This window comes from Macaca nemestrina, chromosome 7 (genome assembly GCF_043159975.1).
Source record: "Macaca nemestrina isolate mMacNem1 chromosome 7, mMacNem.hap1, whole genome shotgun sequence".
Classification (NCBI taxonomy): domain Eukaryota; kingdom Metazoa; phylum Chordata; class Mammalia; order Primates; family Cercopithecidae; genus Macaca; species Macaca nemestrina.
The window spans coordinates 74225196-74297284 of NC_092131.1; the positions used below are offsets into that span (position 1 = coordinate 74225196).

The following is a 72089-nucleotide window of genomic DNA, read 5'->3' on the forward strand; positions in this document are numbered from 1 at the left end:
TCCTTTGCTTGTGTATGCAAAAAATTGTAAAAACATAAACAGTGAGCAAATCATAAAACGTAGGATTCCTTATGCTTGTGTATCTAATTGTACTAAATGTGTCTGAGGCAGGACAACTCCCATCTCCCACAAAATCCAGGGTGGATTATTTATTTATTTATTTATTTATTTTTTGAGACAGAGTCTCGCTCAGTGGCCCAGGCTGGAGTGAGTGGCTCAATCTCGGCTCACTGCAAGCTCCACCTCCCGGGTTCCCGCCATTCTCCTACCTCAGCCTCCTGAGCAGTTGGGACTACAGGCACCGCCACCGCACCCGGGTAATTTTTGTGTTTTTAGCAGAGACAGGGTTTCACCGTGTTAGCCAGGGTGGTCTCGATCTCCTGACCTCGTGATCCGCCTGCCTCAGCCTCCCAAAGTGCTGGGATTACAGGCGTGAGCCACCGCGCCCGGCCTGGGGTGGATTTTTAAAAAGCATTTTAGGACTTGTTTTCTTATTGGGCATCTCCCAGTTTTTAAGGTGTTCCTGTGCTAGAGATCTCGTGGATGTTTTCTTTATTTTTATGCCTCCTTGTGCCCACTCTATTGCATCCTGCATTAGTGATTCCATCCATAATTGTGACTTTAACTTATCTGTAGGGAAGGCTTCCAAATCAGTTTCCTATCCTGATTCCTTAGGGCATTCTTTACCCTCACCGTACCTAGATCTCAACTGTTAAGAGGAAACCATACTGTCTGTAATTAGCAATTTTGCAAAAACAGCCTGTAAATGCATATTAGCATCACCTGATTATTGAGCGCCTAGTGGATCCATATCTCTGTACCTGGATACAACACAGGAGGGAAATGATGTGGTTCCTGTCCTCAGAAACTCCTGGTCAAAGAAGGTTCCTGCGTCAGGTATGTGCAAGATGTGAAAGCCATAGATATAAACAGGTGTCACTGAAAATAGAAAGATATTTCCATGTAAACAGTATATAAACTTGGCCTTCAGTGGTATGGGTGGAGCCAAGAATAAACCATTGGCAGTACTATCACATGGGGGAAGGATAATAGAAAGAAAGAACATATATTTAAGAAGAGAAAATGAGGGAAACCACAAGGAAAGACAAATGCAGGGGCATACACATCACAGAAAATCTCGGAATCTTGGTAAGCTTAGACTGGAGATAGATGTCAACTAGTCAAACCCCCAAGTAATGCTTGAGTTCCTCTACAGTGTTTCCACACAGGTGTGTTTTACACTGCTGCCTGACAAGTTTCAGGGACAGGAAATAAGCTGACAAATACCCCTGGAGCCCACTCCACACTGGACTGTGATAATTATTGGAATGTTCATCTAAAAGTTACATAGAACCTAAAATTGCCTTAACGTCATTTCCCCCCCCCCCATTGATTTTGATTTCTCTCTGGGGTCCAAAAGCTAGCTCATGTCTGTCCCTGGCTTTCAAACCTCCCGGCTTGGGCCTGGTATGACTCGCTGCTTCATTGTGTATTGTGCACTCCAGGGCTCCTTCAGTTCCCCAAACACACCCAGCACATTCTTGCCCCAGAGCCTCCTGACTAGAGCACTTGTCTCCTGCCTGTGGCGTGAAATTTAGGTTTTCACTCAAATGCTACCTTTTCAGAGGAGCCTTCATTGACCACCAAAGCTAAAATAAGCCCACTCCTGGAATGCTAAATTTAATGACATTAAAAAAAAAATATGTATGGCAAACGCCCTATAAGCGAACTCAAAAGACCAGTGAAAGTCTGGGGAAAATACTTCAAACTCACATAATAGGCAAAGGACTAAATTCCCTAAAATATAAAGGATTTCTGCAAATCAGTAAGAAAAAATTAAATAACCCAATAGAGAAAAACCCGGCAAAGGGTATGAATGGATCATCAAAACAAGAACATCAAGAAGAACCTTACATATGCGGCTCAGACATAAGGAAAAGTGCTCAGACTCACTGATGGTGAAAAACAAAGGAGAGAGAAATAATTTTTTTAACCTGTCAAAGTGACAAAGATAAAACAACATTGATAATAACGTTGTATCAACAAGGGTGTGGGAAACAGCTTCCCTCATATTATGCTGGTGGGACTATAAACTGGAACAATTTCTTTTCTTTTTTTCGAGACGGAGTCTCACTCTGTCTCCCAGGCTGGAGTGCAGTGGCGCGATCTCGGCTCACTGCAAGCTCCGCCTCCCAGGTTCACGCCAGTCTCCTGCCTCAGCCTCCCGAGTAGCTGGGACTACAGGCGCCCGCCACCACAACCGGCTAATTTTTTTTGTATTTTTAGTAGAGACGGGGTTTTACCGTGTTAGTCAGGATGGTGTCAATCTCCTGACCTCGTGATCCACCGGCCTTGGCCTCCCAAAGTGCTTGGGATTACAGGCGTGAGCCACCGCGCCCAGCCTTAAACTGGAACAATTTCTATAGAGAGTGATTTAGTAATATTTACCAAAATTAGAAATACACAAACCCTTTAACGCAGTGATTTCACTTCTAAAATTTGCCTTTCAGATATGCTTCTAAGTATGGGAATTGATGTATGTACCAAAGTACTCATGGCAGCCTTGGATGTACAGTAATAGCAAGAAACTGGAAACAATATACAGATCTATCAGTGGGGGTGGGCAAGTAAATTATAGTGTATTTACATGATTAAACATCATGCCATTACTAAAACGAATGATGCAGATCTGTATGTGGCCCTGAAGTGCTCTGAATGAGTTTTATGTCAACTATAGGCATTTATGGTATTTATCTTCTTTTTAATTTTTAATTAAGTTTTTTTTTATTTTTAACTTTTGTGGGTAAATAGTACACAGTGGAGTACTATTCAGCCATAAACAAGAATGAGATCCTGTCATTTGCAACACCATGGATGGAACTGGACGTCATTAAGTATGTAGGTGTATATATTTACAGGGTACATAAGATATTTTGATATAGTCATACAATGTATAATAATAAACATAACATAAGGGTAAATGGGGTATCCATCACCCCAAGCATTTATACTTTCTTTGTGTTACAAACAATTATAGTCTTTTAGCTATTTTAAAATCTACAATAAGCTATTGTTGACTGCAGTCACCCTGTTGTGCTATGAAATTACTAGCTCTTGTTCGTTCTTCTAACTATATTTTTGTACTCACTAACCATTCTGACTCTCCCTACCCCACTCTACTGTCTATCTCCATGAGTTCAATTGTTTTTTAATTTTTTTTGTTTAGTTCCCACGAATAAGTGAGAACATAAAAAGTTTGTTATTCTGTGCCTGGCTTATTTCACTTAACATAAGGAGTTCCAGTTCCATACATGTTGTTGCAAATGATGGGCTCTCATTCTTTATGACTGAATAGTACTCCATTATGTACCACATTTACTTTATCCATTCAACCGCAGGCAACACTTAGGTTGCTTCCAAACCTGGCTATTGTGAATAGTGCTTCAATAAATTTGGGGGTGTAGATATCCCTTAATATACTGATTTCCTTTCTTTTGGGTATATACCTAACAATGAGATTGCTGGATCCTATAGTAGTTCTATTTTTAGTTTTCTGAGGAAAACTAAACTGTTTAACTAAAACTAAAAAGAAAACTGAACTGTTTCAAACTGTTCTCCATAGTGGTTATTCTAATTTACATTCCCACCAACAGTGTACAAGGTTTCCTTTTACTCCACATCTTCACCAGCATTCATCATTGTCTACCTTTTGCGTGAAAGCCATTCTAACTGGGGTGAGATCATATCTCATTGTAGTTTGGATTTGCATTTCTCTGATGGTCAGTGATGTTGAGCACCTTTTCATATACCTGTTTGGCATTTGTAAATCTTCTTTTGACAAATGTCTATTCAGATATTTTTCCCATTTTTAAATCTGATTTTTGGTTTTTCCCTATAGAGTTATTTGAGAGCCTTATATATTCTGGTTATTAATCCCTTGTCAAATGGATAGTTTGCAAATGTTTTCTCCCATTCTGTGGGTTGTTCTTTGCTTTGTTGATTGTTTCCTTTGCTGTGCAGAAGTTTTTTAACTTGGTGTAATCCCATTTGTCCAGTTTTGCTTTGTTTGCCTGTGCTTGTGGGGTATTACTTAAGAAATCTTCACTCAGTCCAATGTCTTGGAGAGTTTCCCCAATGTTGTTTTGAATAGTTTCATAGTTTAAAGTCTTAGATTTAATTATTTAATCCATTTTGATTTGATTTTGCATATGGCAAGAGATGGGGGCTAGCTTCATTCTTCAGCATATGGATATCCAGTTTTTCAGCACTGCTGATTGAGAGACTGTCTTTTCCCTGATGTATATTCTTGGCACCTTTGTTGAAAATGAGTTCACAGTAGATGTGTGAATTCGTTTCTGTGTTCTATATTGTGTTCCATTGGTCAGTGTCTGTTTTTATGCCAGTACCATGCTGTTTTGGTTACTATAGTTCTGTACTATAATTTGAAATCAGATAACGTGATTCCTCCAGTTTTGTTCTTTTTGCTTAGGATAGTTTTGGCTATTTTGGATCTTTTGTGGTTCCATATGAAGTTCAGGATTTTTTTTTTTCTATTTCTGTGAAGAATGTCATTTGCATTTAGATAGGGATTGTAATGTCTAGATTGCTTTGGTAGTATGAACATTTTAATAATATTGATTCTTCCAATCCATGAACATGAAATTTCTTCATTTCTGTGTGTCCTCTTTAATTTCTCACATCAATGTTTTAGAATTTTTATAGAAATTGTATTTATTTTCTTAAAGTGGCTCCCTAAAATTGTATCAGTTTCAGGACCCACAAAGCTTGGATACACTCCTAACCTTAACACAACTGGGAGATAGATAATCTCCTATGAGTAACAGAGGCTCCATTGCACAGTGATAGGAGGGGGATATGGTAGTACTATTTTTAGTTTTCTAAGGAAAATTGATCTGTTTAACTAAAAAAGAGAACATGGGCAGTGGGGTGCAATAGAGAACAGGAATGGAACAAAACTGAGAGTTTGAAAAACGTACCACAGGTCATTATGATATGCTCCACCACTTTGAAATCCACTACTACTCTGTTCAATGCATGAGTCCCCAATCCTGCATAGCCCTCCACCCCATTCTCCTTAAGGCTTCAAAACCACTCTCACTTTCACATGAAGACTAAACGCTGCAGGTAAAGTTCAGGTGTCCTTCATCCATTTAATCACAACTCCCTGCCTTTATCAGCCTAGTTCTCCCAGCCCTTGAAGTGCCCCTAAGGAGCTCAGACTAATGGATCCTAATTCCAGAGTCGTTTCCTCTCCCTGGGTTTTCTGATCTCTAATTTGAAATGCAGCTACTCTTCTTCATCTCATGTTTATCAAGAAGATAGCAATACGCTGAAGACATTCCCAGATCATTCTCTAAGCTCCTCAGTCTTCTTGGAGGCAAGCAGCCTCTAAACAGTTCTTATCTTTTAAAAGTGGCGTGAGTATTCACTTTTTATGTGTTTCCTTTTTGCCAGTTGTCTGACAAAACTGATGCTGCTTCTGGGAAGTTTTGGAGAAATTTTGAGGAGGCCAAATGAGTAGTAAGCAGGCTAGCAGGAAGCGTCACAGTCACGTAAATCAAGAAGTGAAGTTATGCGCGGTTTTTTCAACCACAATTTTTTTAAAAAGCAAGGGAGGTGAGGCATGGAACATTTGAAAAATGGAGAGGCAGGCTTAAGAGTAGTGCCACTGTGTTTAGTAAGACATGATTCCATTTACTTTTCTAATTTTCCTTCTTTCCTTCCTTCTGATGAAACAAAAACTTCAACTGAGCTTGCCCAGGTGCGGTGGCTCACTCCTGTAATCCCAGCACTTTGGGGGGCCAAGGCGGGTGGATCACCTGAAGCCAGGAGTTCCAGACCAGCCTGGCCAACATGGTGAAACCCCATCTCTACTAAAAATACAAAAATTAGCTGGGGGTGGTGGCACGTGCCTGTAATTCCAGCTACTCGGGAGGCTGAGGCAAGAGAATTGCTTGAACCCGGGAGGTGGAGGTTGTGGTGAGCCAAGATCACGCCACTGCATTCCAGCCTGGGCAACAGAGCAAGACTCCATCTCAAAACAAAACAAGACAAAACAAACTTCAGCCAAATGCAATTTAAAGACGTCTAATTGAGCAATGAATGATTTGCAAATCGGGAAGCCTTCCAAGCCAGAATAGACTCAGAGACTCCAGCACAGCCACGTGGTGGAAGAAGATTTGTGGACAAAAAAAGGAAAGTGACATACAGAAAATGGAAGTGAGGTACAGAAACAGCTGAATTGGTTATAGCTCAGTGTTTGCCTTCTTTGAACACAGTCAGAGCAGTTGGCTACATTTGATTGGCCAAAACTCGGTGATTGGCACAAGTGTAGGCTACAGTCTGTTTACACCTCTTCTTGTTAGTTTATGATATACAGAAAAACCTTTAGGCTGAACTTAAATATGTAAGGAGACAGCTTTAGGCTAAATTTGTTTTAGTCCTTCCTTCCTTCCTCCCCGGCTCCCTTCCTTCTTTCCTTCCTTCCTGCCTGCCTGCTTTCCTTCCTTCCTTCCCCTTCCTGACTTACCTTTAATGAATAAAAATACCTAAAAATATTTTATATAAGTTTCTTTTGTTATTAATATGATTTTGTGGTGTTTCTGAGGCTCTGCCTTCATCTGATTTGCCTTCAGACTTATAAAATGAAGGCACCTTCAGGGGGTGCCCACACTAAAGATTCCAATTCAAATCCACAATGATTTGGGAGAAAGTGGTTTATTCCTTTAAAATTGAATTCCACCTTGAATATAGTTATATTGAGCGTGAACAAAAGAAATATGGCAGAAACCAGCCACTCCTGATCAGTCAAAGAATTTTGTCAGACCCTTCAACCTCCATCACCCTCTGCAGCCCCCTCCACTTTTTTTCCCAATCGTCTTCCCTCTTCATCTGTGGGGTGTTGGTTCCAGGACCCCTGCAGATACCAAACTCTGAGGATGCTCAGGTCCCTGTGATATGGTTTGGCTGTGTCCCCACCCAAATTTCATCTTGAATTGTAATCCTCATTATCTTCACATAATGTGGGAGGGACACAGTGGAAGGTAAGTGATTCATGGGGGCAGTTTTCCCCATGCTGGTCTTGTGATAGTGAGTGATTTCTCATGAGATCCGATGGTTTTAGAAAGGTCTGGCATTTCCCCTGCTGGCACTCATTTTGTCTCCTGCTGCCCTGTGAAGGGGTGTCTTCTGCCATGATTTTAAATGTCTGGATCCCTCCCCAGGCATGTGGAACTGTGAGTCAATTAAACCTCTTTTCTTTTTCTTTCTTTCTTTTTTTTTTTTTTTTTGAGATGGAGTCTCAGTCTATCGCCCAGGCCAGAGTGCAGGGGCACGATTTCAACTCACTGCAACCTCCGCCTGCCCTGTTCAAGCAATTCTCGGGCCTCAGCCTCCCTAGTAACTGGGACTACAGGCACATGCTACCATACCTGGCTAATTTTTGTATTTTTAGTAGAGACGAGGTTTCACTATGTTGGCCGGGCTCTTGAACTCCTGACCTCAGGTGATCTGCCGTCCTCGGCCTCCCAAAGTGCTGCGATGACAGGTGTGAGCCATCACGCCTGGCTAAACTTCTTTTCTTTACAAATTATGCAGACTCAGGTATTTATTCATAGCAGCATGAGAATAGACTAATACACCCTGTTATAAAATCATGTAGGATTTGCATATAATTGTGAAAGGAAAATATATCTCAGGACTCCAAAATCACTAAGCCAAATGAAGTCAGGCAAACCTGCCTCTCATTTTATTCCTAAATAAGATAGCTACAAAGATAAAAAAGCTACACACCTCCCTCACAATTTCTTCACAAGGAAATTCCTTGTGGGCGTCAAGTTCTTTTCCCTAAAATGGTTCTGTTGAATTTTACCCTGGCAATGTAAATTGATAATTTATCTTAACAGGCACAGACAAAGGATAGAACTAAAAAGTCATTTCTCTGCTCACCCGATATCTGCATATCTGATTGATTCGATTCCTCCTCCCTATTGTTTATGTAAAAATGCAGATTCACTGAGCCAGACTAAGGCATAAGTGACTATTCCACCACTCCCCTCTCAAATATAAATTGCGTATTTAGTGCAAGGCTGACCAAAGACTCAAAAGATTGCAACCTTTTGTCCCTTATCTACCTATGACCTAGAAGCCCTCACTTTGAGATGTCCCATCTTTTTAGACTGGACCAATATACATCTCACACATACTGATTGATGGCTCATGTCTTCCTAAAATGTATACAACCAAGCTGTGTCCCCACCACCTTGGGCACGTGTCCTCAGGACCTCCTGAGGCTGTCACGGGCGTGTCTTTAACCTTGGCAGAGTAAATTTTCTAAATGGATTGAGACCTGTCTCAGATACTTTTGGGTTCACATAACCTACGCACATCCTGCTGTACACTTTAAGTCACCTCTAGATTACTTATAACACCTAATACAAAGTGAATGCTATGTATATAGTTGTTGTATTGTTTTGGGAATGATGACAAGAAAAAAGCCTGCATATGTTCAGGACAGTAGCAACCATTGCAGGTGTAACTACATTTTTGACCTGTGATCAGTCAAATCTGAGGATGTGGAACCCACAGGTATGGAGGGCCAACTGTACTGGCAGAAAAAAGTAGAGGCAGAATGAGGTGCCAGCTGTATTAGAATAGACTAATACACCCTGTTATAAAATCATGTAGGATTTGCATATAATTGTGAAAGGAAAATATATCTCAGGACTCCAAAATCACTAAGCCAAATGAAGTCAGGCAAACCTGCCTCTCATTTTATTCCTAAATAAGATAGCTACAAAGATAAAAAAGCTACACGACCAGAAACGTGGTCGACTCAAGTTAGAGAAAAGAGGCTCCGTTGCTGGGGATCACACTAAAGGGGCATGGGCCTGCCTCCCATCAGGACTCAGTGCTCGAGCAGGGAAGCCCACACAGGTAGGTGCATCCGCCAAGCCCAGAAGGCTGTGCGCTCTGTCATGAGGACCTTGGAACAGGGGCATAGTGTGGGTTGGGGTGGGGTTGGGGTGGCAAGGAGTAGTCTCAGCACCAGCCCCCAGGGTTTTCACGAGCTTGTCACCATGAGGAGCTGAAGAACGAGTACCAGCAGCCACGGTGTGTTCCTTGTGGCTCTGAGGGCTTACAGAGGCTCTAGGGGGCTTTTCAAGACATCTGTTCCTGAATGGGATACCAAAGTTTCAGAGGCTTTTCCTAAGGCCTAAAGTCGGCAGAAACACTGTCAAAGGCCTCTAAAATAAGAGGGCTAATCAATGGGAAGACTCAAAAGGTATTTGTGGCATAAGAAGAAATAAATTCTTATAGAACACCAAATAAAAGTTGCTTAGTTATACCAAGTAAAAAGAAAAAATATGTATATTTGATTCTTGTCCCCAGTACCTATCATAGGCTCCTAAAACCCTTGGAATTTCCTGAGTGATAAGAGCATCTTTTGTTATTCATAAGGAGCCCCTTTTGATCATACCTGAGATGAGATAAGTCAGGGTGGGGCCAGTCACCAGAAAGACCAAGTGTGGAGAGGATTAGAGAGTAGGATATTTTAGCCCCACCCACCAGCTTCCTGGAAGGGGAGAGGGGCGATGGAGATTAAGCTCTGCAGAAACGCTTGAACAATCCTCAATGAGCTTCCGGGTCACTGAACATGCATAGGTGCTGGGAGGGTGGTGTTCCTGGAGAGCACTTGGGAGCTCGGTAGCACCTCCCCCATACCCTGCCCCCTCCACCTCTTCCTCTGGCTATTCACAAAGTGTGCTTCATTGAGTTCTGTGAGCCATCCTAGCAAATTAGTCAAACCGGAGGAGTGATTGGTGGGAACCCCGATTTATAGCCAGTTGATCAGAAGTATAGGTGACAACCAATTGCTTGCAAAGTGGGAGCAGTCCTGTGGGACTGCGCCCTATACTGAGAAGAGCTGGACACTGTGTGAAGGACTCTGAGAGCTCTTTCAAGAGAAAAATGAGCCCATGTTGTAGCTACATGAGGGTTGATCCCTTCAGGAGATTTGATGCTTATAGCTCTCACCCAACTCCAAGCCCCAGCAGCTAGCACCAAACCTTCATCCTGTTCTCTTTGCCTCTGTGGTGCCTACCCCCAAATCCATTCTCTACACTGCGACCAATGCCACTTTTTAAACAATAAAAATGAAGTCCTGCATCCTCCACAACTGAAAAGTCTCCAACAGCTCCTAATCTCACTTCATAAATAAATAAATAAGCAAGCCCAGGGCTCAGCAAATATTTTCTGTAATGGACCACATATTTTAGGTTTAGCCCGATACCGTGTCTACTGTACTGTTGTGCTGCAGCGATTGACTACACGAGAGTGAGGCCATAAAAGAAACAAAGTTTGAGGCAATCACTCTCAGGGTCATGCAAGTGAGAAAGTAGCCACAGACAACATGTGAAAGAACAGGCAAGGCTATTTCAAGGAAATTTTATTTGGCCCATGGCTGTATGCACCGAGCTCTCACGTCCATCTTTGCATTTGCTCTTCCCTCTTCCTGGATGCTCTTCTACAGATTTTTGCATGGATGACTCCAAGTGCTAGGTAACTCAGTAAACAGATTAGACATATATTTGGAGAATCAGCAGGGTCCTAAAACAAGAAAATAATTTTAAAAGAGTTTTTAGATATTACCATAGAAGTATTCAAGTAGTTGCCATTGGGAAGAAAGCAGAACTGTGTTGACCTTGTTTGCAACTTTTTTTTTTTTTTGAAATAGGGTCTCACTCTGTCACCCAGACTAGAGTGCAGTGGCGCGATTATGGCTCACCACAACCTCTGCCTCCCAGACTCAAGCGATTCTCCTGCCTCAGCCTCCTGAGTAATTGGGATTACAGGGGCACGCCGCTATGCCTGGCTAATTTTTGTATTTTTGGTAGAGATGGGGTTTCTCTACCATGTTGGCCAGGCTGGTCTTAAATTCCTGAACTCAAATGATCCACCAGCCTTGGCCTCCCGAAGTTCTGGGATTACAGGTGTGAGCCACCACGCACGGCTGTTTGCATTTATTTTAAGGCTTGGTTGATTATTTTTATCTTGAATTACTTGGGGTAGAAGAGAGAGAAGACCCTATAATATCATCATGTTTAAGACATCGAAAGTCTCTCTTTAAAAATAATTGTTTTAAACTTTTATTTTAGGTTTAGAGGTACATGTGAAAGTTTTTTTACATAGGTAAACACATGTCACAGGAATTTGTTGTACGTATTATGTCCTCACCCAGGTATTAAGCCCAGTACCCAGTAGTTGTCTTTTCTCCTCCTCTCCCTTCTCCCACACTCCCCCATCAAGTAGACCCCAGTGTCTGTTGTTTCCTTCTTGTGTTCATAAGTTCTTATCATTTAGCTCTCACATATAAGTGAGAACATGTGGTATTTGGTTTGCTGTTGCTGCATTAGTTTGCTAAGGATAATAGCCTTCAGCTCCAACCACGTCCCCACAAAAGACATTATCATGGTATATATGTATTCCATGGTATATTTGTACCACACTTTCTTTATCCAATCTGTCATTGACGGGCAATTAGATTGATTCCATGTCCTTGCTATTGTGAATAGTGTTGCAATGAACATTTGTGTGCATGTAAGACCTCTAAAGTCTCAATGTGGCCCTGCTGGCTCCTTCTGGTAACTCTGGCCTCACGGCAAGTGTTGCCTTCTCAGGCAAAGTTTTTCCCACTACAGACTTGGTGGTATCCCTCCACACCTATTGCATTTAGCTGTTTCACTTTCTCACAGCATTCAATCAAACTTGAAATTGTTGTGTTCATTCATGTACTTTCTTGTTTGTTTATTTATTTATTTATTTGAGACGGAGTTTTGGTCTTGTTGCCCAGGCTGGAGTGCAATGTCACGATCTTGGCTTACTGCAAACTCCGCCTCCCAGGTTCAAGTGATTCTCCTGCCTCAGTCTCCCGAGTAGCTGGGATGACAGGCATGTGCCACCATGCCCGGCTAATTTTGTATTTTTAGTAGAGACGGGGTTTCTCCATGTCGGTCATTCTGGTCTCAAACTCCTGACCTCAGATAATCTGCCAGCCTTGGCCTCCCGAAGTGCTGGGATTATAGGCGTGAGCCACCGTGCCCGGCCCCTTCCTTGTTTATTGTCTTTCTTTTGCATGTGGTTCTCAGAAGCACAGGGATCTTGTCTGTCTTCTTTGTGTGTGCATCTGGCACTGAGTACGGTGCCTGGCACATGGAAAGAATGAAAGAAAACATTTGTTGACTGAATGAATGGGACAGATGCCTAACTGAAGAACGCAACAGCTAAAACTGCTTCTAGAACTTGATCTGATTATAAGTGAAAATCTCTGGTTGTCCTTCACAGAGCCTTAAAAGTGACTTAGAAACCAGTTTAGAGAACCGCATCAACTTTACCTAATAGAGTTAAATCAATTTAGGTCAAAGCAAATTTGTCAACCGAAAAATTGGATTTAGGCCAAATTACACTTGGTAGAAAATTTTGCTGTGACATCTTCAGAAAATGTTTTCAGCTCTTTATTTATCTTTTATCCACTTGGTCTATTTTCCAAAAATGTTTATTTTTTAAATTCCTGCTTTTTAAGATTTTAATTAACTTGTGGCTTATTCTCTAGAGAAACACAGCAATCGAAGCATCTAACAAATACAGAATGTACTGAAATTAAATCACATTTTCTTCATTTCTAGGCATGAATATGTAAAGAAATATGCAGAGCATTCATTCAGCATATAGTGAACAGCTGATTTGTGTCAGGCACTGTGTTGGGCACTGGAAATACTGTGGTGAACAGGTCCCTGCCCTCATACTCCCGTGGGAGAGAAACATAAAAAGATCCATTTAACCAAACAGACAAACAAAAATGTCATGTTTTAGTAGGGACTACATAGGAAATAAACAAGGAGCTGAGATGGACAATGCTGACATCCTATTAGGTTGGTGCAAAAGTAGTTGCTGTTTTAGCCATTACTTTCTTTTTTCTTTTCTTTTTTTTTTTTTTTTTTTTTTGGAGATGGAGTCTTGCTCTGTCACCCAGGCTGGAGTGCTTGGCTCACTGCAACCTCTGCCTCCTGGGTGCACGCCATTCTCCTGTCTCAGCCTCCCAAGTACCTGGGACTACGGGCGCCCGCCATCAAGCCTGACTAATTTTTTTGTATTTTTAGTAGAGACGGGGTTTCACCGTGTTAGCCGGGATGGTCTCGATCTCCTGACCTCGTGATCCGCCTGCCTGAGCCTCCCAAAGTGCTGGGATTACAGGCGTGAGCCACCACGCCCGGCCTCATTCTAGTATTTTTAAATAGAAGGAATTTAACATAAGAAATCAGTCTTAGAAGTGTTGGGAAGTTTGGAGGAACCAAAAGGGGAAGATGTGTTAACCTAGAGATAAGTATCTGCAGAAAATCACTGCCACTTGAAGGGCAGGAGGAATACCAGGGAGGGGGTGATGTTATCAGAGCCCAGGAGTGTCTGGCATCTGACAGTGCAGGAAGCTACCGATGCTGCTGGAGCTGGCCACTGCCTGACACCTATACGGCTGCTGGAACTGCTAACGGCTACTGGAGCCCCTGCAGCTGCCAGTCACTGCGACGCCCCTTTCCAGAAGAGCCTAAAACAAAACAACAACAACAACAAGAAAAATGGGTCTCTCATTTCATGCATCTTCTCACCAGTGCTTCCCATTGGAGCATCTAACTGGGCCGGCTGGCAAGGGAATCTGGGAAATGTAGTTCACAGGATTTCAGCCACCTCCAGCAAAGCAGTGCACAGGATGCTGGGAATGGTACTTAGCTCAAATAAGCCAATGACCCATGGAGGAATGAAAGATTTGTTTTTAAGTAGCAAAACAATCCCATATCCTTAAAAAAGTTCTTTTTCTTTCTTTCTACAAAAGCAATATGTGCCCATTAGAAAAATATTAGAAAACATAAACAACAGAACATAAGAAGGTCCATATTCCCACTTACTCAGAAACAATCATTAATAACATCTTGGCACCTCTCTCTGTCTCTCACACACGGACTCTTACCTTATATTCCATCTTATAACCCATTATACTAGATACATTCAATAAAACATTGGCTTTGTTTCATCTAGCTTCCAGTGTTATTTATGTTCTACCAACATTTTCCTATTACAAATTATAAATATTTTCCTATTAAAAATATATTTTATAAATATAAAAATTTCCTATCTAAATATAAATATTAAGAAAGGAATTGTCTGGAAACAAATTTGCTATTTAAGGAAGCCATTTGTGAATGATACAATTGTAACCTCCAATTTGACTATTATGTGATTGTTTGCTTAGGTAAAAGACAAAAAACTATTTATTTTAACTATAAGGTAAAACGTCAGGTCTTATCCTGTTCATTTCCTTTTTGAGGAAGAAAAAACGCCATTAGTAGAATTTCTGAGCTGGAAATGAGCAGGGTAGAGGTGGAGAGGAGCTGCAGCTACAGTCTGCACTAGAACCACCCCGTTGCCCCATCTGGTTTCCATGGAGTCAGACTTCTGATGGGGAAGCTGGTCCTCTGGAATGTGCAGAACGCGAGACACCCGGGCAAAGTGTCTTTAAGGGCAGGGACTGTTTATTATGGCTATGGGGTGACTACAGATTTCTTTGGTGTTATCTGTTAGAATGCTTTTGAGTGCTAGTAGCTGAAAGCCACAACTTAATTTGGCTTTACAAATAAGGAAATATATTATACAAATATATTATACAAATAAGGATATATATATATATATATCACATAACTGGAAGTCCAGAGGTAGGAGAGGCTCCAGGGACAGTAAGATAGGCAGCTCAGTGATGTCACCAAGGTCCCAAGTTCTTTCAGTACTCTGCTCTGCCTTCCTCCATGTTGGCTGCATCCTGAGACTGGCTCCCTTCATGGGGATGTGATGGCTGCCAGAGGCCACTGGGCTATCTGTTTCCCTTCTTCATGTGCAGCAAGAAAGAGAAAGAAAGGGAGAGACCTCTCCCTTTGTATCAGTTCTCTTCAGTTCAAGCAGGCCAGTAGTTCTCAGCACTGTTGCACATTGAAGTCACCAAAGTGCTAAAGCTGTATTCATTACAGTCATGCTCTGCAAAATGACATTTTGGTCAACGACAAACCACATGTAGGATGGTGGTCCCATAAGATTATAATATAGTACTGCATTGTTACTGTACCTTTTCTCTGTTTAGATATGTTTAGATACACAAGTACTATTGTGTTACAGTTGCCTACAGTATTCAGTACAGTAACATACTGTACAGGTTGGTAGCCTAGGAGCATTAGGCCATACCACAGAGCCTGGGATATAGTGCGCTATGCCATCTGGGTTTGTGTAAGTGCACTCTATGATGTTCTCAACAACGAAATTGCTTAGTGATGCATTTCTCCAAACATATCTCCTTTGTTAGGTAATGCATGACTGCACTTGTTTATTGCTATTATTTTATTTTTATTTTGTTTATTTAATAACATAGTATGTAGCATTATTTATTTATTTTTTCTTTTCTAACTGCAGATACCTAAAGCTTTATCTTCAAAAACATTAATTTATTAATCTGGGGTGGGGTCCAGCTGAGGGTCATTTTTCAGAAGCTCCCAAGTGATTCTAGGGTACAACCAGGGTTTTCAATCACTGGATTTGGCTGGTGCAGGTCACCTGCCCACCTCTAGACCACTAACAGTTACCAGGGTAATGACATAAACTGATTGGCTTGGAATGGTGGGTCTCAAAATATGGTCTCAGGCCAGCGGAAGCAGCTCCTGGAAACTTGTCAGAAATGCAAATTATCAGGCCCCATCCCAGATCTACTGAATCAGAAACTAGGGGTAAGGCATAGCGCTTTGTGATTTAACAAGCTGGCCAGGTGATTCTAATGGCCACTAGAGTTTGAGACCCACTGCCTTAGAGCAATCAGGCTCTTTCTCTGGAGGGAGGGAGAAGGTAAATATATGGCCAAAAGCAGAGAGGTCTGTCGGAACTGGGAAGTCCAGGGCCAGTGGAGCTTAGCACTGCCTACTCCCACTTCCAGGCCAGGAGCAGGAAAGGGCGGGATCAGCTACCTGAACCCCAGAGACCCCTGGCTGTAGAAAGAGGGCCCCACAGCAATGGTGCCACTGACCTTCAGCCACTGATATGAACTGTTAGGAAAGGAAGAAGGCACATTCTGTAGGTAACCATTCATTTTGACCCTGGGGATTTTGAGAACCGTTTCTGTAGGGCTAAAGGGCTACGAAGAATTTAGTATCACTTCCCTAAAAACCCTACAAACTTATTTCTACCTCTGCAAACTTCAACAGGATCTGGGAAAAGAAAAAGGCCACTAGGTAAAAAACAAAGAAATCTGAACAAAATCAGGACTTTGGTTAACGATGTATCAGTATGGGTTCATAAAATATGACACACGTACTATACTAATGTCAGATGGTAACAACAGGGGAAGTGGGGTAGACAGGCACTCTGTGTTTCAACCTTCCCGACTTGCCTGTAAGTCTAAAAGTGTTCTAAAATAAAAAGTTTACTCCAAAAGAGATACAATGAACACTGTACAAAGACACAATTTGACAGTATTTTAATGATCTATGCAAAGGCTTTTTAGACACTTTCAGCTTAAATGAGAGCTGAGTTGGAAAACATTAATGAACATTTCTGATACTGTCACACTTCCCAGAATCTGCACACGGCCAGAATGATCAAAGAGCAGATGAGAGAGGCTGAAACTTGTCTATGTGCTGAGAAACAAGAACTGATAGAGAAAGTAACTTTCTTTGCCATCCTCTTAGACCTGGGAAAGGGTAGGATAGCTCAACTCCTCAGAGAGAAAGGGACATAATCAGATCCTTCCTTCTCTAAACCCACTTTATACCAGTGAGCTCCAGACCATAAATTTACTACAGGCACTTTCTTCTTATTTCATCAGCTCCACTAAAATAAATTCACTCCTGCGTCCTGAGGGGTGGACCACACACTCCACCACACTGAGGGGCAGCTTATTACCAACCATTCTCCACAGACCTGCGCATCACTAAATCTATGTTGATTCCTGGAAATCCTGGGCCATAATTGGAATGGAGCAGGGAGCAAAACCTAATTTGTAGTTTGGAAAATGACTCTTAACGTAGTGTACTATATAATTTACGGGAAGTTTTGCTTATCTCCCTTCTGCACCAAATATCAGTAAAGAAACCAATAATTAAACTAGTCATACAGGTGAAAGTGTTCTAACTGGAGTTACAACAAGAAAGAGAGTACTTAAGGGCAGAAACATTTTTATGCCAGACAGGTGGCTCAAAATGGTTCTCCCTCCGCACCCCCATGTTACTACCTTGGAATCTCTCAGATTTTGTCCTACATTGTTATACTCTTGCAGTGTGACCTTGGGCAAGTTCCTTAGCCTCTTTATTTCCCATTTTTGTCATCTTCACAATGGGGAAGAATAATAGTACCGATTTCTTGGTGGTGCTATAAGAATTAATTGAAGTAATGTTTGTAAACTTTTAGCACAGTACCAAGTGTTGCAAAAATGTTTAATGGACCAATAAATAAGATTGCCTTTGCTCACAATGAAGTCATGCAAAATAATGATAAACCTTCTGATGATCTAGGATGGCAAACACACACACAAAAAATATTCAGGTACCAGCTTGGAGGAAGAGAACCTCAGGTATGGCAGTACTTTGATGGAAAAGAAGATATGTGGACAGTTTTCATTAGAAATAAAAAACGACATGATGGATCCTTCCCATATTTCTGTTGGAAATGTAAAATGGTGCACCTATTGTGAAAAACAGTTTGGTGGTTCCTAAAAAGTTAAACATTGGCCGGGTGCAGTAGCTCATGCCTGTAATCCCAGCACTTTGAGAGCCCAAGGTGGGTGGATCACTTGAGGTCAGGAGTTTGAGACCAGCCTAGCCAACAAGGTGAAAGTTCGTCTCTACTAAAAATACAAAAATTAGGTGGGCATGGTGGCAGGCACCTACCACCCAGCTACTTGGGAGGCTGAGGCAGGAGAATTGCTTGAACTCAAGAGGTGGAGGTTGCAGTAAACTGAGATGGCACAATTGTACTTCCGGCCTGGGCAACAGGAGTGAAACTCTGTCTCAAAACAAACAACAAACAAACAAAAAAACAAACAAACAATTGGCTGGGTGTGGTGGTAGGTGCCTGTAATCCCAGCTATTTGGGAGGCTGAGGCAGGAGAATCGCTTGAATCCAGGAGGTGGAGGTTGCAGTGAGCCGAGATTGCGCCATTGCACTGTAGCCTGGGCGACAAGAGCAAACCTCCATTTCAAAAAAAAAAAAAAAAAAAGTTATAAAATTACCGTATGCCCCCAAAACTGTACTCCTAGTTATATTCCCCAAAGAATTGAAAACAGGTACTCAAAATACTTATGCATGCCTGTTAATAACAGCACTATTATAATAGCCAAAAAGTGGCAACAACCCAAATACTCATCAGTGGATGAGTGGATAAACAAATTGTGTTCTATCTACACAATGGAATTATCACTCAGCCATAAAAAGAAAGAAAGTCCTGGTAAATGGTACAAAACATCATGCTAAGTGAAAGAAGCCAGTCGCAAAAGGTTGCAGATTATATGATTCCATAATTAGGAAATATCTAGAATGGGCAAATCCATAGAGAAAGCAGATTGGTGGTTGCTAGGGGCTTGGGAGAGGAGGCAATGGGGAATAACTGCTTAATAGGTACAGTCTTCTTTTGGGGTGGTAAAAATGTTTTGGAACTAGAGAGAGGTGGTGGTTGCATAACATTGTGAATGTACTAAATGCTAATGAATTGTTCATTAAAACATCATAAATTTTATGCTTTGTGAATTTTACCTCATTAAAGTAAGAATACATACATACATACATATGACAGTGTTATAGTTGAGAAGGCAGAAGCGTCCCATGCTTCCTCTTCCACTCAACTGAGACTCTTCGGTTTCCTCATCTGTAGGAAAATGTAGTTGAATTAGGTGACCACTAATATCCCTTCCAGTTCTAAGGAAACTCAACATTTTTCTTTCTCCTCTACTCCTCCACATGCTTGAAAATGACTGCATCTGTACTGCAGATGCACACTGGAAGACAATGTTGCTATAATTAAATTACAGGGAAATTAATTTGTTTTAGTTATTATGGAAAGGTATTTTAATATTCATTATTATGACACAAATTAGTGGACAAATAACTAAAGCAAATGCACTTTAACAATTAGCTTGGGTTTTCCCTCTCTGATGCTCAGATCCAGAGCCTGTGCCTGGCTCCAGCCTGTCTGTGTTCCTCCATGCAATCACACACTATGATTTTTGCCAGTCACAGTATCTCTGATTCCTCTGCCAAATGCAGTGCTGGCAGCCCTGAGCTGATCGGGAGGTCCTTGATTGATTAATGAGTGCCCTTGCCAAGCAGGGATGGTGCCAAGGGACTGAATTCCTCTCTAAACTGCCCATGCTTTACAACCAATGTAATCTAGAACGGTTGTCACTAGAACTCGCTTAGACTATTGCTCTAGTTATAACTAGTTACAATTTTACTTTGAAGTCTTGGGTCAACATGTTCATTCTGGAAGGTGGGTGTATACTTTTCTGTATTTTATTGACCACCACCCCTCTACCAGTGATTGTCGGCTTCCATTCCTTTGTAAATTCCCTCCTTCTCATTCCTAGGAATATAAGGTGTATCTACAAAAAACCTTCAGCTAGAAACATTTCAGCCAGTTACTAAGGATTATCTGTCACCTTCCCCATTTTTGATTCTGTCCCTCTTCAGGGATATCTACTTCTGAGATTTACACAGTCCCCAAAGCTGCAAAACGCACAACCCAATGCCAACCAGGGTCTACATTCAGGCTGCCTTAGACCAGGTTTCTCCTGGTCACCCTGTTATCCAGAGTACCCCTGGAGGAGATCACTGCAGGAGGCAAATCTGTTCCTTCTGTGCAGGGTTCAAGCAGAAGTGGAGAGGAGGGCTTGCCTCCTTTTTGGTACTGCACTCCATTTCACTCCTTGCTGCAATTTTTTTTTTTTTTTTTTGAGGCCAATTTCACTTTTGTTGCCCAGGCTGGAGTGCAGTGCCATAATCGCAGCTCACTGCAAGCTCCACCTCCCGCGTTCAAGTGATTCTCCTGCCTCAGCCTCCTGAGTAGCTGGGAGTACAGATGCCTGCCACCACTCGTGGCTAATTTTTGTATTTTTAGTAGAGGCGGGGTTTCACCACGTTGGCTAGGCTGGTCTCAGACTCCTGACCTCAGGCGATCTGCCCGCCTCGGCCTCCCAAAGTGCTGGGATTACAGGCGTGAGCCACTGCGCCTGGCCTCTTGCTGCAATTTAACAGTCCTCCAGCTTTCACTTGACGTCTCTGGCTCCCACCACTCAAATGTCCACTGCTCAGACAGACAAAGCCGAGAGACAAATGCCCTGTAGAACTCCTAACTGCTCCCTCCACTGGCCTCTGTTTTGTGCTGGGTCAGGCTAATTTGCCTGACTCTTTTCCAGTGACTTCTCTTTGGGGAGGCTCCCAGCCCCTTTTGCAAATAGATCCTTCCAGATAAGCCCAGACATACTGAATCCCAAGTGGAGGCTGCTATGGCTCAGGGTTAGACATTGAGTTCCCAGTAACTATTTATTAGCCATCCACTATGTGCTAAACACTGGGGTTCCAAGGATGATGGTCTCCTCTCATCATGGAGCTGCCTTGGGAATTTAGACAAGAGCTCTTTGAGCAGTGATGGCCTATTCAAGCCTTTACCCCAAGGAGGGGTACCTCCTGCTCAAAGGTAATACCAAAGGTGCCAACTAATCACTGACTTGGCAGAGAACCTCTCTCAATATAACTAGACGTTTCATCAAAGTTTCTCAAGCACTCCACCATTGACTGCTCCCCCTCAACATCCCCCAGGTTATTACTCAACCACGTGCCTCTGTATCCTTCTTTCCAACTTGTAGCAGTACCTTTCCTCTTCTACTCTTTGTTCTTGTCCTGGATGTCATTCCCTTTCTCCCCTCAGAGGCAGAGAGGAGAGGGCTGCTGGAGGAAGAAGAAAAGTGAAAAAGCTGTAGAAATTTGTTTCCACAATAAACAATATCTGAAAAGCCTGTACATTCTTTTCTTCAACTTAAATAAAGAACCTGAGTGTACACTAATATGAAGTAAAAAAGGTGCAAATAGGCCGGGCACAGTGGCTCACGCCTGTAATCCCAGCACTTTGGGAGGCCGAGTGGGCGGATCACCTGAAGTCAGGAGTTCCAGACCACCCTAACCAATATGGAGAAACCTCATCTCTACTAAAAATACAAAATTAGCCGGGCCTGGTGGTGCATGCCTGTAATCCCAGCTACTTGGGAGGCTGAGGCAGGAGAATCGCTTGAACCTGGGAGGCAGAGGTTGTGGTGAGCAGAGATCACACCACTGCACTCCAGCCTGGGCAACAAGAGCAAAACTCTGTCTCAGAATAAATAAATTAATTAATTAAAGGTCCTTTTTTTTTTCTTTTTTTCTTTTCTTTTCTTTTTTTTTTTTTTAAAAAGGTGCAAATAGCTTTGCATGCAATTTATGAATTTTTCTTTTCTTTTTTTTCCTGATTCTGATCGCTGGTGTTCAGTAGGAAAGGGAATCAAAACTCCATAAAGCAAATTGACTTATCTGTAGATAACCAAAGTCTTTTCAGTGGTGTCTGTCCCTCTTGTGAAAGTACAGCTGCTTGTGGGAAAAGTAAGAGACCTAGAATACAGTGTACCTTTTGGGGGACATACTTCTGTTACAGAAGCATGTGATTAATTTTGAAGGTAGAATTTCGGAACATCATATTTTAATAGGAAGCTTGAAAGATAAGTAGAGGAAAACATCAAGCAAAGCAAAATACACCATTTGCAGAGTTCAATCAGATATGACTCAGCATTTCTTCATTGTGCTCATCCCCAGCTCCTCAAGCACATAGTGCCTTGCACACAGTAGGGGCTGAGGGAAATATTTGTTAGTGCATTAATTGTAGTTAAAACTAGATACCTCCTAATCTCTCAGTGGCTTGAACTGGGTCAAACAGCAGAGGAATGGGGTAAATAAGGAAAGACACCAGGTAAAGGTAGAACAAGACCACTGCTTAATAAATATATTTGTTTTTGGGGTTATTATTTTGCTCAAAAGTCTATGAGATGACCAGCCCAGAATGTGGCAGTTAATTCCATTTACATTTTCAGTGTGGGATCCAGGTTTTCAAGTTTATTATGTGATTTTATGCAAAACAATATGCAAATCCAGCGCATTCTAAAAATTCAGTCTGTTCTCCAGCCGCTCCCCTGGTCACAAACAACTAAGGTTGGCGCCGGTCTCTTTGGGATCCTTCGCGGAGGGGCAGAGCAGGCGGGGGTGACGGGCCGAGGGGCGGGGGAAGGGGCGGTCTGGGAGGCGGTCCCGGGGCGGGGCCCGTGACGCGCGGACTCGGCCGGCTTAAGGGCCGGACCTCAGCGTCTCCCGGAGTCTGGCCGCAGTCGCGGCAGTGGTGGCTTCCTATCTCCAAAAGGCGCCCTCCGACTCCTGGCGCCGCGCTGCTCGCCGGGCCAGTCCGGAAACAGGTCGTGGAGCCCCGCACCACTCCCGCTGGTTCCAGAACGCGGATCCCTTCTTCTGAGAGTTGCGAGCAACTTTCCCTTGTCCCCGGCGCTGCAGCGGCTCGGGGACCGTGGCAGCCGCAGGTTTCTGAACCCTGGGCCACTCTCCCCGTGCCTCGGCTTCGCGCTCGTGTAGATCGTTCCCTGTCTGGTTGCACGCTGGGGATCCCGGACCTCGATTCTGCGGGCGAGATGCCCCTGGGACACATCATGAGGCTGGACCTGGAGAAAATTGCCCTGGAGTACATCGTGCCCTGTCTGCACGAGGTGGGCTTCTGCTACCTGGACAACTTCCTGGGCGAGGTGGTGGGCGACTGCGTCCTGGAGCGCGTCAAGCAGCTGCACTGCACAGGGGCCCTGCGGGACGGCCAGCTGGCGGGGCCGCGCGCCGGCGTCTCCAAGCGACACCTGCGGGGAGACCAGATCACGTGGATCGGGGGCAACGAGGAGGGCTGCGAGGCCATCAGCTTCCTCTTGTCCCTCATCGACAGGCTGGTCCTTTACTGCGGGAGCCGGCTGGGCAACTACTACGTCAAGGAGAGGTCTAAGGTAGGAAGCGCTCGGCGCCCTGCCGCAGCTGCCCCCGCGGGGACGGGAGGCACTCGGAGTCCGTTGTCTGTCGCCTTCCCAGGGCTGCAAGCGAACTTTGTTTTTTAACCAAGAAGTCAGCCTGGTTTGTCTCTACTTGCTGCTTCACCCCACCCCTCGCCCCAGCTCCTCTAAGCGAAAGTCTACGTTAAGGGGCTCAGGTGAATCATGATGATGACCTTCTGTTGACTTTGAAATATTGGCTCTTGTGGGTGACAAAAGCCAGACAAGCTGTGGCTTTGGTCCGCTTTTAAGACAAGAGGTTCTCAAAGATCCAAAGGAGGGAAAGGGTATTAGAAACACTGTGTATCATCTGAGACACACGTGTCCTTATGATCTTAAATACCTACTTTAAGGCCACCTAATACTGCCCTTCATTGTGGTCAGAAGAGATTTCTACAAAAGCACTCAGAATTCTGGAGGCAGTTGTGATTTTGCCATGTGGCAGTTGGTTTGTGGAGTTGGGCAGGTGTGAAAGGGTAAAACTCTACTCCTGAATGCTGCTTCTGCCCTCTGGGACCCAGCACATTGTTAGACCATCTTCTTGACCGAAAATTCTCTCCTGGTGCTTAGCCCTACACCACCACCTTCCTTTTCCTAACTATCAATTGACAACAAAGTCCACTCAAAACAACCAGTTAAGTGCTCACGAGAGAGTAGTCAAGCACCTCCGGAAAGAAACAGTGTTTTTGTTCACATAGCAGGAAGTGACTCCCTGGGTGGTAATTTATCTTGGAAACACAGGTAGATTGGCAGGAAAACGGGAACATGTAGGTACCGCGATGTTGGTGCATGTACATTACTTTGGGATAGGCTTTCTCAGTCTTTCCTCAAATGATAGTTGAGCCAGTTTTCCAGTGGCAATTCTGAGTGCCTTGCGCTTGTCTTACGGTGTGGTCAAGGGACATTCAGAACTATGGAAAACTTTTACTGAAACAGCGAAGCAGAGTATACCATGGCATGAGAGGTACCACTCTCTGACACCTATGTACCACTCTTTGACAATAAATATAGTATTTCTCAAATCAGTCTCAAGACTGATCCTGTCTCAAAACAGACCATTGTTCTCTCCTTTCTCTAGTACACGGAGAGGAACGCTCTGAATAAAGGCTAAGTGGTGAGAATTGGAAACGTGTGGGAGTGAAGGGGTGGAGATGGATGAGTGCAGTGGGGAGTCATAGTTTGTTGTACAACTTCCAAGCCAAGAGGCCATGAATAGAGTATCTGAAAGCATCGTTATTAGTGCACCCAAGTAAAGTAAATCTTAGAAGATCCTGCTTTCTAAATTTTACTTTGGGGAAAAAAATTATGTTAGCGGAACTCTGTAGAAGATTGATGTTAAAGTGTTTCTTCACTCTTCTTCCATTGTGTTGGTGGTGGACTAGTCATTTGTCTTTGACTAGTTTGGTTTTTGCATTAAATGACCTTGCTGTCTTCTGTGGTGGGGGTTGGGGGGGGAGGGGAAGGGTCAGCTTCAGTGTTGCTGAGGTGCTGGTAGTTTTACCTGAAGAGCAGAGGGGCTTCTTATCGGGTTTTTGAATGTCTCTTGTAAACTCAGGTGTTAGGAATTTTTCTTCACCATTCTAGGAGCTGAATTTGCTCTGAGGGACGTCAGAATTAATTGGTATAGAAAGAGGCCACTGACATTGAAAGTTAAATATTTTTATTTAGCTTTGACTTAATGGATAGGGATAGGATTTCAGACTAGAATTTAACTCAAGTGGAATGAAAAACACTGTGTAAGGGTAAGGGAAAGATCTTGTAGATATGATTAATCAATTTTAGGTTATCTTTTGGGTGGAATGAAAAACTTTTCAGGTGACCCTGTCAGAAGGTGATCATGAGTTGAAAAAATTTACCCTGTCCCACCCCCAGATTTCTAGGTTTACTTTGGCTGGTTTGTCACAAAACTCCCTGCCCTTTAGATAAATCACCTTTCGATTGGAATATTCCCTGGCCAATTAGAACCAAATGCAAACCAGGCTTGAGCAAACAATTAGTGTAGCTAAATGTTTTTTAAGTGTGCTTTGCTTGTATACAGAAGTCTCCTTAGTGATGTCTTGTGGTCTTGGGTTTCTTGTTTGAAGTTCATTATTAAAGTCATCATAGAAACACTTTCCGTTTCTACATGATTTATTTTGGTTTCACCTTAATTTATTCCTTCTTTTTCTTCACTCACTTTTTATCCCTCAACTGAGCTCCTTATTTTGTGCTGCTTTCCAGAGCAGTGACAGAGACTCAGTTTACTGGTGCATCCTTCACACATGTTTTCAAGAAAAACTAAAGTTTTAAATTTATTTATTATTATTATTTTTTGAGACAGAGTCTTGCTCTGTCCCAAGGATGTTGTGCAGTGGCGTGATCTCGGCTCACCGCAACCTCCGCCTCCTGGGTTCAAGCGATTCTCCTGCCTCAGCCTCCCGCATAGCTGCGACTACAGGAAGGCCACCACACCCAGCTAGTTTTTGTATTTTTAGTAGAGATGGGGTTTCACCATGTTGGTCAGGCTGGTCTCGATCTCTTGACCTCATGATCTGCCCGCCTCAGCCTCCCAAAGTTCTGGGATTACAGGTGTGAGCCACTGTGCTTGGTCCTTAACTTTATTTTTAACTTTTAATTAAGGTTATTTTCAAACAAACATAAATATAAGAGGCTAATAAGCCCCCATCACCCAATTTCAACAATTGCCAATATGTACATTTATTTTAGAACAATTGTTTTTTAGCTACTTAAAATTTCTTGAGGTTTTGCTTATTCATACACTTACCTAAATTTGGGTTTTTTTTTTTTTTTTTGGTTCTTTGCTGGACTTTGAAAGGTCATTGGATAATATAATATTGTCCTTTATCTCAATGAAGCAATAGCAAAGGCATTGGGAGTAAAACAGAAAGACGCACTGGACCTAAAATTGAAGTTGTGGAAGAATATAGAAAGAAATATTAGATGGTTCCGCTTCCTGCCAAGAAAGTGGTTAATGGTCAGAATTTATGTACCTCGTCTTTGCTGGAGAAAATTCCAAGGGTGTTGAAGACCCCTTGGGAAGTGGTTGCTGTAATGTACAGCAGTATGGCGCCCCCTAACTTCACGCATGATCATTGCTTTCAGGCTAGCAATGGATTTATCTGCTACTCCCTTTTGGAGATTTTAGACCATATCCAAGATAAATATTGGTCATATTTTGCTCCTTTTTCTTTGGCTGCCTAGATCTTGAAAAATGGCTGTTTTGCAGAGAATGTATAATTTTTAGAACCAAAAGTCCTTCTGCTTCAAACAGTTCACTGTAGACTCACTAGTTAGTGACACTAATAATAAGAACTACCTTTTATTGAGCAGTTTGTATTGTCTGGCACTGTGCTAAGCACTTTACAGATGCTATCTTGCTTAATCTTCAGAAACACAGTCTTAAACACATTGAGTGATTAAATACGTTGCCCAAAGTTTCAAAGTCAGTGGTAAGAAACAGTTTAAGTGGGGGCTACCAGCTTAGGCTCAGTGTTACTAACCTTGTGGCTTTAGGCAAGTTGCTTGGTTTACACCAGGTGTAAAATGAGGGGAAATAATGCCTTAAAGCTGCTGGGGGAAGAAGCATTCAATAAGATGATGTATATGAAATTTTTAGCAGCATTCTGAGCCTTCATCAGTGTTTTAAGTCTCCAGAGGGGAAATTTGGGATCCTAACCTAGATTTGTCTAAATCCAGAGGCTGTGTTCTTTCCTTTTATTCTCTCCTACTTCTGACTTTTCATTTATTCAGCAAATGTTTATGGAGTGTTCACCCTGTGTGGGGTACTGTGCAGGGTGATGGTGCAATGATGAAGGAATTTATACTTTCGTATACTTCGAATTGTAGGATCATCTCATTCACACTTGACTAATTCTCAGGCTTAAGAAAACCCTCAAACATTGAAGTGGGTCAGTTGAGTACATCTGAAGAGAAAATGGAGTACTGTGCTGATGTTTTCCTACTGTTATTTTTATTTATTTTTTGAGACAGAGTTTTGCTCCTGTTGCACATGTTGGAGTCCAATGGTGCAATCTTGGCCCACCGTAACCTCCGCCTCCCAGGTTCAAGTGATTCTCCTGCCTCAGCCTCCTGAGTAGCTGGGATTACAGGCGTGTACCACTACGCCCGGCTAATTTTGTATTTTTAGTAGAGATGGGGTTTCACCATGTTGGTCAGGCTGTTCTCTAACTCCCGACCTCAGGTGATCCGCCCGCCTTGGTGCCTCCCAACATGCTGGGATTACAGGTGTGAGCCACCGCGCCCTGCCCCTACTGTTATTTTTAGGAAAACATTTATTAATAGGGTTTGTTTGTAGGATTCCTGACCAGACTAGCTCTGGAAGATGACATTGTAAGGACTGCATTGTGAACAGACAGATTGGTCCTCCCCTGGAAACAATAAAGAGGAATGATGAAACAGCAAAACATTTATGAATAAAAGAAGATGTGTTGCAAGGTGGTGTGTTTATTCCTTGCTGTTGAGCAATAACAGTTTTGGCCCACCCTTCTCATGGGAGGTCAGGAATATACATTATTTAATGGAGCTTATCATGGTTGCAAGCTACTTTAAGGGAAAAATGAGATACTGTACTATGAAGTGATCTCTCAGGACCCAAGTGCAAGAAATGCAGCCAGGGTTCTCACAAGCTTAGAGGTATGAACTAGGAACCAGAAAGTCCTTAACATCCAGGACAGCTGGTGTGTTCTTTTCTCAGGAGCCTCATGACCTCCATCTTTGCTTCCCTGCTTTTGCTCTTCATTTCTTCCCCTCTTTTCAATCCAGCTTTTGCTGACCTCCCATGCACATGGGCTCAAGATGGCTGCCCCACAATGGCCACCTCAGCCTTTAGTTCCAGATGAGCAGAGACTTGAGTAACATTCCCGAATCCCTATTTTCATTGCCTGGGAGCAAGTCTGATCGTCTCACCTTGGCTCAAGGGACCTATCAGCCGTAGTCAGGCACGGTGGGAGGCATGTGGAAACCATGTGTCACAAAGATGGTTGCCAGGGCCCATGAGAGTTAGAGTTTTTAAAGCACAGAGTTGGAGAGCTGGATACCATAAATGGTATCTCTGCAATTAGAATCTTAAAAATCTATCTGTGAATAAGGTATTTTGGGGAGAAGGAGTGTTGAGTTTGAAGCTCTGGATCATCTTTCTGTAAGGATGTAAGGGATTCCTATAAAAGCTTTTGTATTAAAAATAACTTAGCTCCTGGAGGAAGGAAATTACTCCACAGTAATTTACAGAATACAGCCCCAGTGACAGTGAAACGAGTCTCTCCAATGGGCAAGTTTTCATGGGGTTTTTTGTCTACTTTGTGAATGACAATTGGAAACAAAGAAGGCAGGGGGGTGTGTGTGTTTAATTTGTAATTTCTTTTGCTCAATTTTGGGCCACTGGCCACTTCACTATAACCTTATCTGCTTCAGTGAAGTGGATAATCAGGGCTATCGATTTAATTCATTCCCAGATGACTCAGTGCTGTGCACTGCGGGAGACCTGTCCGTGGATGGGGGAAGGGAGGTGCCGAGTGATTATAAAACTACCTGAAGAACTAAGCTGAGAGTTGAGTGTAGGGTGCAGTGGTTGTCACCAACTCTTTCTCTTTTTCTGGTTAGAAAGTGCACGTTTACACTCATTAGTCATTGTTTTTCTTTGGGTTTTCTCCAATTTCCCTGTTAACTTAAAATGAAGCCACCAGAACAAGTGATCAAAACTATACAAGACGTTAATAATATGGGTTTTTAGGGCTAGAGAGATATTAGAAATCACATCTATCCAATGTCTCAGTCATTCAGCAGTTGTTTTCATATTTGGAGAGATGATATCTCGAGCAGGTCCTTGGGAAGGGATGGGTAAAAGGTACTTTAATAGAGAAGGGGTGGCCCGGTGTGGTGGCTCATGCCTGTAATCCCAGCACTTTGGGAGATCAAGGCGGGCAGATCACAAGGTCAGGAGTTCCAGACCAGCCTGACCAACGTGGTGAAACCCCATTTCAACTAAAAATACAAAAACTAGCCAGGCATGGTGGTTTGTGCCTGTAATCTCAGCTACTCAGGAGACTGAGGCAGGAGAAGTGCTTGAACCCGGGAGGTGGAGCTTGCAGTGAGCCAAGATTGCACCACTGCACTCCAGACTCTGTGACAGAGCGAGACTCTGTCTCAAAAAAAAAAAAATAATAATAATAATAATTAAAAAAAAAATAGAGAAGGGGCTACACTGGCTGGGGTTGGTCCATGAGTCAGATAGACTGGGCCCAGGGTCAGTAGGTTAATTCAGTGGCATCACCATTTTATTTGGGAATTTTAAATATAATTCTGACTGCAAATCGATAAACACCCTTAGGTGGAGTTTATGCAAGCCTGTCTCTGCATTAGGCTTTGGAGTATCATGAATTATTTCCCTTTCTAACCTTTCTGCTTCAGCTCAAGCAAAACTGGTAAAATTTTTCCTGATTCCTGAATCTGGCTGGAAAAACTTGTAACTTCATAAGTAACAAACAGCCCTCCATTTTATGACCCTATCCCAAGAACACACCATGTGTGAAAGACTTCTCTGAGGAAGCTTAAAGGTCAGGGTGCAGTTCTACCCAACCTCTGATGAGCAGAGTTTAAGCACCCCCAGCATCTTGTGTATTCCAGGATAAAGCTGGGAAGGTTGCTCACCTGCGGGCCACGTTTGGTTTGGCAAGGCCTCTGCTTTTGACCCAACTTTGCAGCCGTAGGTAAATTAAATTACATTTTGATCTGTGCCCACTGAAGACCAAGGAGTAGCTTGCAGGTTACCATTATGGAGAAGGTTATTAATTTTTTGTTAATTATTGCGGCAACAGACTCGACAATTCCTTGGTAGCAGCACTTTGTAGCTGTTAACTAATATTGCTCTAAGAAACGGGTGTCGCTTTTCTCTAGTGTTTGTCAAATGCACATGTTCTGACAGTAATGATAGTTCAGATGTATTTTGCTGGGCATCTGCCAGGGGTGCCCAGCGGGTAGCTGAATCCAGAGGCACTGGAATTGTAAATACAACAGACAAATCATTTTATGATGCCAGACTAAGGAGTTCAGCTTTGGCAGATTGCCAGGAGCCGTTGATTTGGCTCAGATTCAGTGCTATGTGTCTGTTTGCCAAGCAAGATTAGTTGTCTTGGTTAATTATACATAGAATTTGTACCCCCTTTCTCTCGATTATTTCCATCTTAAACCAGTATGACACTTGCTTTAATTTTGCATCTTGTTTCGATATTGATTTGTGAGTGAGTTTCTGTCCCTGTTTTTGGTGAGTCTGTAGTGACTACATGTTTTCCTGCCCCGGTCCCAACACAATCCCAGCCTTACAGGCCCTGGGTTTGCTGGTGTATAATGCAGGCTTTCAGATCTTGTATTGGATTCATTTGGTACCTTGTTACTTAGTGTTCTCCGTGTTCAGTACAGTGTCAATACCGCCTTATTAGATCAAGCTAATTTTTGATTCTTTAGAAGGTACAATGATTCTCAAGTTCTGGAGTACATGTGCCTATCTCATATTAAACATTATTTTTTCTTTCCAAAATGAGGCCAAAATACTTACTGTTGCTATACAAAAATAATTCCAGAATACAAAGAATCAAATAATATGATAGTAACCTCAATTCTTTGTCAGTGGGAAGAAGACAAAATGAAAAACTCAATTCCAGGTGCCAGTAACATCTCTTTTTTATTCTAATATGAGAACCTGAAGTTGTTTTGAAGTTGTCAGGATAATTGCATTTGAGCATTGCTTGGAAGCTGTAAGGATATACTGTTTGGGACAGTTTGTACATCTTAAGGAGCTTGCTGTGTGTTCTCCGGACACTGAGAACAAAGATTCAGCCCATGCCCTCACTCTAGCTTCCCTCTCATTTCTACTCATCTATCTGGTCATACCTGAGGGACCATCATTCAGAAATCTCAATGCCACCCACATGACTGATGAGTCCTTTTTTTGGGAAGGAAAATGACTTCTTTAATGTTCATATTGTTTTGCAGGTTAAATTGAATGACTGGAGTGGAATAAATAAAACCCCTTTTACTTATTTTTATAGAGATGGGATTTTGCCATGTTGCCCAGGCCTCCCAAAGTGCTGAAACTACAGGGGTGAGCCACCAGGCCAGGCCAACAAAACCCCTTTTAAACACAAAATATTGAAGACTCAGGCAAGAACATACAGTATTGCTCGTGAAGGGCCTATTGTGCTTGTTTTGTTTAGTTTTGCTTTTTAGGTTCACTACAGAACCTCAAGTTGTCTTTTTTTTTAAACTAAATTTTCATCCCTTTCTTAGTAGAAAAATCCTTGAGTGGGGAATTTTTTTAAAAGTAACTTGCTGTAACCATAAATCACTTGCCATTGGTTCTTGTTCTCCCTGTAATCCATTTTATGTACTTTAGCTAGAGTGTAGTAGTCCCAAACCCAATTCTAATCATGCAGTCTCCGTGCTTAAAACAAAATAATCCAAAAATCCAATCATGTTCTTTCTTCATTATCTACTGTACAACACTGTAAAGACTATAAACTTAGCCAGCGTTGACAGCCCTCTATATCTGACCACATCTGACCTTTCTACACTTACTTTCCCACCACTGCCTTCCTTTCCTCCCAGTCCCTGAAATGCCAGAAACTAACTTGCCAGGCATAATGAGCTTCCCCATTGTCTCCCACTCATCAAAAATCCATCTCTACCGCCTTCTAGTACCTGTTCCCTGAAGTCTTCCCTTCTGCTCCCCAGAACTCTGGTGGCTCAATCCAGGCTGCCCAGTTCCTGGGTTTGTTGGGCTGTTTATGCTGCCCACCATGTGCTCAGAAATTCCTTGAATGCAGAGACTGTTACGCTTTGTATCTACTTTTAGTGCCTAGAACAGTCCCTTATACTTCATAGGTGCTTGTTGGCTTAATTTCATCTTCAAAAGGAACTTTGATTTTGATGGATATTTGAGTGTTAAAAAAAAAGCTAGAATTTTTTTGGGGGGGTGGGGGGAAATGATGGGGGAAGATGGGTGGCTGCAGCTCGGTCTCTAATTTGATGCCTAAGTATTTAAATATTTTATTAGAGTGACATGTTATGTGAGACCATCTCAAAGGAGGACCTTAGCTTTGTTAAGTTTTTTTTCCCTCCGTTTCAAAATCCTAGGCTTCACCCTAGAAATACCTGAGTCACACCTGGATCCTGGCAGCTCATACCTACAGGTCTGGCTCAGAGATGCCAGGGCCATGAGGCTTAGGGCCCCAGGTTCTGGTCCTAGCTCAGCCCCTGGCAAGTTTCATGGTCTTCCATTTCTACTTCTTTATGGTTGAGTTAGATATTTGTTTTCATTTTTGAACTTAAATTTGGTCAGCACCTACCACTTGACACTAGGATGGACACTTCAGATTTTATTTCATCTTCCTATGGTCTTGGGCAAGTCAGTTCTCTGAGCCCATTTTCATCATCTATGACATAGGCACAATAATACTGTATGTCTACCTCTAGGATTATAAGGCATTAAAATTGAGATGACATTTCCATTTGAGAAGGAAAATAGTTGCTTTCAGTGCCTCTTATTTGATTCCTGGAGAGAGTAGACTCGCACCAACATTCAACCCCAGCGCTGATATGACAGTAATCCTCAGAGGCAGAGGCCCACACAAAACAGCAATGCTAGAAAGTTACAATTGGAAAGTTTCCTGCCAGCTTCAGGAATGACACTGCAAAGCTGGTGCCAGAAACTGCCAGAGTCATTCTCCTCATTACTGCTCTACCCACCCACTTTCAGCTCCCCAAATTAATTAGTGCAGTTGACTAATTCCTCTTTACCTTTATCATTTAGGGTGAGGCACTGCACAAAAACTCTTGACTTTGCCATATACGGCCGTTGTTCTCTGTGGTCCCTGGATAAGAAGCATCACCATTATCTGGAAACATGCAGCAAAGTCAAATGCTTCAGCTTCTCCCCAAACCTCCTGAGTTGGAAATTCACACGTTCTCCAGCTGATCTCATACATGCTAAAGTTTGAGAACCATTGAGTAAAGTTAATGCATTAAGAAGAGATTAGATAGGGACGGTGGCGTATCTTCCTACAGTTTCCTTGTTAACAAGAAAGTCAGACGTTAGTTGATCAGACTTTAGATTATTTATTGCTAAAACTAAAAAACCAAAAAACAGATTTTTAGTTCACTTGGGAAATCTTTGAGAAAAATCTACGTGTTGAAACACACACATTTATAGCCTATTATTTGTACCAATATATTTAATTTTCCAGAACTAGAATTGAAGCAAATTTTGGAACCAATTCCCTCCTGTTACGGTGAACGGAGGTGAATGTCTGGCCTTTGGCAAGACAACTGCATTTGAGACCCATGTGGGCCCTGCAGGGGCTACAGAGAGTTTTTGGTGGGCTTGAGGTTGACCTGCACTGGGAATAACCAAAGCAAAGACAAGACAACTTGTACAAGTGTCAATTTTCTTGGCCTCTTGCCTTTGTTAAAATTCCCCCTTTGGACCTTTGAGTTTACAGACGGAATACCAAGCATACTCTTTTAAAAAATATTCTTGCAATTTTTTGTATTTTGTGATTTTTCTGTCACTCCGGAAGGGTGATAGGCAAGGATGAGGTAGATGGAGTCAAATATTTCAAGTAGAACCAAAGATCTTAGTTCCCTCAAAAATGAGGTGGGGGTGAATTTGCCAATGTTAGACATTAGATAAACTGAGTTGGTAAAGCATGACTTAAGACCTCGCACTCTTCAGCCAGACCGACTGGGTTCAAAAAGGCAACTTACCCAAGCTGTCTGTGCCTCCATTTCCTCATCTGTAAAATGGAGATAATGTTCCTACCTCCTGCAGTTGTTAGGAAGTGTGAAGGAGGGTCCGATCTGTGAAGCACACAGAACAGTGTCGGGCACATAGTAAACTCTATACAAATGTTTGTTTAGTAAATAAATATAGCCACTGAATTTCATGAGTTCTAATCTACGCTGACTTGCTGTGTGTCATTTTTTTCATTCAGCAGATCTGTTTTTCCAAGTGCCGAAATGCATATGTAGGTTTCTCCTGTTTTAAGATGATTGTTTCAAGGCATTTTTCATGATGTTTTGATTGGTAACTTCATTTTTTGGTACATTATCCATTAATAAAGTCTTGTCTTACCAATTATTTTGAGTTATGGATTCTTTAAGTATTTTAGGATTAAGTTCAGATGAAAATTTCAAATACTCCATTCTCTGATGGGCCTGCAGTCACAAGTATTCCTTGTCTCTGTTATGCTCAAAGCCTTTAGAGAGCCATAGGTGATGTTTTATTGTTCTGATAAGGCTGTTTTCTCATATCAAAGGAAGTTGAATATTATGTTTCTCTAAAGAAATAACCTGTGATAACTTTTAGGTCCATAGGGTAACTTCTAGGGTTAATGACTTCAACCAAGGACTTGTGAGCGGTGTGACTCAGGGCACACACTGCTGCTCACCTTCCCAGTAACCAGGAAATTAAACAAGGTATGTGCAAAATGCCACCCGGCTACATGAATTCTCAGGAAACAGCAGCTGTTAATATTTGGGGAAAGGCATCAGAAAGGAAATGGTTAAATGCGTCTCGATGTCCTTATCCCTGGGCTGGACTGACCTTTGCTGATTTTATAATTGTGAGGAAGCCTGGTTGAAAACATTTCTCTGGTGACTGGGGTAGCGATGGGGGAGGGGGATGGTTCCCAATGTCCGTTCCCAGCTTAGGCTGCCTGGCGGTGTGCTCGGGTGTGGGCTGGCTGCCACCCTCACGCAGCGCACGTAGCCCTGTCACTCAGCCATCACCCTGCTGGCTTAGAGCCAGTCCTCCACGGGAAGGGCGGCCTGCCCAAACCCAAACACCCTGTATTAATATGGCGATGTCGCCGGGCCTGTTTACTGTGCCTAATTGCATGGGCTCTGGCTGAATCCCCTCCAAGGAGAAGAATTAACCACAATGCAGAAAGGAATGACAATAGTCTCTTAAATTCCTGGTCTCTGAGCCTTTCAGTGGCTTCTTGGGGGAGGGTGATTCACTCAGAAGGTCGTGCATGAAGTGCGAGATCTCCTGGAATAGAATCTTGATCCAGCACAGTTCAACTTTAGAGGCCTTTGAACCCCCTGGACTTTTGTGCAGACTTCTATGTGTGCATGCATATTTCTTACATCCTTTTAGTGTAAGAATCTCAAAGGGCTATTGTGCCTGGTAGAACGATCATCACTGACCCAGGAGAACTAGATGGATGCTTCCAGTCTCTGGGTAGTTAATGATCCTGAAGCTAGGACCAAGTTCATCTGAGGACAGGTTTTAAAGTGAAGATGGTAAATTGTCTGCTATTCAGGCACGGTGCTCTCACCTGACCAGGAGGGCGTGGGCAGACCCACTTCACTAAAGCAACCAAGAGTCGGTTATTACTTCTTATTTTTTATTTTCAGAAGTTCTGAAGTTTATACAGTATTAGAAAATTCAGGTGTAGGTGTATGATGACTGTTGTTCTACCTTGGGAGGGAGGTCATGTGTAGTGTTCTGGGTAAGTAGGTTCTGCGAGAGGAATTATTTTTAGTGTGGATTTAGGACAAATGAGGAAGGCAGAAGTAGTCTGCATTGTGGAAATAGAGTAGTAAAAAATATTTTCATGAATAATTTGGGGTATATTGAAAGGATTACCTACCTGACAGGGATTTGTCTGGTATTCTGAATCTTCCAAATAGTCTGGTGAGATGGTGAAGCTTTGGGAAGGTGCACATGGTGGCTGGACATGGCTTGCGTTATGGCCCACCAAAAGTGTATTTTCTCTTTCCCCCTCATTTCGTTAAATCAGTCTGTAACTAGAGGCACTGGAAGTCAGGAAATAGAATAGCTAGGCTTGCTCTTAACCAACAACAAAGATAACCAGCAAGATGCCAAGATAACTGATGACAGTTTACACAAAATTTCCTACCTTTCTAAGAGCTCACGTTAGCTACAACTATTTTCTTCATGCCTGTCTAGGTGAAGTTTGAATGCATAAAAATTCTAAAGCACTTTTAATACTTACTAGTTAGCACTGCTTCATCATCACATTGAGACCTTTTTTGTCCAATTCTGTATAAAGGATAAATCCAACTGGCAGCAAATGTGAACTTTGTGTCAGTGACATTTTCTTAAAACTTGGAGAAAGCTTTGCATAGTTGCCATCGTCTTGTAAAGAGGCCCTGCGAACATTGTTCTGTAGGAATTTAATTTATTTGACAAGAGTAGATCCCACAAAATGTCCTTGAAGATCACATATCCCTGGACAAGGGAGATGATAGAAGGCTAAAGTAGTAATTCCAGTTTGCTCTTCATGTCCTCCAGATTTAAGTGGCAAATAATTTTTTGAGTTCTTTTCTCTTACTGCTTGTCAGAGCCAAGTGGAAAATAATGGAATTGGACATTTTGGCTTAATTTGTCTTTAGATTTTTTTTTTTTTTTAAATAAAACTTGTAAAGAGCATGTCTCTTTCAGGTTTTTTTTTCTCACTCCAGCCTTTCCTCCAGTATGCCTGCATATAGCAGTTTGAATACCTAAAGGGTTTTTCGGTTTTTCTTTCTTTTTAAATAGGAGAATTTCAGTTTTAGAGCTGTCACTAGCACATATAGTGCCTTTGTTCCAGTTACTAATCCCCTTTCTTCTCCCTCAGATGAATTACCAAATGGGGCCCCTACTGCAGCAGGGTGCCTTGATGAAGGCAGGACCTAAAGTATGTGATCATGGGGCTGCCCTGCTCACTGGCTGCAGTCAAGGTGTGTGTTAAAATATGTGCTGAACATAAACCCCCCAGAAAAATAGCCCTGGAAGTGCAGCCTTTAGCTCCTCTACCCACAGCTGACTAAAAACATTGGCAAGTTTGTCACCTAGGCTGTTTCACCCGAATATAAATGAGACCCATTTCTGGCCAGAAACCTCAGCTATCGCATTCTACATTGTGATGAGTTGCTTGGCTGTTTTACCAAGCAAAAGAAGGTGCATGGTCTCATGTATTTCTTCCCAACTCTTATTTATTTATTTATTTACTTATTTATATTTTTTGAGACAGAGTCTCGCTCTGTCACCCAGGCAGGAGTGCAGTGGTGCGATCTCGGCTCACTGCAACCTCCGCCTCCCAGGTCCAAGTGATTCTCCTGCCTCAGCCTCCTGAGTAGCTGGGATTACAGGTGCGCCCCACCATGCCCGGCTAATTTTTGTATTTTTAGTAGAGACAGGGTTTCACCATGTTGGTCAGGCTGGTCTTGAACTCCTGACATTGTGATCCACACACCTTGGCCTCCCAAAGTGCAGGGATTACTGCGCCCAGCCCCCAACTCTTTACACATCTAGTTGTCTGTGTCGTCGTACCTTATGGTGAAGAAGGGAAGGATCCTGGGTCTCTGTTGCTCTGTACTGGGTGGACATGGGGGAAGGACTTGATGGAGCGAGGTATGAGGATGCAATTGGAATGTGGATGGCATTAAGGATGAGGCATTGTCTTTGGACAGGATGTGTTTGAGTCGGGTGGAGACAGATGGGGAAGGTGCCCACTCAGCAGCTGTCTCCAAGTAGCTTCACTTCTTGGAAGGCCTCACACAGTGATCTCAAAATATAGCCTGATATATATATATATGTATATGTATTTATATATGTGTATATATTTTATATGTATGTATTTATAGCCCTGATTAAAAAGTTGGGATCAACAACATTCAGGAGAGTTTACATAAAAATCTGATCACCTGCTACTCTCATAAAATCGGAAGATTTGTGCTCTTTGAAAGTAACAGCAAGTCCCCTCAGTGTAGGTGGCATAACACACACTCCAGAGTTCTGACTCATGTAGACCTGATTGGCTTCAATCATTTGTTACTGGCAAACATCAAAAGCTATTTTAGTTTGCCAGTCCTGGATTCAAAACTACAAAACACTTAAGTAGAATTGGATCTCTGAAGAAGAGACATTCTACAGCTTCAGTTGAGGGGAAGACAAACATAACACATCATCTTTAAAAATAGCTAACATTTATTAAGCACTTTGTGTGCCAGGCCATGCACTAAGCATTTTGCGTGGATTATCTCCTTGAGTCTTCATAAACCCATTTCACAGATGAACAAACCAAGGTGTAAATAAGTTAAATGCAGATTTTCCCGTACTTAGGTTGCATTTTATTTAAAGTACGCTTTGCTCGAGACCCTGCTTACTTCGAAATGAATCCTCACAGAGGTTGGCTGGTATTTCTGCTTGGCAGCTAGAGGGGATCTAGTATTTGTCAGCAGATCAGAATACTAGTTTAAAGCTCCTTCAACCACATAGTTTGTTTTTTTTTTTTTTAACCACATAGTTTTGAAATCATGCTATTCTCAACAAATCTCAAACAATGGATTTTCATTTATTGCAAATTTTGCAAATAAAATGAGATGTAATTAATACTTTAATTTGGTAGGTTAAATTTTGTATAAAATGCCACTTTATTATAACTTGTTCAAGATTGAGTCATACTAGCGAATCTGTCTCACATCATGAGCAATTTAAAATACATTTCTATGAAAATACATGTTGTAACTATTAGTAGAGAAGTGGTAAGTCTAACCGCAGGGTGGGTGTACCCCCTTCTCACCTGTGGGTCTGAAAAAATGATCGGCATTGCTGAGTGGATGGTGGAGGTCATTGATGCTGAGTTTTTGAAGTGGCTTTTATATGCAGTCAAGCTGCGGTTGATGGCATTCAGGAGCATTCTGTTTAGGCATTGGAATGGAAATCCTGGACTTTTATTTTTCAACTTTACCTTTGGACTTGATGAGATAGGTGTTTTTTGTTTGTTTGTTTGTTTTGTTTTGTTTTTAATGAAGTCAGCTTACTGGTAACTCTTACCAGAACCAGTTTTCTTTTCCACCTGTGGCATTTGGGGACCACATTTTTATACTGGGTTTTGACTGTTATGGTTCTATATATCTGTGTATATATTCAAAGAATACATACACATTTCTTGTCTGGACATGGCTGCATACGTGTCTAGAGCACATATTCTGGTCTAGAGCCAGCCTGGGCCTGCCTGATTCACCTCTCCACTCATTTCTTATTGCTACAGAGCTAAGGGGAGGCCTCTGGGAATGGGGATGGTGGGAGGTGGGGTGGGTACACTGTATAATGTCAGTGGACGGAACGGTAAATGTGTAGGGGGACACGTGGATTTAGCAGCATATCCAAGAATAGAACTATAGGACTATACTGTATTGGCTGCTGGAGATGACACTAAAGTGTTAAACTTCTGTAAATTTCAAATATTAATCTAGTCAGGAAGTTTTAGAAAATAAAAAAGCCTGTACTAAAGTAGGCATCCTCTTGACATGTGTCAGTTTATTGCTTGGCATGTTTGTTATATGATCATTAAATTGTTCTGGCCCGTTCTTTTAACAATACAGCATTGAAGACTTCTCTTCTGTTAAACACTAAATCCCTTCCCCGGCTTGATGAGGTTTAGATAGCAACTCAGTTGGACGGATCTGCTTCCGGAGTTTGTTACTGCCCCGTGCACAAATTGGCACAGAAGTGAATGGCTAGTTATTGAAGTCAGGCTAGCTTCTTGGTGCATCCTTAGCCTCATGGTTTTAGACCCTGTCAAAGACGAGCAAATAGTTGGGAATGTGCCCAAGCAAAGACCCATCTCCTATGGCACTCATCCAGAAAACACACTGATAAAATTGGCCGAATGTAGCCTCAACTGGCCCACTGATGCTTGAAATGATTTCCTTCCATTGTTTCCAACTTGATGCATGTGGTTTCTGGAACCAGGAGAGAGGGTGAATATTCACTCTGGCCAGAAAAATTATCTCTGTTCCTCCCTCTTAAGCAGACAGATACTTTGCTGACATGTAGGGGTTTTGTCCTAATAGTAAGTCCTCTGGAATTGGCTGTTTGTCTCTGTGTGTTTTATAGATGCAGCATTTAGTAGAGGGTGTATTTTGTGAGTTTGTATCCATCTTTTTTTTTTCCCCCAATATTTTAATCTGAGCTGAGTTCTGAGGCAGAGAAACACTCCTTAATGACCTGAAGAACGATGTTGCTTTTTCAAGGGTTGATGCTTAGATCAAGTCTTAGATCTTCTTGGGCCTTTGACAGATGTGTAACCCAATCCCCTCTTTATAGGAAAGAGACAGCCTGGGATCACAGTTAGTTGCAGAGTGAACTATGGTAGGCATCCAGACCACTGACCTTTTCCTTAGAGAAGAGCTGTTTCAGCATATAAGATTATAGCATTAATGTCGTACTTTTTCTTTTCAGACACACTCAGTGGGGGGAGCGTGAGATAATAGTGAATCCAGCCTGTAATTGTTTGTGGCTTAAGCGACTTTCATTATTGGCTCTGTGGTGGCTCTTATAATCCTAATAGCTGCTTCCAGGGGTGGGTAATTCTTTAGTCATCATAGGCGACTTTATTTATCTCTTCTTCTCTTGCTAGGCCCTTCAATTCTGTTTGCTACCAATCACCCTTCCTCAAGCCATGCTTTGCTTAGTGGTACCTTCATTTGTTAAACCTTTATTGCTGATGTTGCCTCACAGTTTCACCTTCTGAAAGATGCTCAAGCTAACAGCCTAACTTGAGCTCTAAGGATGACATTGCATTGACATTTTCATGTTCAAAGGCAGGATATGGGGATTGTTTGCTGCATGAGGATTTGAAGTTTGAGAGAGATGGTGATTTAAGATTTAAAATTGTTGTGAAGTCAAGTTACTATTCAGCCTTATTGTCGATCTGGTATGCACGATCTAGTATGCAAGGTGTGTGATGCCTAGTTCCATGTCATAGGAGCAGTAGTTTCATGCTACTATTGAGAGTGACTCAGCAGCCACGTTCAAGTTGATTCATTGAACCACTAGCCCATTAGCTTGGGGCTGTACTCAAATGGTCATTTTACCCATGAAGCAATGCTGCCATTTATCAGGAAATCTATGGACTGGATCCTTACATGTATGTTTGAAGATAGGTCTTTTAAAATGACAGAAATAGCTATTGATCTTGGTAAAACGTGAATTTACTCTTTAGAGAAAGAGCCATTCACTAGTTCATTGATTTATTTATCACATTTTAGATGGATACCTTCTATATGTCAGGCACTGTCCTAGGTGCTAAGAATACATCAGTGAGTAGAATAGGAAAAAAATTCCCTGTTCTCATCTTATGTTGTTGGTTCCAATATTTTCCTTGCACCTACTGCATCCCTATGAAAAATATTGTTAAAACATGGCAGTATCCTGTGAAGAAAAGAACTGGCTTTCTATACTTTGCCTTCTTCCCTCTCCCCACTCTCTGTTACAGTTTTTCCCGTGGAACAATTAGAGGTTTGTTTTCTCTAATAGTAATTTTCAGTAGGATTTTTGGTATGGCTTTCTACTTTATTCCTCCACCTGATTGATACAGGTAGCAGTTAGACAAAGAGAGCTTCAGATTATCACCTGACTTGATAATTATTAGGAAGAAGACATGCATTAAGAAACACATATTAAGATACATGCATGGCTTTTTTCCTGAAAGGAATCTCCCTGTATTGTCTTTGTTAACAAGTTAGGGCGTGGCTTCCTATTGATCTTCCTCTGTTCCTTCTATCCTAAGCATTTTATTGAGTAAGCCTGACCTTTTCCTCCTTTGATGATTGGTTCTGTCACTTTGTGTATGCAAGTACCTTTAGCCATTGTTCTGAAACAGTGTGAGTGATTCAGGGGCACTTGCTAAACAGTCATAATCCTTAAGCTCCACACCTAGTGACTCTGATTTTGTAGGTCTAGCATGGGAAACTAGAAACTGCTTTTCCAAAAACGAGTATTGAAGAAAGGCAGGGCATCCAAATAGGTTATGCAAATAGGGCATGTAGTTAGGTTACTTTAAGAAAGACTGTGTAAAATGTTCTAGAACTTTGGGAATATTGTTGAACTACTTTCTACTGGACAGAGCCATAGTATGACCTGGCCATTACTCTTATGCACAGAAGGGTCCAAATTTATGTACCATACATGAAATTAAGAAGCCAGCAACTACCTGTAAATGTCACATAGCACCCAAGGAGACTGTGTTACTTATCTGCTCACCAGTGGGAGGAGAAGATTGTCTGTCTCAGCTTTGTTAACCAGCTTTCTTGGGATTTCTCCATAGGCAATGGTGGCTTGCTATCCGGGAAATGGAACAGGTTATGTTCGCCATGTGGACAACCCCAACGGTGATGGTCGCTGCATCACCTGCATCTACTATCTGAACAAGAATTGGGATGCCAAGGTACTCTTGAATAATGGGAGTAGAGTGTGGGGTTAAAAACTATAGGAAAATGATTCAGATAACTTAGAGGAGAGTTTATATTGGGTTCATAGTTGCCCTATCTCCCACTGATGAAACATTTCTATTTCCACTTCATAACCTCCTGCGACAGTGGAATTAGTACTAAAGTTGTTAAGAAGAAAATAATGAAGTTAATTTGGAGGGGGATAGGTAGGGTGATTATTAACCCTACCTCTGAGAAGGGTGGTTGATGAAGAGAAGGTAATTTGATATTAGAATTAATGATTAATTTTTTTCAGTTTAAATCAGAGTTGCTCTGACTCTCAATGCAGAATAAGATGTACACTTTTCCCTCCCAGAAGCAGCATTGGGAAAGTTCCACAAAAATAGAACTGTAGGATATAAAACCATCCCCAAGAGAGATTTCCCACACAGTCCTCTCCCTCAGGGTGATATGTCTCATTGATCGCTGCTTGCCATGGCTTACTATGGTTTGTGAATGCCAAAGGCTTTGTGGCTTATTTTTGTATTATAGAACTTATAGATAGATGGAGATATGAAGCCTGGTTCCATGCTCACAGACATTTGTGTGGACTCTGTATGCTTTCCGAAAGTTAAGAATGATTTAGGAGTCTGGGAAGTCAGATAACTTTTCAAGCTTATTTGGCTTTTGAACCTTCTGCATCTCCATTTCCTGTTCATTAGGCAAATACTGGCTGTCATAAAGCAATAATATTTTATCCAAAGTCAGAAAAACGAAACTTGGGAAACCATCGAATCAGTGAAAAGGCCTATCTCTTCTCCCTGTTTGGTAACATCTCTGGAATACATTGGTAACATGACTGGAGTACATCCATTAGGTCTTCTTTAAAATCTTGAGAAGTGCTAATAGAGACAAGAGAATAAAGTTATCAGATTGGTAATGACAAATTGGAAGGTCTGCAATCATTCAACAAATATTTGAGTTCCTGCTAGTGTCAGTCATTGTATTATGAAGAAACATTGATGTGTGAGGCCTGAACTCTACACTGAATAATGTTATTCTAGTAGGATGAAATAGGTTGACATGTAAAAGAAAAAGTAATTCAAGGAAAACAGTGATATATGTCATAAAAGGTGCAGATTAGGTGGTCTGAGAGTTCAAAAAAAAGAGCATGTAACTTCCAACTAACGAGGTCAGATAGGAATTAAGGGAGTTCAGAAGAGCAGTAAATTCTAATTGAAGGGGAAGTTACATGTGATGATTTTCTTAGAAAGTTGTTAATGGTTAGATGGAACCATGTGAAATTGCTGGGTATTTTTTTTAAAGTCAAAAACACTCAAATATTAGCAAATCTGTATGATTCAATCTAATAGTACTCTATTTTACGTCCATGGGCTTTATGACTGTGGGGGGTGGTGGGAATGCTTTTTTTGGTTTAAGGTGAATAAGGAGGTATCTCTAGCCAAGTTTGGTATAAAATTTGGTACAAAGTGGCCAGGCGTGGTGGCTCATGCCTATAATCCCAGCACTTCAGGAGGCCCAGGTGGGTGGATGACCTGAGGTCGGGGGTTCGAGACCAGCCTGACCAACATGGGGGAAACCCCATCTCTACTAAAAATACAGAATTAGCTGGGCATAGTGGCACATGCCTGTAATCCCAGCTACTCAGGAGGCTGAGGCAAGAGAATTGCTTGAACCAGGGAGGTGGAGGTTGCAGTGAAACGAGATCATGCCATTGCACTCCAGCCTGGGCAACAAGAGTGAAACTCCATCTCAAAAAAAAAAAAAAAAAATTTGTACAAAGTATGAGGTTGAAGTAAAAATCTGGGGTACCATGCATTTGGAGTGGTGGTTAGCAGATGGCATGTTTCTAAATGGGGCTGAAATATGGTTGTCGATAAACTACATGAGAGGTAAGAAGTAATCCCCCTTCTTTGTGTCTTTAAGCTACATGGTGGGATCCTGCGGATATTTCCAGAGGGGAAATCATTCATAGCAGATGTGGAGCCCATTTTTGACAGACTCCTGTTCTTCTGGTCAGATCGCAGGAACCCACACGAAGTGCAGCCTTCTTACGCAACCAGGTAATAGCCGGAGCCATGATTCCTCTTCCGGAGTTCGTTGTATAAACCCTAGTTCCAGGGAACTCTCTAAACGTGTCCTGTGCATGTGGGGGATTGATCACACCCCATAGCTGATAGCGAACTTGTTTGGAGTCTACAAAAATTAAAGGGGAAGCTTTGCATTCTTTAGCATACCAAAGCTAACCTCAGTTTGAAAGTACTATTAACAAGTTGTTTTCTATTAGGTGAGCATATTGGATTCCAATTTCTCAAGAGTATTTTTCTCTTCTCTCCGTTCCTCCTTTCTCTTACCTCTCTTTCCCTTTTTTAAAAAAACCTACTGTTGAACTATGCCTAGAGAATGTTGGCTGTCACATATCAGGAATTCTGTCTGGTTACTTTGGATGAGTTTACAAGCCACTAGTTGCAAGCAGAGAAAGAACCTTGAGAAAAGAAAGAGTAATTTGTTTTGACTTTCTCTTTTTGTCTATTCCTTGGTTTGAAATTGGCTTGGGCTTGCTGTATCCATGGTCCAACAGTTGAATGTTTTATTAATCTTTTCTTTATGTGCACATGAAGATTCTCAGAGTAGCTGAGCACCTTAGTATTGTTTAGGACCAATTTAGACAATCTTGATAAAAATCTTCATTCTCAATTGTGCTTCTTATTTACCTTTGTCTGTGTCTAAAGCAATAAACCAGGCAGCATTGGAGGGCTACGGAGTGCAGCTTATACTGACACTAGCATTCAGGGGCAGGAGGAGAGAGTTTTGATAGGATGATGATTAAACCCTGACAAGCCTAATTAAATTAAGATCACATGTGTCCTCCCGAAATCACACAGCTTAGCCCTAAACCCAGTTACATATTAACTGCCACATTGGAATGTCTTCTAGATGAGCAGGGAACGAATTCTACCACTGAAGTCAGCTTTTGTGTTTTATGGGGTATGTGACTAAACCCTGTTGTTTGTGGCAGAAGCCTTTGGTTATTCCCCAGTATCATGATGACTGGCCTTACAGGGAAAACATTAGCAAATTTGATGAGAAGCCCTTGAAAAAGACTCAAGTGCTGTAGAAATTTCAGTAGCTAACAATCATTACAAAATGAAACTTTTAGAAAAACCAAGTATGAAATGGCTCCCATTATAGTCTATCCAATGAATGGGATAAAGCAAATTAGTGGGGGGATGCAGTAGAAAGCTCTGGGGCATTATTATTATTCAATTGCAATTTTGCCTCAATGTCCAAAACTAAAGAAAGCAAGCCAAGAGTTTTAAACATACTGTGATTTACATAAGTCGTTTTTCAAAGCTTCACTCAAATGTCATCTCTCCTCTATGTTCTCGCTACCAACTTGGGTCTCCCAGTCTTTAGCAGAATGACTCCCTTCTAGTCCTTTCTGTAGAGACCATGTTTACCTGTTACATTATTGCAAAATCACCTGTCTCCCCTACTTTGAGCCTGAGATCACAGAGGAAGATCTGATCACAGGGTCATTTGAATTCCTAATGCCCAAGAAAAATTCTGGCACATACCTGGAATTCCTTATGCATTTTATTGCACTGAAATAGAATTAAAACCAGAGAAGTTAATTTTAAATTAAAATCAGGGTAGACAGGCCGGGCACAGTGGATCACACATGTAATTCCAGCACTTTGGCAGGCCGAGGCGGGCAGGTCAAGAGATCAAGACCATCCTGGTCAACATGGTGAAACTCCATCTCTACTAAAAATACAAAAATTAGCTGGATGTTGTAGCGTGCACCTGTAGTCCCAGCTACTTGGGAGGCTGAGGTAGGAGAATCGCTTGAACCTGGGAAGCGGAGGTTGCAGTGAGCTGAGATCGTGCCTCTGCCTGGCAACAGAGTAAGACTCCATCTCAAAAAAAATAAAAAAATAAAAAAATAAAAAAAATTGGCTGGACGCAACGGCTCACGTCCGTAATCCCAGCACTTTGGGAGGCCGAGGCAGGTGGATCACAAGGTCAGGAGATCAAGACCATCCTGGCTAACATGGTGAAACCCCGTCTCTACTAAAAATATAAAAAATTAGCCGGGCGTGGTAGTGGCCGCTTGTAGTCCCAGCTACTCGGGAGGCTGAGGCAGGAGAACCTGGGAGGCAGAGCTTGGAGTGAGCCAAGATTGCGCCACTGCACTCCAGCATGGGCGACAGAGCGAGGCTCCATCTCAAAAAAAAAAAAAATAAATAAAATAAAAAAATAAAAAAAATTAGAGTAGACTTACAATAATATGGAAAACTTTAAAAGTTTTAATGTGAGATTTATAGGACATTTGTGTTTTTAGTAGTAGTATTAAACCTCTTTCCTTATATCTGCTTATCTTTCACAGATATGCTATGACTGTCTGGTACTTTGATGCTGAAGAAAGGGCAGAAGCCAAAAAGAAATTCAGGAATTTAACTAGTATGTATTTGATAATTTTCTGTGACTTTTGATCAAGTTAATCCTTGACTTTTATTCAATTTTATATATTTTTAAACATGCTCTGTTCAATCTGTTACAGCCTAACTTTATATATAATGACATCTTGATGGGTTTTATCCTGAAACCTTGGCCTCAGGGCTCTTAGAAAAATCAGAAACAATGCAAGGGGCTTCCCCTGAGAATGCCCACTGAATGTATGATGGTTTATGATACATGGGAAATAGTTAACTTTTTCTTATTAGTGTTAACCAGTCAAATGTAACATTAAATTTTGCCCATGATTTTTGGCATATTGCAAAGGAAATGTAATGGAACCCAGTTATGATGGCAAAATTTATTATATTGGGTGAGACTGTGACTCTCAGTATAACAGCAGGGCCCATGTAATATAAACTGAATATAACATATTCCTATCCCATATAGCTCATATAACTATTCCTAATATAACATATTCCTATCCCATATAACTCATATAACTATATAAACTCATATAACTATTCCTATCCCATCCAACCAGTATTAGAAGGCAGCATTTCCCAAAATATGTTGCATTAAAACACAAATCCTGCCAAGTTGGTAAATTCCTGGTCCCAGAAATGTGGGAAATGTTGCATACTGTATGCCTGTCTTAAAGAGTCACAGTGCTCACTAGCATATTAAATTAAGGCTCTAAGAGATCCTGCGGTAAGGACACATATATAATATTGCCTAGCCCATAGCCCATTTGGACTGTATACCTCTCAAATACCAAAGTGGTCTCCAAATTGCACCCAGGATATCTGTTTGTTTTCTCTTCCAGATGGCCTCCACTGCTTAACTCTGATATGTGAGTGAGGCCACATGTCATACAACTTATGCTCAACACATTAGCCCAAGAGGCCAATGCTGGATGTAAACCCAAAGTTCCTTCACAATCTGTGAGGCATATGGGAAAGATCCCATTGCAAAGTCAAGAGAGGATCCTTTTGCAGAGCTCTATTAGGAGGCTTATATAAGATGGGAAGTGTTTACTGGAGGCTTTTTGGTGACATCTGTGACATAAAACTCATCAGAGCTGACTCCATACCCTCTTTATTCTCCTTTCTATCCCCAACCCAGGGAAAACTGAATCTGCCCTCACTGAAGACTGACCGTGCTCTGAAATCCGCTGGCCTTGTTCATTTTAGTAATGGTTCCTGAATTCTCTTAAATTCTTTGAGATCCAAAGATGGCCTCTTCAGTGACAACAATCTCCCTGCTACTTCTTGCATCCTTCACATCCCTGTCTTGTGTGTGGTACTTCATGTTTTCTTGCCAAGACTGTTGATCTTCAGATATTCTTTGCCAGATGAACTCATTTGCTAACTCCAGAAATTCCTGCAGACTTCCTACTCGGCCAGCGGTTGAACTGATAGATTCGGTAATACTGACTGTCAAGAGAAGAGCCTAGGAGCATAGCGAGGGAATGAACCTTACTTGCACTTTATGTATACTTCCTGATTTGAAAGGAGGAGGTTTGTAAAGAAAAAAATGGAGGGGGTAGATGCCACAGAGAGGCATCATGGAAGTCTTAACAGCAGGAAACAGAAATCTGTGTCATCTGAACAATTTCCAGATGTTCTTAATCCAGGGCTGTTGGGCTTTCTGGAGAATTATCACAACCTAATGACATTAATACCTCTAGAAAGGGCTGCTGTCAGAGTGAACAATTTATAAGTGTCCCATGGGGCAGACACTCCTTTTTTCCCAGTCGTGCAACCTGGATTTTCTGCCTCAGCCCCATTTTGCTGAAAATAATGACTTTCTGAATAAAGATGGCAACACAATTTTTTCTCCATTTTCAGTTCTTAGAAAAACTAAAAAACTAGATATTAGTTGTTTTGGTTGCTTTGTTGGAATGGAATTTGAATTTAAATCAAAGGAAAAATATCTCCCTGGTAGTTTTGTGTTAACCTCTGATAACTGTGGAAAGAGCTAGGTCTACTGATATACAATAAACATGTGTGCATCTTGAACAATTTGAGAGGGGAGGTGGAGTTGGAAATGTGGGTGTTCCTGTTTTGTTTTTTTTTTTTTCAGTTTTCCTTTTTAATGAGCTCACCCTTTAACACAATAAAAAACAGGGTGCTGTATTTTAAAAAAGGAAATGGAAATAAAAAAAATCTCAAAGCTATTTGAGTTCTTGTCTGTCCCTAGCAGCCTTTCTTCGCCCACTTGGCTCTCCAGATCCGCTGTGGTTGGCAGTATGGCCAGAATCATGGAATTTGCTAGAACTGTGGAAGCTTCTACTCCTGCAGTAAGCACAGATCGCATTGCCTCAATAACTCGGTATTGAGCACGTATTTTACAAAAGCTACTTTTCTTAGTTTTCAGTACTACTTTCATGTTTTAAAAATCCCTTTAATTTCTTGCTTGAAAATCCCATGAACATTAAAGAGCCAGAAATATTTTCCTTTGTTATGTACGGATATATATATATAGTCTTCCAAGATAGAAGTTTACTTTTTCCTCTTCTGGTTTTGGAAAATTTCCAGATAAGATATGTCACCATTCATTCTCATGACTGCTGTATTTTGTTGTATGGTAATAGTTACCACCTTCTAAATCACTACGTAATTTACTTATTTATTATGTTTATTGTCTTGTATCCTTTCTCTAGAGTGTAAGCACAATGAAGACAGGAATTTTGTGTATTTTTAACCAATGCAATATACTCTCAGCACCTAAAATAGTGCCTGGAACATAGTGAGGGCTCAGTAAATACTTGTTGAATAAACTCTATCTCCTACATTAGCATTCTATGGTTTGATTAATCTATTCCATCTTTGGCAGGAAGGGCTTGCTAGAATTTTTACACACATCTTTGTAACCTTGTTGACTTATACATTTACGCTAAGAGTTTTAGAAAGCTTTGGTCATAGTGTCACTTCATATTTGTTTACCCATGAATAGGTTATTCACTGACCTCTATGAATCTGAAAATTGAACAAATTATATTTTGCCCTTCCATATCCTGGAAACAACATTAGTAAAATAACATTAGTTTCAGATAGGACAGAGTAAATTCCCTTTTTCAAACAATTTTGAAAAATTTCAATAGGAAAGAAAGGAAGTTTATTAAGAATTTTATATTCTGTAAAATTGTAACTATGTATTTTTCATGATTCCTAATGTCGTAAGAATGATAGTGACAGTATTCTGAAGGAGGATCATATAGTTCCAAAAGCATGTCTTGTATCTTTCACTTTAGTCAATATGCCAAAAGAGCTGACCTCCAAGGCTTTGCTTGTTCCTTCCGGACAAAGGTCCTACAAGCTAACAAACCAATTTTTTTATGTGTACTGATTTTTTTTTTTTTTTTTTAATGGCTCAATTTGAATCCTGGAAAATTAAGCTGGAAAATACAACTTTAATGCTCAGAGTCTGTTTTTTGCTCCTCTCTTTGACAGCCCACTTAGGGGAGGAGTTAGCCCTGCTAAAGAAACATTATTTGGCAAATAATCTGATCAATTTTATTTATATTCCCGGCAATGAAATATTAAGAGCCTACCTCACCATTATGTCACTTATATAGTCCAGAGTTCTTGGTAGGAGATTAAATTTTGAACCAAAGATCCAATTTCATGGAAATAAAAAGTCTTACCTAAGTGCATTAGATAGATCCTTAGTAGAGTGCTTAATACCATTAAATGCTGGACTGTCAGAATCATGAATTATCCATTCAGACATGATTTTGTTTTTCTTTAACTCAGGTTTTTTAGAGGCTGGCTTGTCCTAATTTCTTTTGCCCATTCAGTATTGAAATTTCCTGTGTTTTAAAAAGCAATGATGGGAAACACCACGCTGGGTCAGCAGTTTGTATAAGATAGGAGTTTGGACATGTCAGGTACTTATATATTTGATTGACTATGAGGACAAGCAGAAGGGATATTCTTAGTAAAGTTATTTTGAAAATGATACAACATTGACTTAGCTTCAGTCTTGAATCTTTTGAATGGCATGAAGAGTTGGTTAGTAAGGTGGTTAGAGACTATTGTTAGAACAGAATAGAAATAAACTCTTTTTTTTGAGACAGAGTCTTGCTCTGTCACCTAGGCTGGAGTGCAGTGGCGTGATCTCGGCTCACTGCAACCTCTGATTCCTGAGTTCAAGCAGTTCTCTGCCTCAGCCTACTGAGTAGCTGTGATTACAGACGCCCGCCACGACGCCTGGCTAATTCTTGTATTTTTTGTAGAGACGGGGTTTCACCATCTTGGCCAGGCTGGTCTCAAACTCCTGACCTCGTGATCCACCCGCTTTGGCCTCCCAAAGTGTTGGGATTACAGGCATGAGCCACCGTGCCCAGAGGAAATAAACTTTTCAAATGAAGCTGTCTATAGTTGAACTCTGTTGGATAATATATGCTGGTTTATATTAAAGACCCAGTCTACTTTCAGACCCAATCTACTCTCATCCCAGTATGGGTTTTAGTACGCTGTTTTCTTGTTGTGTTGCTAGGTCAGGATTTACCATGGTTCACCACCTTTACATTTGCAAGGCCATGGCTAGAGAGGTTAAAGAGTTGTGATGTAAAGAAGCTGAGAACAATGGGTAAGATGACTCGCAATACTCAGGGAATACCTATATGCCAGGCCCTGTGCTACGTGCTCCCACATATTTATTCTTTGCAACCACTGTGAGTCAGCTCTTCCTCTTTCACAGCTGAGGAAACGTACTCAGAACGGTTAGGTGGCTTGTCCAAGGTTATGCAGTGATGGAGTAGCACACCAGGATTTGACAGAAGACTTCCAGCTCCTCAGTATTTGTTGTCTTTGGAATCTCCTTCCTGCCAAAAGAGCAGGAATGAGTGGAGTTGGGAGAGGGGGAGTTTTAAATGCTTGCTGCTTGATATTTTTATATAATGTTATGGTTATGAGCAAGGGTGTCATGCCATCCTAAAAGAGTGTCAGTCATTCAATAAAAACCACACAAGCAGAAAACATCAGCTGGATTCTCTCCTGACTTTGCAATGGGATCTTTCCCATATGCCTCACAGATTGTGGAGGAACTTTAGGTTTACATCCAGCATTGGCCTCTTGGGCGAATGCTGAGCATGAGTTGTATGAAGCGTGCCCTCACTCACGTATCAGAGTTAAGCAGTGTAGGCCATCTGGAAGAGAAAGCAAGCTGAGATTTCCTGGGTGCAATTTGGAGGCCTTCCATCAGGCCACAGCACACTGGGACAGTTAGACAATGTGCAAGCTGCTGCCCTCATGTCCTTGTGTCAGATGCACTTAGGGGGAGGAAAGGAAACAAATTTCCTTTCTTTTTGATACATATAACTTTCCAGCTTGCACTTAAGGTAGAGCTGAGATGTCAGTGGAGTTCTGTTACAATTCTCCATCAAATAAGTTAAATGGCCTACTTTTGTCACCTCTGAGGGACATTAAGTAGAGATGGACAAACATTTTTAATTCTTAAAACCATTTGAGCCATGTCTACCTATTTTTTTATGGTAGCCTATAGAAAGATGCTATTTTAATTTCTTTAAAACACAGCTCTTTGCCTTACTTAAACACCATGAAAAACTATGAATATTGAAAAATCACAGTTTTTCCTTGGATCTTGCTTGTTTGATCTTTTAAAAACAGTACATAGAAAAGTCAACTTTTCTGGAAGTACTTGCTGCTTATGCTCCTGAGGGCTGAAATTTTTCAGAAAATAAAGGTCATTTTGTGATTCTTTTTTAAAAGTCAGAGAAACAGACAATGGCTGTTATATTTTATTGTCACAATTTTGCAAGAAGATTTAAGAGCAGTTGAGTGAAATTCATTATTTTAGGAGTGGCTAATCACTAGGTCATTACAAATTAATTTAACAGGTACATACCTCAGAGGTATTGCAGGTTTGGTTCCAGACAACCACAGTAAAGCGAAAATTACTAAAGTGAGTCACACAATTGTTTGGTTTCCCAGTACCTATAAAAGTTATGTTTATACTATACTGTGTCTATTCAGCATGCAATGGGATCTATATGCAATAGCATTATGCCTGAAAAAACAACGTACATACCTTAATAAAAAACACCTTATTGCTAAAAAATGCTAATGATCATCTGAACCTTCAGCAGGTCATAATCTTTTTGCTGGTAGAGGGTCTTTCCTCCATGTGGATAGCTGCTGACTGATCAGGGTAGTGGTTGCTGAAGATTGTGGTGGCTGTGGCAATTTAAAAAAGAAGACAACAGTGAAATTTGCCATATTAATTAACTCGTCCTTTCATGAAAGATTTCTCTGCAGCATGCAATGCTATTTGATAGCTTTTTTATTTTTATTTATTTATTTATTTATTTTTTGAGACAGAGTCTTGCTCTGTTGGCCAGGCTGGAGTGCAGTGGCACAATCTCGGCTCATTGCAACCACCGTCTCTCGGGCTCAAGCAATTCTCCTGCCTCAGCCTCCTGAGTAGCTGGGATTACAGGCGTGTGCCATTATGCCCAGCTAATTTTTGTAGTTTTAGTAGAGATGGTGTTTCACCATGTTGGCCAAACTGGTCGCGAACTCCTGACCTCAGGTAATCTGTCCGCCTTGGCCTCCCAAAGTGCTGGGATTACAGGCGTGAGCCACCGTGCCTGGCCTTGATAACCTTTTACTTATGGTAGAAGGAGTCAGTCCTCTCAAATGTGCTGCTGCTTTATCAACTAAATTACATAATAGACTGGGTGCAGTGGTTCACACCTGTAATCCCAGCACTTTGGGAAGCCGAAGCAGAGGGATCACTTGAGCCCAGGTGTTCAAGATTAGCCTAGGCAAGATGATGAGGCCTCGTCTCTATAAGAAGTAAAATAAAATTACATAATATTCTGAGTTTTTATTTGTCATTTCAAGAGTCTTTTCCAGAAGCAGATTCTATCTCAAGAAACCACATTCTTCACTCATCCGTGAAAAGCAACTTATCTGTTCAAGTTTTATCATGAGATTGCGCAATTCAGTCCCAACTTCAGTCTCCTCTTCTGATTCGAGTTCTCTTGCTGTTTCCACTACATCTGCTCTTCCTTCCTCCACTGGAGTCTTGAACCTCTCAAAGTCGTCCATGAGTGTTGCAATCAACTTCTTCCAAACTCCTGTTAATGTTGATATTTTGACCTCCTTCCACAAATCAGTGTTTTTAATGGCATCTTGAATGGTGAATTCTTTCCAGAAGGTTTTCAATTTACTTGGCTCACATTCATCAGAAGAATCACTATGGCAGCTATGGCCTTATTAGATATATTTCTTAAATATGACTTGAAAGTCAAAATTATTCCTTGGTCCATGGACTGTAGAATGGAAGTTGTGTTAGCAGGCATGAAGACAACGTTAATCTCTGTGCACCTCCATCAGAGAGCTCTTAGGTGACCAGGTGCATTGTCAGTGAGGAGTAATATTTTGAAAGAAATCTTTTTTTTCGGAGAAATAGGTTTCAACTGTAGGCTTAACATATTTAGTAAACCATGGTGTAAACAGATGTGCTGTCATCCAGGCTTTGTTCCATTTATAGAACACAGGCAGAGTAGATTTAGCATCATTCTTAAAGGCATTAGGATTTTCAGAATGGCAAATGAGCATTGGCTTCAACTTAAAGTTAGCAGCTGCATTAGCTCCTAACAAGAGAGCCTGTCCTTTGAAGCTTTGAAATCGGGCATGGACTACTTTTCTCTAGCTGTGAAAGTCCTACGTGGCATCTTCTTCCAATAGAAGGCTGTTTGATCTACACTGTTGTTTAGTGTAGTCACCTTTATCAATGATCTTAGATAGATCTTCTGGAGAACTTGCTGCAGCTTCAACATCAGCACTTGCTGCTCCATTTTGCACTTTTATGTTACAGAGATGGCTTCTTAACCTTAAACATCATGAGCCAACCTCTATTAGCTTCCAACTTTTCTTCTGTAGCTTCCTCTCCTCTCTCTGCCTTTATAGAATTGAAAAGAGCCTTGCTCTGGATTAGGCTTTGGCTAAAGGGAATGTTGTAGCTGGCTTGATCTTCTATCCAGTCCACTCAAACTTTCTCCATATCAGCCATAGGCTGTTTCACTTGCTTATTTGTTCACAGGAGTAGCACTTTTAGTTTTCTTCCAGGACTTTTTCCTTTGCATTCACGAGTTGGTTAACTGGTGCAAGAGGCCTAACTTTTGGCCTATCTTGGCTTTCGACACACCTTCCTCACCAACTAACTTGTGACCTAAAGTTGGAGATGTGTGACTCTTCCTTTCACTTGAACTCTTAGAGGTCATTGTAGGGTTATTAATTGGCCTAATTGCAAGATTGTTGTGTCTCAGGGAATAGGGAGGCCAAGAGAGGGCAACAGCCAGTTGCTGGAGCAGTTGGAACACGAATGCAAAATTTATCAATGAAGTTCATCATCTTATATGGGTACAGTTTTTGGGACCCCGAGATAATTACAATAGTAACATCAAAGGTCAGCGGTCACAGATCACCATAACAGATAATATAGTCATGAAAAAGTTTGAAATACTGCAAGAATTACCAAAAATGTGACCGAGAGACATGAAGTGAGCATGTGCTGTGGAAAAATGGTTCCAATAGTCTTCTTAATGTAGGGTTGCTAGAAACCTCAATTTGTAAAAAATAACTACGAAGCAGAAGAAAGTGGAGCGCAGTGAAATGAGGTATGCTTGTAGTCTTCGTTTTGTGCCTTTTGAGGGAAACCGCATATCCCTTATGACTGGGTGCATGTTTTGAAGTGAGCTTAGGGAGGCGATCAAGTTCACAGATCTCTGAAAAGCTACAGGGATGGAGCATGGGGGGTCCCAGCAAGCCTCTTCACTTCAGGGCTGCAGCCAGGACTGGGTGTGGACAAGGGGAGCAGTAGGGAGCAGCTGGGGCAGGATTTAAGTGTTCACCAACTATCTGGAGTTTCCAGATTCTCTATTCTCTACCATAAAATGCTGGGAGTAGGAATATTCCAAGAATGGTTTCCATAAACATTCACTTTTTTTTTTGAAGGTAATATATGCACATGGGGGAAAAATGGAAATAGTTCAAAAAGGTGTAGAGGAAAAAAAGTCTGTCTTCCCGGGAAACAGTTCCTTGGTCAGGATTTTTGGCCTTGACTCACTCTCTGGGGGGAGTAGGTGAGGGAAGGAGAGCAATCCTGGAAAGTCAGCATTTCTAGGATGAGAGGCGTCCTCTGGCTGTTTGGCACGTTTGCTCGATCATTTCCTCCTATTTTTATGCTTATTCATCCTGTGGCCTGTGTTCTCCTTGACATGCCTATTTTTTTTTCCACCCTCCTGTGGGGAGAGATAACATTCTCAGGACCTAATTCTCATCTGATAAGTTTTATTTTTAACCAACTTCTACACCCTTTCCTTTTTGCTTCTTATTTTCATGGGCACATATACTTCTCAGCCTTCTCTGGCTTTCTCAGGAGGCGTGTGCAAAACGTCTGGCATGGTATCTTGTGCCAGGGGTTTTCCAAATGGGAGCAGCTGGTCAGGGTACTGGGAACCTGGCTCAGCTTCCAAGGGCAGGGAAACTTTCTCCTCTGCACATGTTCCTGTTTTTAACCAGGCAATTCACTCCTACCTCCTGCTTCCCCTCTGGGCTGTCTGTAAATTTCATTTTATCATAAATTCATATTATCTTGATGAAGGAAACCCACTTAAAAAACAACAAGACATTGTTACTTGCAGTGATGAGTGTGGACTAGTCTCCCATCAGCAGCAGTTTTGTAGCTACTTAAGGCTTCCACGGTGTGACAACTAAGCCATGAGTTTACATGATGATTCTTGGTTTGAGATTTAATCATACTAACAAGTTTTCCACCCAAATGAAGAGAAAGGGTGTTTTGTTTTGTTGTCACGTGATCTCTAATGGCGGCTTTCCCAGACAAGTATGTTAGGAGTAAACTGTTAGCTACTTAAGTATATATACATTCTTGGTTTTTTTTAGCCTTTGACCCACCACTCCCCTCTCCCCAAATATAACTAAATATGGTTATGGCTGAAACTTTTCAAACTAACATCAGGGCGAAGAGGAACTTTTTAACCTGGAGAGGGGAATGGGGTTTGCAGGGACTGGCTGCATTCCCCAGAGAGGGGTGTGCATGGGAACGCTGCTCTCAACTTGAACTTCATGGCCTCCAAATACATTTTGTTCTCAATGGACCAGTTGTCTCTCAAGTACACTTAGCTCTGTTGTGCATGGTGTATGCAGTCACTAAGCATTTCCTATAACACTGCATTAGGCACTTGGAAACAAGAGTTTAAAAAAATCCATGTTGTAGCTTCACAGGATGAAAGATTATTACCAAATGACTTAAGAATACTACTAACAAAATTACACACCTCATCATGGTGTACCAACAGATCCTAGGAGACACATGCAAATTAGGCTAATTGGAAGACAGTTAAATAAAGGCACATTTTACCACAGTAGGGAGGGTACAGGAAAATCACAAGGTGGGGAGGGTCTAGGAAAACCCTAGTACTAGACTGCAGGAAAGGGTGTGGGGTATGGGAAGAAATCAGTAACCAGAAAAGAGAGAGGCCCACAAGAAGAGAAGGAAGGGAACAAACACCCTGGCCTTTCCCTCTTCCCTCTTCAGACCTGCAGGAGCACACCCTGGGCTAAACACATCTAGAAGTCAGCAGTCAACAGAGTCTGTTGACACAGCCCATGCAGGTTGAGCTCCTGTGGCTCAGAGTGGGCATAAGGATACAGAATGTGGAGAGGCAAAGGGAAAACAGTCGACACAGATGGCCTCCAGATTTCACATGATCCAGCCCTGCCTGTTCCTCACAGCCTTTCTCCTACTAGGCTATCCCCTATTTGCTATGTTTCTGACACACTGCCATTTTCCTCTTCTTCAAACAAGTCAAGGTTGTTTCTGCCTCAGGGCCTTTGCACTTCTTCCCTCTGCCTAGTGTTCCTCCCTTTTCTACTTTGCATGGATGATGATGGGCCATTTAGATCTCAGCTCCTTAAAAAGGATTTCCATCCTAATGTTCCTTCTGTTTCACCCGCCCATGGTCTGTCTCACTATCCAGGTTTTACATTTAAGAGAGTAATGAAACAGTTTCATTTTAAAATGTTGGTGTTTACTATATACTGGAAGTCGTATTCTTTGTAGCTATTCAAGCTTAAGGTGAAAAATCTACATGTCAACCTTAACATTATGCAGTGGGTACCTGTTTGTATGAACCTCACTGGGAATGTGCAAACTAAGACATGTGGACATCACTGGCAGGGCATAACCGCTCAACAGGGCCTGCTGGAAGGAGTGAGGCATAAAAGGGAATATCTGTGCTTTTCACCATGTTGATCTGCACTGCATTTCCTTATCTACAAAGACCCATAAAGTCTCCTCCAAGGCTTCAGAGAGCTCCCACCTCCCTCGGATGGCCACACCCTGGCCCATTCTAACTCAGGTGGATATAAAGGAACCACAATTTGAAGTGACTACTTTGGTTCCACCTAAGGATTTGGTTTGTGTGGCAGACCAGGGCCATTTCCTTGTCTTTCAGAAGGCGCTGTCCCATTCCTTTCAGGCATCATCCACCAGGAGTGAGGTTTGAGGAGCCAAGCCTGGGTGGGAGCAATTTGAAGATTGTATCGCACTTGATAATTTATGGTGAACTTTTGCAGCATTGTCTCATTCAGAGATGGACATGAAGCTGTTCTCAATGGCCTTCCTCCAAGTGCCATGATGTTCCTGACTTGAGCAGGCAGCCAGGATGCCCCTGCACTTTCACTAGCGGCCTGTGGCAGGGCAGACCTCCATTCTGACCAGTGGGGCCTGTGCCACCTAGTTGTAAGTGTCTTCATGATCACACCTGCTTTTGAGGACAGACACATCTGTTTTGGTTTGGAGGTCAAAGTTTTATTCCACATTCTGCTGTTACTTGGTGGGCCACCATGCTTGTCCTCCGGTGGTGCTCTCCTAGTGTCTGGATTCAAGAGGAAATGTCATGGACATCTAAGAACAGGGACCAAAGCCACCTGGACTAGAACTGGAAGCTAAGAGAACAGTCAGGACTGAGGAACCTCTCAGGGCAGCCATCTGCCTCTTTCCGCTGCCCCACTCTTCTCAGCTGCTCAGTTTCTTTTGGACCCTGGGGCCCCACGTGACTTTCTAGCTATTCCAGCTGCTTTCAGTTTTCCAATTCTCAAGAAAAAAAATATGATTTACAAAGTTCAGTTTTTTGTTTTTTTGAGACAGTGTCTTGCTCTGTAGCCCAGGCTGGAGTGCAGTGGCGTGATCTTGGCTCACTGCTACCTCTGCCTCCCGGGTCCCAGTTCAAGCAATTCTCCTGCCTCAGCCTCCTGAGTAGCTGGAATTACAGGCATGCGCCACCATGCCCAGCTAATTTTTTTTTTTTTTTTTGTAATTTTAGTGGAGACGGGGTTTCACCATGTTGGCCAGGCTGCTCTTGAACTCCTGACCTCATGATCCACCTGCCTCGGCTTCCCAAAGTGCTGGGATTACAGGTGTGAGCCACCACGTCTGGCCATACAAAGTTCATCTTTTTGAGCCAGACCAGAAGTCTGGATGGACTGCCTGCCCTCTGGCCACATGTTCACAAGTGCTGTAGATGGAGGGGATGGGATACAATCCTATGGTATCCTATCCTATAGGGCTGTTTAGAGCTGTTTCTCTCAGAAGGGGATGTGGGCAGAGTAGGCGATGGCAGGTATTCCTTTTCTAGGAATATAAGCGGTAGAGCCGATGTGCTTTGCCTGGCATAGTATAAGAAGTTTCAAGAATCCTGTCTGCCCCTAAAATATCCTGCAGGCCCTGAAGGAAGTACCTGACTTGAATTTCTGTTATTATTCACTGAAAGGCTAGTATATTTATTCACCGACTCTAGAGTCATTTAGCACCAGGGTTAGGTTCAGGTATAAGAACATATTCCATCCCCTCCAGATCACAAAGGAGCACTTTCCCTCTTTTGGTCTGTCAAAAACAGAAATGAGGCCAGGTATGGTGGCTCATGCCTGTAATCCCAGCACTGTGGGAGGCCGAGGCAGATGGATCACGAGGTCAGGAGTTTGAGACCAGCCTGGCTAAAATGGCGAAACCCCGTTTCTACTAAAAATACAAAAATTAGCCATGCATGGTGGCGGGTGCCTGTAATTCCACACAGTTGGGAGGCTGAGGCAGGAGAATCGCTTGAACCCAGGAGGCGGAGGTTGCAGTGAGCCGAGATCGTGCCACTGCACTCCAGCCTGGGTGACAGAGCGAGACTCCATCTCAAAACAAAACAAAACAAAACAACAGAAATGAATACTGGGTGTTTATCCAAAGGAAAGTAAATCAGGGTATGAAAGAGATACCTGCACCCCCATGTTTATTGCAGCTCTATTCACAATAGCAGAAATATGGAGGCAACCTATGTCCATCAGTGGAAGAATTGATAAAGAAAATGTGGTATATACAGAAAAAATGGAATACTACTCAGTCTCAAAAAAGAATGAAATCCGGTCATTCGTGGCAACATGAATGAGCCTGGAGGACCTTATTTTAAGTGAAATTGGTCAGGCACAGAAAAATACCAAATGTTCCCATTCATATGTAGCGCTAAGAAAACCATTGAGCTCATAGAGGTAAAGTGTAGAACTGTGGTTATTAGAGACTAGGAAGGCTGGTAGGGAGGGGAGGGGAAGAGAGACTGGTTGACAGATACAAAGTGACAGCTGATGGGAGAACAAGTTCCAGCATTTTGTAGCACTGTGGGTGAATATAGCTAGCAACAATTTAGTGTATATTTTCAGAAAGCTAGAAGACAGGATTTTGAATGTTCATAGCACACAAAAAAATGATAAATGTTCCAGGCGATGAAGGTACTAACTACCCTGATTTCATTATTATACATTGTATACATGTATGGAAAATCACTCTGTATCCCATAAATAGGCACAATTATTACATGCCGACTAAAAATAAAAGGAAAATAAAATAAAATCAGACCCATATTTCACACCACAGGCAAGAAAAATCTCCAAATGAGTTCGAAATTTAAATTTAAACAGTGATAGCATGTAAGCAATGGGTGATTTCCTCACTAACTTTGATGTAAATAAAGCCTTTCTAAATATAACTGAAAATTCAGAGACATAATTAATAAATTTGACTATATTAAAAAAACCAGAAGTGAAGCAATTCAAATTACTTGTCACTTAAGAAGTGAACAGTTATGATTTGCTAAAAGTACACTTTTTCATCCTTCCAGGAGTGTTAAACATTTTGGTGAAGACAGGTCTGTTACATCAGCTTGTGGAGGTCTCAGCTGAGGGTCAGTGTCCCTGAATTTCCCTCCGTTCTTATCACTGGGCTCTGCTGCCCCCACAGCTGCCTGGACTGTGGCTGCAGAACACACAGAGGAAAGGAGCCGGGGACTGGGGCTCTGACTGAGGGACCAGGGCAGATGCATTCTCCCTGACCCTACAGATCTTACCAGTCTCATCCCATGGACTGTATTTGCCAGTCCCCAGCAGGGACAGGTTTCTCATTTGTGTTACATTGGAAAGGTAACAGTCTTAGGTATTGTCAGTTCCACGTTGGTTATTACTGGCAAGCAAGGAGAGATGGTGACATGGCATACTGGCTGACTTCAGATGACAGAGGAAGTTTGAGATTGCTGTCACTGCTTGTTTGGAACAAACAGAACAGAAAGGCCTAAGACAGGCTTAGCTTCTAAGGAAATGATACATCCTTATTTGGGTTCTGCCCAAACATCTCTTTCATATCTCTTGAGACTGCAATAGGGACCTCTCCTCTAATTTTAAGTGGAGAGTAGGCTTGCTGTTCCGAGGATTTAGAATGGTAAAAGCCAAACTTGTATTTGTGGGTATGTTGTGTCGAAACCCCACTAACCTTAATAAGAGAAGGCACCAGGTTTAAGAGGCGAAAGAAGAACCCCAGCACCAACAAATGAGACATGGGGTTTTATTAGGTGCTTATGTACGGGGGAGAGAGTCCAGTGGCAGTGGGCTGGCCAGGAGAACTGCTACCACCTGCAAACCTGCTGTTTATGTAGCATGTTCACTTAACACCCTCTCCTCAACAACCTCTACCTAGCCACCTTCTTTTAACCCAAAACTAAGGGCCTCAATGCCCTGTACAGCCCATGTTCCATGGGATGGACCCAGGGCTCAGATATTTACCATAGGCAAATAACAAATCTCTGGGTTTGGCATGCCTGGATTCCCTAGCTCAAAATACACATTCAGGTGGCATCTGCCATACAGGGTCATTCTAAGGGTATGCTTAAATTATTACTATCAGGTGCATTAACCCTATAGCATATAGGTGAAAGTATTGAACCTTTGAAACTGGCCTTAAGCTTACTAGTTATGTAACCTTAGGTGAGTTCCTTACCCTCTCTGTGCCTCAGCTTCCTTGTCTATAAAATGGGGCTCATAATAGAACATATTTCCTGTTGACTTTTATGAGGCTTAATGAGTGAATATTTGTGGAGTGGTTACAACAGTGCCTGCCACATGATGACCAGCATATTCTATTCATGCTTGTTTAATAAATACAAACACTGTGAAACTACTGCCCTGGTAGAAGAAGTTAGTGTCTTATCTCCAAAGATTTAAATAATGGGAAGCTACCTATTTGCCTCCTTGTATGTGCAGTGATTGCGAAACAGATTCACCATTTGACACCTGGACTCCGAGAGCATGAGGAGCAGGAAATAGGGGTTTCAGACAGTCCCAAGCAGAGCCGAATAAGACCTTGGCTTAGGAAGCTTGGATGGAGGGGTGGAAGAATGGGAGGCACCCTGTCATGGGGCAGCAGCTGAAGGCACTTCTTCTCATTTCGCATTTCCCAAGGTGCGTTCTGCCTCTATACTGCACTTGACTCATTGGGAAAATGGAATGAGTATATGAGTAATACTTGACCCTGTACGAGCACTTATAGCTACACAAATTCAATCATGTCTCTGAAACCCACGTAGGAGCCTGGTCTTGGCGATGACCTGTACAAATGAAAGTAATGTTATTATGAAGTTTCGTCTTCAAGGAGAATAATTACATCATGGCCATTTCTTTCCCTATTAAATTATGGCCAGCTGCCTCTTAATAAAAAATAAAAAGAAGGACTCTGTATTTACCGTAGTTAAACGTTAATGGTCTTACCATAGGCAAGGAACAAATCTCCGGGTTGGGCGCCTGGATTCCCTAGCTCGAAACACACATTCAGGTGCATCTGCCATACAGGGTCATTCTAAGGGTATGCTTAAATTATTGCTATCAGGTGCACAGTTAATGTTTTCCCCAAACCCCAGCCATGTGTCTCCATGGGGGTAGAGATCACTGTAAAAGAGAGATATCCCAAGATTGTGAAGAAGGGGCATTGATGACCTTTAACCCTCTGTAAGGGCTGAGCTCCTCCACAGCTGCTGCTGCTTTACTGAACAAACTGCTATGCCTGAGACTGGAGGGGTCTTTAGAGGTCAGCGCGTTCCTCCATCAGATGCCTGATTGCCCCTTCTCATTACCAGCTGTGCCTTCCTTCTGCAAAACCACACTTAAGCCAGACTAGTGCAGGGTCCACTGCCCACATGGTTGGAAGTGTGTGGTCGGACAACTGCCAACGTTCTGGACCTGTGAACTAGTCCTTGCTACAGTATTTTCAAGCTTGGAAAAGTCTCAGCTCTGGGATAAGGTAAGTACACTCGATTTTGACATCCTTGGGTATATGGTGCTGCTTTTTGGATGATAAACACACAAATGGGCAGGGAATGCTGCAGGAAGCTAAGCACAACCATCGGTGTTGTGTGTGTGACATGTAGGTGGGCCTCTTAGACGTTGAGAGACAGTACCGGATGTTTGGGGTATGAAATTGTGTCAATTAATTACCATTACTTCATAGTAGCTTGGCAGAGAGTCAGAAACAACATGTATTGGAAATAACATGGACTTTGGAGTCAAACCTAGTTTTAAACTCCAGTTCAGCTGTTTATAATTGTGCAAGCTGTGTATATTATTTAACCTCTAGATCCCTCAGCTTCCTCCTTTGTCATCTTGCCTCCACTCTTAATGGTTACATAATAACTTAGAAAATGTTTCTTGTCCCCATGAATCTGGGCTCTGCTGGCTTAGAGGCTTTAGTGCCCAAAGGACATACACTTCCACCAGGAGGTACAGTGATACATCTGTTGAATTTGGATATTAAAAGCACCACCTGTCCGTTAATGGCTTCAGGAATTACTACTAGGTAAGTAGGCAAACATGAACAACAAAAACCAGTGTTGGCTGGAGTATTCGATGAAACTACCAAGGGCAAGTAAAAGTCACTGTTGCCCAAAAAAGATTCAGAAAAACAGGATGGAAGATATCAAGGCTTACCCTGGGTTCCATCCCTGGACTAATGTGCCCCATAATAAAGGTTAAGAGACAGCTCTAGCAACACTCCTCAGGCACCACTTCATGGAGTTCAGCCCCATTGAGAACGAGGGTTGGGTTACTCTTCGAGGCACAGAGCCCTGAACAGCTGTGGAGCTGGTTGAAGGGAAAGTGTAATGGTTAAACAATTGTTTAACCACTGAAAAGTGCAACAGTTAAACAGTTACCAGTTGACTCCATATCCACCCTTCATTACCTGGATGATGGAGCTAGGCCCTGGAAAAATTTCTCCCTTGCCATCTCACACAGTGTTAAACTTTGTCAGTAGAGGGTGCTGGAGGGATGTCGCAGGAGGAAGGGACCTCTCTTTCTGTTTTCAGTGTGCACCTATTTCGGCTTGCTCCTTGCTTTGCAGTAGCATACATTGCAGGACACCAGGTGGCACTTACCCTTTAGCAAGTTTTAGCGCTAGTCCTCAGCCCGTGTGCTCGGCCCGTGGCACCTAGTGCGAGGTTTCCTGATCACCAACCAGCCTCAGCCCCCAGAGTTTGGATCAGCTCCAGCCCACCATCCAGTGGGCTGCAGCCCAGCCTTGTGAAGGGTCTGCCCTTCCAAGTTCCTTCCTCCCTCAGCTGCTCCTCTTCAGCCCTGGGACATCTTTTATGTATTAACATATACTCCCTATACATATATCTTCATGTTACAGTGTCTCTGTTCAAATTACTTAGTTTCCATCTCCTGCCTAGACCCTGACCGATACAGAATTGGTATCTGGAGATCCCTCCTGCTCCTCCTGAAAGCGAGCGTGCGCACACACGTACATACACGGTTTTTGAGGGCTTTGTTTGGGCCTAAGTGCAAAGCTCAGCTACTTGCCAATTGGAAATGAGATGTGAAAAATCTATTGCATGCTGTGGCATCACAATTAAGCCCTTGCGTCCTTGTGTTTAATTGCGATGAAAATGTCAAAGGAAGCAGATTCCTTGGAATCCCAAGCAATTGCTTGACCTGACTGTTCCAGCAGTAGTGATGACTACATGGGCTGTGATGTGGAGTGGATTTTCCTGACTTTACTAGAGTATTTACACAGAGAAAGTGATGGAATCAGGTCCTCTAACGTCTTTCAGCTCAAGTGACAGTCTGAGAACCAGAGAGCTTCTATCTTAGCCCTAAAAGAATTGCTGTTTCTTATTACCACAGAGCTGCTACTTCTGAAAATAAGACATAAAATTTAATTGCATGGGTTGTGGAATTAGGATAAAATTCACAGTGTTGCAAAATTTCTTGTGTTAAAATTTACGGCATTGACTGGGAAAGAATGGGATTCTGAAACTTGGAATATCTGATTGGATTCAGATAAAACTGACAATCCTGAAACCCCAAGTCATGCTGAGCTTCCTTGGCCAGTGAAAGTCCTTGGCCTTCATTGTCTGAATAGACTAGACTTCTTTAGCTTGAAAACCTTTATAACCTCATTTGGGGCAGATGCCTTGAAAGGGGATGTTTGTTCTTCTCAAGACCCACCACGACCATCCCTTGTTCCATTAGCCCTATAACTAAGGTCAATTCTCAGCATGCTCCAAGGACAGATATATACTAGGATTGGGCAGGGAGATAACTCAGACACTAAGCAAATTGCAGGACTTTGCTAATACACCTATCAGGAGAAACCTGGAGAGTAAGTATGGGAATGGATTCTAAGGGTGTTACCTATTGTGGTTCTGGATTTTCTCCACCTTGTATTTTTACAAGGCTTTTTGCTTTATATTCTTTGAAGTCCTGGAGAAAAAGCACAATTCTTTGTGACTGTTATGATTTTTGTGGATTATAAGTTTTAAAAATTCCCTCTTTTTTCCTTTGGTGATAACAGACAACATAGAGTTCAAGCAACTATTAATATTATTATGCTCATCTTCTAGGTAGAATTTTTTTTTGCATCAATCTATTTTCAACTTTTAGGTAGTATTTCATTTTAGGGGTATCTCTTATAAAAAGTCCATATCTTTACTTCCCCTCACATAAACCATCTGTTACAGGCACTGTGTGTTAGATTGACATGCCGTATTTTACCTTGTTTGTTTTCCTGTTTGTTTTGTTTTTTTGTCTTTGATCAGTTTTTTGTTTGCTTTTATTCTTGTTCCTGTTTTTTACTCTAGGGGTTCAGAAACAATATATGACTTTTTTTTCTAGCAGTTAACCTTACATTTTTGACATCTATTTAACATTTTTCTATCTTCTAATCAGAATGTATAGCTTCCTCTTGCATAAAATGTTTGCATGTTTTCTTCCAGTATTTCATCCACCTCTCAAATTAAGATAATCTCAGATATTAGTTCTGGGTTTTTTTCTGTAATAAAGAATTTTTAGAGAATTTTTACTGCCTTCTAGATTGCCATTGTTTTTATATTCCATGTATTCCTTTTGTATTCATTATTTTTTCTTTAGCAAGAAAACATCCTATAACAGTATTTCAGAAAATATCCATGAATGTTAAACTTAAGGTCCTTGCATGTCTGGATTTTCCTCCTCTCCTCTGAATGCTACTTTGGCTGCTTGGTCTATCATTAACTGAGATTTAGGCTGAAATCTCTCATTATGAATGTAGGTTTTTCTATTTGTTCATGTAGTTGTGTTCATTTTGCTTTATTGAAAAGCAACCATTTTATTAAACATATATAATTATAGAACTTTTTACATCTTCTTGGTGATTTGAACTTTTTGAAAAATCATTGAGATTATCCTCTTTCTCTGGTGATGCTTTTTGTTTAAAAATCTCTCATTTGACATTGATAGAGCCACTTCAGCATTCTTTTTAAAAAATCATCTTTAGTGTCAACCTTTGAGCATCTTCAGGCTTAAAAGTGGCTCTTAACTGCACATAGTTGGATTTTTTCAAATAATAAACTTTGTTTTTTAAATGGATAAATGTTTCAGTTTAATTATTTTTCAGTTAAATTTTTTAATAGAAGTTATATTTTGAAAAATTTAAATCTACTGAAAATTTGCAAGTATAGTAAGCACCAATTAGTTTTGCCAGTTATTAACATTTTACCCCATTCTCTCTAAATATGTCTCTACATAAATGCATATTTAGATATTCATAAAATTCATAAATATATATACATATATGTAGTTTTATGAACTATATGAGAGTTGACTATCAGGAACATTTTTCTCACAATGATAGAACTATCCACTCTAACATTTTAATATTGACATAATATTATCATCTAATATATAGTCCATATTGAGATTTCCCTAATTGTCCCATTAAGGATTTTTATCAATATCCCTGCTACCCAGGATCCAACCAAAGGTCATGAACTACATTTCATTTACTTTTAGTCTCCTGTAATGTGGGACAGGTCCCCAGCCCCTTTTCATTTGTTATTCTTTTTTTAAAGTTTTTCATGGCATTCTCTTTCTCTCTCTCTCTCTCTCTCTCTCTCTCTCTCTCTCTGTGTGTGTGTGTGTGTGTTTTAAAATCCATCTCAGTTGTTTTATAGATATCCTTCTATTTGGATTTGTCTGATGCTTTTCCCTTTCATGATTAGCTCTAGGTATATATTTTTGGCAGGAGTACTACACAGATAGGTAATGTTCTGTCCTTATCAGTGTGGTATAATAGGGATGTGTGTGACACAGCTGGCCTTACTGTTAGTAATATTAAGTTTGGTCAATTGGTTACGGTGGGTTTCTGTCAGATTTCTCCACATTTTGCTTCCCAACAGTTGTTTACCCAATATTTTATCATCCATTGATGATTTCTTTTTTTATTTTCTGGCTGTAAAGGAATCTGTTGCTATCGTTGCTTCTACACTTGTTAGTTGGCAGCCTACTCTAAGAAAGAGCTTCCCCTTCTTTCTCCTTTGCCTCATCTTTTAAAAAATAAATTTCTAGGATCAGCATGGGTTCATGAATGATTTTGTTTACTCAGTGTTATAATATATTCCTATCATGATTCATTTTAAGATTTAAATGATACTATATTTGGCCGTGAAAGCTCTTTGAAGCTCCTGTGTCAAGGGATCTTGTGTCCTTTTGATAGTACCCACCAGTGTTTGAACACTTCTTTACTCTCTGGTATAAGATCTTCCTTTTTACCTAGCCTGTCTCTGCCCTGTAATCAGTTCATTTCTCTTGTGTAGTGGAGAATGGATTCAGAAACTGAAATCTGGATACTAGGTGTGTTCCTTGTAGAGATTTAATTGCTTCTAGGTCCTTTCTGTGGCAAGAACTAACTAATGATGCCTCAATTCCATTCTAAAATCATAGCATTTCTTTTCTTTTCTCCACATATTTGACATTTGTACCTCTCTTCTCCCACAATGAAAACCTGGGTTCTCAAGAATACATTTGCTCAGTCCTGCAAGAAATTCAAAATAGTTCATAATTGCTTCATCAACAACGAACTCAGTAAGTCAAATTTAAGATTTCTTTGCAGTTTTCTTTTTGTCCTTAGATTAAACTGTATTTCACTGAGGGTGTATTGTCAGAGTACTATGTTCAGAAGTTATTTAGATTATTTTTTTCCTTCTATGTAATTATGTATCAATATGACATATAGCTATGTTCTTTAGTTTCTGTTTGCATTTGATTTTAGGGTTTCCTCATTCTTGTTTTCAATGTATTTTTTAAATACATAAAACATTAACATGGTTCAAAAGTCAAAACTATATAAAAAAGTATACTCAAGAACTGATTCCATTTTCTCTCCATTCTACCCACTTAGGTAGCAAATTTTATTTCATCCTTTCTGTTTTATTTTGCAAAAATAAACTTATATATATTCCCATTTCTTCTTTCTTACACAAAAGATGACAAATTTTTTTACACCTTGTTTTTTCACTTCAAAATATATCCTGAAAACTACCTGTAACAGATCGTGGAAATCCTCCTCATTTTTTTGTATGTTTCAGTAGCTTAAGTGTGATCATTGGTTGATTTTTAGATCTAACATTTTATTTTGCGCTTTGTACTTACCCTGTTTGTTAAATTTTCTGCCTTCTTGCATTTTTCAGTATTTTATCATTCAATATTTTCCCCAACTAGTTTAGACTTTCTACATTCTTTTTCTTCTCCTTTTAGATGTTATCCTAGAAATTACAGCATGCATCAAAGTTTAAAGTTCTTTGATAACTTTACCATCCTTCTGGAAAATGCAATGATTTTGGAATATTTTAACTCTAAATATCCCTCTCCCAATTTATATACTATTGTTATGTATTTTATTTCTGTATTTCAAACCCTGAAGACATATTATATTCATTCAATCTTTATTTAGATGAACTTGCAAATCCTTCTCACATCTCTTAATTTTCATGTTGCATCATTGTTAATTCTACCTGAGAGATAGAGGTTAAGTTTTCCTTTATTTAGTTGACAAACTCTGTTTATGTTTGTCTGAAAATATCTTCATTTCACCTTGGTTCTAAAAATATTTTTGCTGGGAATAGAATTCTAGGTTGACAGTTATCTTCAACCTACTAAAAGAAAAGATCATTCCACCATTTTCTGTCTTATTGCTGTTGATCTGACACTCTTTTGAAGAAAATTGGTTGTTTTTTTCTTTGACTTCATCTAGGAATGCTCACCTTATCTTTGGTTTCCAGCAGTGTCACTATGCTGTGTCTAGGCATGGGCACATTTTCACTTATTCCAACTGAAATTCACTGAACTCCTTGAATCTGGATTGGTTATGAACAATTCTCAGTCATTGTCTTTTCAAATGTGGTCTCTGTTCCACTCTCTTCTTCAGGAACCCCAGTTGAGTGCCTTCGATCTTACCTCTGCCTTCTTACTTAATCTTTTGCATTTTCTATCTGTTTATGTCTTTGGAATACATTCTGATAACTTCTTTTGATTGTGTGTATGTGTGTGCTATTTACTGAGTTATTAACTTTGGTCATCACATTTCTTAATTCTAGAAATCCTATTTGGTTCTTTTCCTTATTTGCTAAATTGGTTTGTAATAGTTTCCTGCTCCCTGCAGATGTTTTCAAGCATATCTTCCATATTTCTTTAAACCTAATAATCAGAGTTCTCTCATAGACAGTCCAAATCTGGGGGGTGGTGTGTGTATCTTTGTGTGCATGTGCACACCTGATAATGATTTTTCCCCTCATGTTGACTTGTGTTTAATATGTATCCTCATCACTGGTTACTGACTATTGTCTTGGAAATATCTCTTGAAACAAGTGGATAACCAGAAAAAATTACAGTCTTCTGGAGAGCATTTGAGTTTTCTTCTTCTAGGCACCAGAGGGAAAATCTGGTCCTGGACCACCTTAGCCAGAGGTTTTGGTTCTGGTATTACACAGGATGTAATATCTCACAGGAGGCCTGGATTCCTCTGGTTCATTCTCAGCTTTGGGCCCTCAGGTTATTGAGGGGAGAGGCTTCCATTAGACTTGCTGTTATGGAATCACTGGGGTATCCCTTCACCAGCCAGAAACCTCTGTGACCAGTGGCACCTTTGCCCAAGTTTTGCTTGGGCCCACTGGGCCCACTTGGCCTGGCAGGCTGTGCTCAGCTTGCACTCCTGGCCTGGATCCCATGCCTGTCAAGTGTGAGCAGAGTGGTGAGGTGAGTGAGCCAGTGTGGGGTCCAAGCCACTGCACACAGCCAGGCATGCTGTGGGGCGGCAGCTCCAGGTGTCAGCATGGGTGCCAACTCCCTACAAGGCTGCAGCTTAACCAGGTGACCTGCAAGCAACTTTCACAGCTGCCATGGCACCTGGAAGCTTGGAGATGCCAGAAACTGCAGAGCCCCAAAGAGGGTGTCACAGCCCTGGCTTGGGGAGCTTCTAGGTCTGGTCTCCCTGAAGGGCCACAACTCTTCTCTCCTTCTTGTAGCATGCAATGTGGTGAGCAAAGGGTGTGTTTCAGCCCCATTTGTGTTACAGCTTTCAGCCCCACCATTCAGCAGGTCCCAAGTTCTTGTCCCACACTAAGGAAGAATGAGGTACCTGGACAAGTGGAGGGTGAGCAAGGAGAAGAGGAACTTTACTGAGTGATAGAACAGCTCAGAGGAGACTCACAGTGGGTAGCTCCTCTCTGCAGCCAAGATGTCCTGACGAGTGTTCATCTCTCAGCAGAGAGGAGACTGTGGAGTGGGTAGCTCCTCTCCACAGCTGGCTGTCCCAATGTCTGTTCAGCTCTCAGTAGGGAGGAGACCCTGGAGTGGGTAGCACCTCTCTGCAGCTGGTTGTCCTGATGTCTTTCTGAGTCTGGCTGAGTCCAGGGTTTTTATAGGCTTCAGAGGGGAGGATGTGCATGCTGATTGGTTCATGGGTCTCCATGGGTGGGCCCAGAAAGAGTACCATAAGTTCCCACTCCTGTCTGCAGGAATGGCAGCCTGGTCCCTAGGCTTTAGGCCTTCCCTGGCTTGAAGGTGAGGCTTCACTGGGGACCTGCCCATTTCTACCCAGAAGCCTGTTTGCCCCCTACTGCTGCTTAAGGTGCCCAAGCTGTTCATGCTGATGGGTGCCTGCAGGGCAGCACCAAGCTCCTCTCAGCAACCCCCTTAGCTTCCCTCCCATGCTCATTGGTGCTCAAAGTCCAGAGGAGGCCAAGGCAGCAGGGGGCTGTCATGTCAGTGCTTCCCTGAGCTTGCTCACACCTGGCTGGGTTGCAACAGCACCTGGGCTTGGCCTCAACTTTGCTCCCCTAGACTGAAGTGAGTACTGGGAGTGGGGAGAGGGCAGACAGTGGGAGCAGGCACTTCTTCTTCTTCTTCTTATTATTTTTTTTTTTTTGGAGATAGAGTTTCATTCTTGTTGCCCAGGCTAGAGTGCAGTGGCATGATCTTAGCTCACTGC

General features: G+C 41.7%; 1 protein-coding gene across 1 annotated transcript; it reads left to right on the forward strand.

Annotated features, from left to right (window-relative positions):
- The first annotated feature begins 22482 nt into the window (after positions 1-22482).
- On the forward strand, positions 22483-49107 carry LOC105477953 (egl-9 family hypoxia inducible factor 3). Its single transcript, XM_011734863.2, has 5 exons — positions 22483-23171; positions 42347-42466; positions 44397-44533; positions 46861-46934; positions 48054-49107. The coding sequence occupies exons 1-5, from the start codon at positions 22815-22817 to the stop codon at positions 48083-48085; spliced, it is 720 nt and encodes a 239-aa protein (XP_011733165.1). The 5' UTR covers positions 22483-22814; the 3' UTR covers positions 48086-49107.
- The last annotated feature ends 22982 nt before the right edge of the window (positions 49108-72089 follow it).

What these genes read in the sequence shown, in the direction of transcription:
- LOC105477953 (XM_011734863.2), top strand. Translation starts at nt 22,815, where the DNA reads ATGCCCCTGGGACACATCATGAGGCTGGACCTGGAGAAAATTGCCCTG. An exon ending in ACAAGAATTGGGATGCCAAG is followed by an intron (nt 42,467 to 44,396) that starts GTACTCTTGAAT and finishes TGTGTCTTTAAG; the next exon opens with CTACATGGTGGGATCCTGCG. An exon ending in CAGCCTTCTTACGCAACCAG is followed by an intron (nt 44,534 to 46,860) that starts GTAATAGCCGGA and finishes TATCTTTCACAG; the next exon opens with ATATGCTATGACTGTCTGGT.